The following is a 72,089-nucleotide window of genomic DNA, read 5'->3' as shown; positions in this document are numbered from 1 at the left end:
GTGTGTGGGGAGTGCACTGGCACGGTTGTCCTGTAGCTGACGTTGCATCGTCCAAGTGGCTGCTGCTCACAAAAATATTGCATCGCATTATATATTTATTATTGAACTTTTATCTAAAGCTAAAGAACTCACAAATACTCAAGGACTCAGAATAATGCATGTAATGGATGAACCTCAGCTTCAACTGTTACTTAAACCCCAAGAGACTTGAAGTGCTTCTCATTTTTTTTGGTTTTTACTTTCTTGGCCCTCATCTTGAATATTTCAGCATCGTGTGCTGTGCACTGGGTGTCTGAGTCCATCCACGCCTGCAAAGGCCCAGTGAAGTTTTCTGATCGTAAGACCGCTGGAGATGCATTCAGAAAGCTCTTACACTCTCCCTTTTTTTTTTTTTTTGCTTCTTCCTTGTAAGCCAAGGCTAGTCAGGGGAATTTTACCCTACGATTAATATTAATGTGGCTGAAAACACTTCAAAAAGTGCAGCCAGAGATCTCTCACGACCTCTTGCAGACTGAAACTGCAGCTCTGTGTATTTCACGCTGAGCCGGTCTGCAGCAGGGAGTCACGTGTGCCATACGGATTCTTTCAAGGAGCAAACTGTCCCGGGACATGGAGATTGACTTGTCTTATTATTGGATATGAGAGGATTTTTTGAGGGAAGAATCCTTGTGAGACTTTAATTAATTAGTGAATTCCTTGTGTCTGTGCAGCTCGACCTACGTCATGTGCTCAGAATGAGTATGTTTGTGTTGGAGGAGGCTGTGTGTCGGCCGGCCAACGCTGCGACGGACAGAACGACTGTTCAGATGGATCCGACGAGGTCAGTTGGGGAAAAAAGCATTGGTTTATTACAATAAAGTGTTTACTGGAGAACTGATATACTTTCAAGTACTTTTTAAAGGGATAGTTCACGCATAAATGAAAAATGTTGTCGTTTACTCGCCGTCAGGAAAATCCAAACTTCTTTCTTTTTTTTCTTTTTTTTTACAACAAATAATAATAATAATAATAATAATAATAATAATAATAATAATAATTTGAAGAATATTTCAACTGTTTTATCAGTATAGTGGAGGTCAATGGAGTCCAAAACATTCAAATCACTCCTGTTTTATATTGTGATTAAAACTGTGTGGTTATTATTATTATTATTATTATTATTATTATTATTAGGAGCAGCAGCAACAATATTAGTATTACTTTTTTGAGTGTATATGTTTATAGCTAACCTGCTGTTACTTGTTTAATTAATATATTTAAATAAAAGTCAATAAATAAGTAAATATTTATAATATTTTTTCGAATTAATTTTGAGTACACAGTTATAACTATCTTTTCAGTTAGATAATACATAAATATATAAAATAAATATAATTGAATTTATATTAAATATTAAATTTTGTCTAAATTATAAATAACCCTTCAGTTAGTTAATCAATAATTATATTTTAATAATAATATATATTTATATATATATATATATATATATATATATATATATATATATATATATATATATATATATATATATATATATATATATATATATATATATATATATATATATATATATATATATATATATATATCTTTTTGGAGTGTACACAGTTACAACTAACCTGTCTGTTTATTAATGTAGTTATAATATAATACAGGAAACTATTTCATTAATAATAATAATACATTTAACAATACATTTTATAAAGAAATGTAATGAAAAATGTTATTACATTTTCATAAAAAATAATAATGTTTATTCACCCTCGTTACTCACCCAAACTCAAATGACTTTGTTCAATAAAATGTGATATTTTGAAGTGTTCCTCCTGTTTTCATCAACACAACAGAAGTGAATGGGGCGCAACATGTTCAAGCTCTAAAAAGGACCTAAAAGTAGTGTGAAATTATTCAGGGCGATGACAGGATGCGCTTTTTTGTGTGAACTTTCCCTTTTTAACTCTGCTGCAGCGTTCTCTTGATAACAGCAGGCGGGTTCCTCAAGACTGCGCTCTGTTTTCTCCAGGGACTTTGCTTTAATTACACCCTCACTCATAATGCAGTGTCAACAGTTCAAACCAGTTTGCCTGTCCTAATAAGGCCCATTAAATCAGACCTCTTTTTCAAGGGCCCCTGGAGAGCCAAGGCCACATTTCTTCCATGCGTTATATATAAAAAGCAATTTTAGCTCTAGGAAAAGGTCAAAGGTCATTGCTAAAGAGGACATGCCTCTTCATTTATTGTGTTATTGAAATCAAATCATACCGTGTGTGTGTGTGTGTGTGTGAGCAGGTGGACTGTATCCGGGAGTGTAAGGAGGACGAGTTCCTGTGTCGTAATCGGGCACACTGTGTTCCCTCTCGCTGGAGGTGCGACCGAGTCTTTGACTGCTTGGATCAAAGTGACGAGGACAACTGTGACCAGGGTAAGGCTCCGAAATCTGGGCGATTAATTTTTACTTCCTGGCATGCTTTGCATGGGATCAAGAAAGTAAATGTTGAAATTAAGTTCTATTTTATGCATTTTTGAGTGAAGGGAAAGATTTGTTAGGGTCTAACGTTCAGTAAGTTATATTTAGCATACTATTAGCTAGTACTTAACTGGGATGTGTTCACTTGAGCTACATTGTTTGTTTCAAACGTTAATTGTGTGGAAGAAGGTGGTTATGATGATGATAATTAATTGTTGTTGTTATTATTTATTATTAATAATCATTTATTTTAGTGTACACAGTTACCTTTCAGCTGATGTTTCAATAAATATAATCAAACAATATAAATATCATACAATGTAAAATCAATAATATTATCTAAAATACAATGAATAATAAAATTATTTATAACGGCAATATTTTTTCAAACTGTTCACTCATAATTTATTGTGTGCAGTTGTAACTTAACTGTCAGTTAATTAATTATTTAACACGTATTTTATTATTATAATACAATTAATGGAATCATCATAATTTTTCAAATTATTTTTGAGCGTGCATAAGTATAACTAAACTTTCAGTTACTTAAACATAAGTAAAAAAATGCGTGTGCATATAAATTGTATATATATGTATGCATGTGTATTAGGGCTGGGATAAACAATTATTTTTTAAATGATTAATCTAGCGATTATTTTTTCGATGCATCGATTAATCTAACGATTAATTTTTTCAGACCGATTCGATTTCGATTATCTCCCCATTAATTGACTACTAACAATTTATACATATTGATTTTCATATCTGAATGAAAAAAAAAACATGAATTCCTTAACAATATGCAATATATGTTTTTTGCTCTAAAAATTACAAAATAAAAGACTGACTAAGAATGCATTACTTTGCACTTGTATAGAGATAGCATTCAATAAAACCTTGAAGCCTTGAAAACACATAGCTTACTGAAACAAGCTTACTGAACACATAGGGCCTAGCTTACTGAAAAAAAGTTCTTCTTTCAGATGAAAATAACAAGAACTTGATGGCTAGCATTCAATAAAAAGGTCACCCAAAATACTTGTTTAGGGCAATTGAAAGAATACAGTAACCAATGTAAACTTGAGGGCTTTAAGCTAATACAGAGAGTGCTTTTCCCCAAAAAAAAAAAATAAAAAAATAACAGTGGGAGCCAGCAGCCTGTCATGGAGAAGAAGAAAAAAAACATAGAATGCTCATTGGAAACTTTGGCGTTCCGCCCTTGTGTCTAATGATTTTGGTTAATATGCATGAGGGAGAGGGAGAGAGAGAGAGAGAGAGAGAGAGAGAGAGAGAGAGAGACAGAGAGAGAGAGAGCGAGCAAGACAGCGCTCGTGTAGTTTGAAGACTGTGAGTGCGCGATCGCGCGTGAAACTTTGGTGTTTCCCCTTTTTCTATCGTGTATAATGATTTTGATTAATATGCACAAAGGAGAGAGAGAGCAAGAAGCGCTCGTGTTGTTTGAAGACTGTGAGTGCGCGTGCAGCCGGGGCTCTCTCTTGTACGCGCCCTGTCAGGCGCAACAGTCATTCTATTCTACATCACTCACCGATCAAATAAGGCTTTGACAGCTGCCAAAAAAAAAAAAAGATCAATGCAGAAAACCCCCTGGATTGGTTATATAACGTTGGACAGAATGTTTATCCGGCCATCGCGTATATTCAGCGCACATAAGGTTGACGTTTTGCAAACGTTTTTTAGAGAAATAAAAACAGGTCGACGAATCGATGTGCATATTTTGCGTCGACGTATTTTTTGCGTGTATGTCATCGATGACCTCGACGCGTTGTCCCAGCTCTAATGTGTATATATATATATACGTGTGTGTGTGAGTATGAATATATATATATATATATATATATATACATACATACTCACACACATATTATTATTACTCACACATATGATATTGTTTTTCATACTTTGAGTATACTTTAATAACTAACCTTTCAATTAATTATTTATTTAATAGCATAAAACAATTAAATACAAATAATAAAAAAAAAAATATTAATGCTAGAAGTGGTGGTGTATTTGTTGATTATTATTGTTTTGTTGTTGTTGTGAATGTGTATATATTTAACTAACTTTTACTATACCAAAATACAAAAGTAATTTACTCATAGTGCAAATAGGGCTCTGAGTCATCAACATTTACTAAACTAAGAAAATTAAATAGTTATTTTGTGTTATATTTATTTCTGAAATGTTTCCTGCATGTTATCTTTACTAGAGACCTGTATGTGGTTGTTTAAGAATTCTTTGTTTGCTAGTGTCAGATATAAGGTAAATAGTATGTTAACTAAATGTACCTTTTACATCGGCCGTATAACCCTTATTCTGTGGCATTCGACCCAGAGTGACAAACATGTGCGACAGGATGACATACTTACGCCAGTGGCTTTAAATTTCAGTTTCAACTGTGACAGACTTGAGGGATTTTCACAGACATGATCATCACTAGAATACATTACGGCAGATCAGCCAAATCGTGTGTGGCACAGAGCGGGAAAAATCCCCAGCCTCACGAGGGAAGTCGTTTCCCCAATATTTGTGAAAATTGTCGAGGATGAAAGGTTCTGTGTTGCCGCTTGATATATGACAAGCGAGTACATGAAAGGCCTAATTTCAGTGTTTTGAAAAATTGCGGTTGTTGATATTGTTGTGAAGACAAATCGACAAATCCAGCCGCCCTGCACCTGCGGCTCTTTAGAAGTGCTTGCATCAAAGATAAAGTCCTGTTTCTAAACACATTTATTTATTTATTTATTTAAGATGTCTCTTCAGAGTTCATGTTCCTTTCAGGCGGCCCTGAGTCAGTGAATGAGTATTGATTGGAATAATTTTCTGTACTTCCTGGTGTTTTTTTCCAGAATTGGACACCTTTGGTCTTCGTCGAGTTACTCTAGTCTCGACGGTGATGCCGTTTTGGTTTTACCGATTGAGTAGATCTGGAAAGTTCTGAAAAGTTGCATAAATAATGGATTTATGTAAATATATGAATCTTAATAACATTTTACACATTTTGGTCAAAACAAGGTTCGTTAACCAGATTTGAATAATTTTGAAAGATAATGCGAGTGGTAAAATTCGGAATATTGATGCAGTGGTGTTTGTCCTGGTTGCCAGGGTGATTCTGTGCTAGGGCATTGTTACATAGTTGCTTATAAAACAATTAATCTTCAAAGTCCACTAAAAACCTGTTCTAAAAATAGCATGTGGATTAGTTTTTATATGAGTTTGGTCTTGTTATTAAATAAAATATCAATCAGTCAATGTTTATTATTATCCACATACATCTTTGTTGTTGTTTGCTTTTTTTTTTTGATGTGTAGATAAAATAAATGTAAATATTTATTATCATTTAAATTATATTAGTCCATTCATTTGATTTAATTAATATATTTAAATGTTATTTACATACATGTTATTTCTTTAGTGATTGATTTCCCCCCAAATGTAAATATTTTCATAGTGTAAGGCATAAAAAGCCTAAATGAGAGACCATTTCATTTATGACATTGCTTTTTTGTTTTTGTTTTTATTAACAGATATTTTTTAAACAAGTTTTAAGCGCAGTTTATCTTTGATCTTAAGGGCGGTCATTTGTGGGTCTTGCATTTGCACCCTTCTGCCGTGCTTTGGTCCAGCATCGGGGATCAGTCTTCTTTTATTCAGGAAAACTTTGGGATATTAATATCCATTTCTGTCAAACACCTCCTAAAAATTCTCCCGCTCAAACCTGATGACAAAGATAGAGGGATCAGGGTGATAAAAGCAGGATGCATTTTCAAAAAAAAAAAAAAAATAGCAATGCTTTTAGTCTACCAGCCTCTATAAGCTGGTATAAAACATGCTTTCTGAACTCCGATCCAAACTTAGTCCTATAAAAGCCACCACAAAAACTCATCTCAGGTCATTTTATAGGTTCAAATCATTCTTATTTTCCCCGGCTGATGCTTTTGCTTTGACAATCTCTGTAATGCTTGTGCATTACTGTACCTGAGGAACTAAATAGGCTCCATAAATTTCATCATCAGGGTTTATAGAATGTTTTGACGCTTGTTGTTAAAGGAAGTAAAAGTGTCTTTTCAGCTGATGGTGATTAAAAGCATCTCAGTGCCAGCTGGGGTTTATTTATTTATTTATTTAAAATGTCTTTGAAATAAATCTTTATAAATAACATGAATGGTTAGATGTCTTATAGAAATCTGTATGAATGCACTGCTCCAGATACAAGCCATTTTAAAAATTACAGGTTATATTCATGTGAAAATAACATGGGAACTCATTCAGATATTTAATTTAAAAATAATTCATATTTATAAAAAAAAAAAATAATACTAAAAATACCGTAAAAAAAAAAAGTGCAAGGTTCCAGATAGGATATAGTTTATTAAATTCAAATCCTTTCACAAGTAATTTAATTATATGTTAAAAAAAAAAACTTTCCCTGAAATAAGGTGCAAATTAGTGTCCTGTTATTTTTTATTGAGACAGCGAGAGCCCAGATCTCATGTTCTTTGAAGTGAGAATTATTGCATATATTAAACTCTTACATAAAATTAGCAGATTTAAAAATCAAATGTCCATAAAACTGCAAACTGCAAATTATAAAAAAAATAATTTGAATACTGTTTGTAACATGGTGATTTGTTAAACTTGTTCATTTGTACATGTGTTGTAGTATTAAAATAAAGTCAAATCTTTTGTTTGCAGGGTCGTTGGCGTGCCGTGCAGATGAGTTTGTTTGCAACAACACGCTGTGTAAGCTGCTGGTCTGGCTGTGTGATGGTGAGGATGACTGCGGAGACAACTCTGATGAAGATTCAGACATGTGCGGTACGTTTATGCCTAGTTAGCTTGGTTTGATTCTTTTCCATTGAAGTCACACCGTTTAAAAAACAATTAATTTTGTTTATTTTTTATATTTTCCTTTGATGTCGTTGTTTTTGTGTGTGTGTGTTTGCACTTTGTTTTAGTTTTGATTTATTTGCATATTTATTTTTGTTTGCTTCAGTTGTTTTATTTATTGTAATTACTTTTTTAATATTTATTACTTATTGAACTTAAAACGTCTGTTTATTTTTTTTTTTCACAATTGTTTTCCCACTCATGTGAGAACCAGTCAAATCAATACAGTACAACAATACAATACTTTGACCATCCTGAGCACCTTATTTAACGTGGCACTGTACACATGATCTGCACTAAACAGTGATTTTTCAATTCACTTTACGAACATTCGAACCGATATAAACCACAAAAAGGCAGAAGATAACTTCTATAAAGGAAGAACAAGGTTATGATTCCTATACGTGTGTGTGTTTTGGCCTGTAGGAAAGTTGCCATGTCCTCCAAACAGACCGTTCCGCTGCAGGAACGACAGAGTATGTTTGCGGACCGAACAAATCTGCAACGCAGTGAATGACTGTGGCGACAATTCAGACGAAGTTGACTGTGGTGAGTTGAGAATCTCAATTCCTTTGGTGTGTTTTTTTGTCTTTTTCTTTCCCTCTTAACCATACCTCTTTCTTTTCTCTAGTGGATGTGGTCAAAAGGCCGAGGCCATGTGGGAAGTCTGAATTCTCCTGTGCCGATCACCGCTGCATCCCGGCCGAGCTGCAGTGCGACTTCTTTGATGATTGCGAAGACGGTGGATCGGATGAGCGTGACTGCAAGGCATGTAAGTGTACAGTACATCCTTCCGTGACCCTCAATCCCTCGCATGATCCGTTTATGTATTTTATGTATTTTTTACCCTGTGGGTCATAGATACGACAGACGGTGCATGTCGAGAACGGGCCGACTTGTGTGGAGACGACGCTTTTTGCAACCATACAAAAACATTCTCAGTCTGCCAATGCAAAGTCGGATTTCAAAGGAACCAGAAGAACAAGCAATGTGAAGGTACAGAATTTGTGACAATTTCTTGCTTTCAGGAAAAGAAACTTGTCAAAAAATCTGATAATTTACAACAATGCTAAGGTTATATATCAAATATTTAGTATTAATGGTGTAAAATTTGAATATTAGTTAATGTAGGTACATTTTAGTCCTGGTACTGTGCTGTATTTTCTTGTCTTGGGAGATTTGAGATTTACTGTTGTAGATTAAATGGAACAAGGTACATCAATATGAATAGCTGTCTTTTACTGTTGAATTCTGTGTAGCTCTGTGGCTCGAGAGATTTTCTGCCGTGTATCGAAGCATGCAGAGCGTTTTGAAGTTTGAAGTTATTTCTAACGGGTCAATTTTTCTTTTTATCATCAAGGTTCTCAGACATGATTCAAAGATTTATCAAGTGTAAGACGTTTCCACTTCAGTTTTAAACAAGAGCTGATTTGTGATATAATAAATCATTCTGTAAAAGCCGTACATATGTATTGTTACCTATTATTTATTACCGAATACTTTTGGTGAAATATTTAGCTTGAAACATGAATGGGTGCTATTTTTCATTCAAATAAATGACATTTGGTTTGGTATTTTGTGATATAGTGTAAAGACACAATGCAAATACTTGCCCCCCCAGCACATCCCCAGTGGTTGCTTTGCTTTTGTACAATGCCCACAATGCAAAAGTCTCTTTGTATTCAGTTCCAGCACTGTTATTAAACTAGTGGAGGTATGTCAGCGGTCGCTTCAGGGTCATCTCACTGAAAATAACAAGAAGTCCAGAAAGCAGCAGATGCTGAACGCAGATAGCAGAGATTCAGCTGAAATTCCAAACAGAGTGTCATCCCTGCAGCACTTGTTAAAAATGACACTGGAGAGTGTGTGGGAGAGGCTGATGGATGGACGTGTTCCTCTCTTTCCTCAGAGGTAAACGAGTGTCTGCGGTTTGGAAGCTGCTCGCAGTACTGCACCAACACCAAGGGCTCATACAAGTGCACTTGTGACCGCAACTTCAAGGAGATCAATGGGGAATGCATCACAAAGGGTAAAAGATATTGTTTAATATAAATATACATCAAAAGGATTTGGTTTTCTGGCATTCTGTTAAATTTTTATAAAAGTAAAAAGTTTTAGGCTGATTTTAGTTGCTCCCCCTGATGCAAAACACTTCAGGTTTCAAGCTAACGTTTGATTTGGTTGTTTTCAAGTTTTTTTTTATTGCTTTACTTTTACTTTTTGTTTGATTTATATGTATTGTTTTCTTTTGGGGGCTGTTTTATTTTTTTTAATTTAGTTTGCTTTTGGCTTAGTTCGTGTTTTTTATGTTTTGTTTTTGTTTTGTCACTTTTTTGCACTGTATTTGGTTTTGATCTTTGCTTTTTTTTTGTGGTGATTTGGCTTTGTTTTCACTGTTTTGTTTTTCTTCTCTCTCTCTCTCTCTCTCTCTTTGTTTGTTTTATTTTTTTCTGTTTTTATTTTGCTTTGCTTTTATTATTTTGTTTTGCATATTGTCATGGGTTTTTCTTTGTTTTCTCATATTTTATTTTGTTTCACTTTTTGTTTTATCTGGGGTTTTTTTTCATTATTTGCTTTATTTGTCTGCTTACTATTTTTTTATTATTTGTTTATTTTATTATTTTCTTTTCTTTTTTTTTTTTGCTTTGATTTTATTTTAATTATTTGTTTTGTTTTGTTTATTTAATTTGTTTCACACATGTACACCTGTGGTCAGGACCAGAAGATCAGATCCTCTACGTGGCCAACGACACAGAAATCCGCAGTTTTGTGTATCCTTACAACCAGTCTCATGGACATACTCAGCTGGCCCGAATCTCAGATAGCGCTCGCATCATTGGCATGGACGCGCTATTTCACCATCACAAGTTTTTGTGGGCCACTCAGTTTAACCCCGGAGGAATATTTTATAAAGACCTGCAGGACAGGAGTCCAGTCACGTCAAACAGTGGAGTCATAGTAAGTTAAAAACTATTAATACAGATTTGGGCAGTTCTCACATTTTTTAACATGTCTTTCAAATTCTCTTTTTCCCTCATGAACCCTCAGAAATTAGCATGGTAACATACCTAAGGTGGTTTTTACATTTCTCTACGCTCTATATTTGCAGTGTCCAGACTTCCGGAGGCCCAGGGACATCTCGGCTGACTGGGTAACGGGGAACCTGTACTGGACGGATCACTCCCGGATGCACTGGTTCAGCTACTACACGGCACACTGGCGCCGACTTCGCTATTCCATTAACGTGGGACAGCTGGGGGGTCCCAACTGCACCCGGCTCATCACAGACATTGACGGGGAACCTTTCGCTATTACCGTTAACCCTGTACGGGGGTAGGTGTCCAGATTTGAGGGCTGACTGTTAAATCAGGCAGCATGTGTTTAATGTTCTCCATCGTTCTTTAGGATGATGTACTGGACCGTGATTGGTGACCACTCCCACATTGAAGAGGCCGCCATGGATGGGTCCTTGCGTCGCATTTTATTGGAGAGGAACTTGCGTAGACCGACGGGTGAGATGCCAGTCAGATCCCATTTATTCAGAACATTTATTTGAATTAATTATTGATAGTTTGTTCAAGAGAAATATGACAGTTGTGTGTGTGAATTACCTGCGTCTTTGCATCTCTCTTTACAAACAATGAAGTTGTGAGTTCAGTTACTTAAACATTGATTTTATCTCCACGTTGCTGAGGAATATAATTCAGTGATCCAGTATCTAAGCCATTTTATTGATAAAAGTCGCTCCTGTGTTTGTGTAGATTTATAAATGATTTTCCTTACAAATCTGATGAAATGGTGCACGTTATGTTCCCAGATGAAAGTTATAATAAACCTAAACTCACAGCAATATGCAGAGATTGAGAGCCACTCTGAGATGCACTTATAAATAATTAAAGCACATATATTAAACCGGCATTGCCTATATTTATTGAATTGAATTATAGCGTGTGAATTCACTATAGCAAAATGCTTTATTATAATTTTTAAATGAGTTTAATATATCATGCAACCTTGGAAGGTGGTCTAATAAGGATTTTCATCTGTGAAATGTGCCACTTCCGGTATTTTGCTGATTACTTAACATGGGCAAAATGCAATTGACTAGTCGAATTGAATCTTGACTGCCCTTATATGTGTGTGTGTGTGTGTGTGTGTATATATATATATATATATATATATATATATATATATATATATATATATATATATATATATATATATATATATATACAATAATTGTTTTAATGTTTTATATTCATATTATATATTTAAAATATTAATATGATTGGATTGGATTGTAATAAAGTTTATAATATAATTGTCTATAACTTTTTAGGAATTGCAATTGATTATTACAACCAGCGGCTGTACTGGTCAGACTCCGAGCTGTCTCAGATCGGGAGCGTGCGGTTCGATGGCTCCGATTCTCTGGTGGCTGCTGGCAGTCATGATGGTGAGTTTGCATGTGTTGGAAATTGTACAATATTCAGAATCAACCTCCAGTTTTTTATCATGGAGAAAAAAAAGAAGAAAGAAAAAAAACACACCCAAACATCTTCAGCTAAGGCCAGCTATTGATTCCAACATTTGAAGAGCTGCAAAAGCGAAGCATAATGTAGTTTATATAAACTCACCAGATTTCCATTTCGATTGCCTCTCAGACTGTGATTGGAAAAATGCTGTTTTTGGGAAAGCATCAAAGTTGAAGATGAATTTGAATCCAAAACTCTTGCAAAACCTAGTTAACTGTCTGCTGCCGACATAGCTGCTTTCTAAGCCAGATTAGTAGGAAGTGTCTGATTTTGCAACAACTGCATCCATGAGACAATCAACACACTACTGGACTATAGGGATAATCATTTTTTGTCAAAATAATCAAATGTTTGGGCACATTTATATATATAAAAAAAGAATATTTGGTTATTTAAATGATGTTTAACGGGGATGACGTATTTTTTTTAATCAAGTTTTGTTGTAAGTCTACAACAACATAACCGAATATAGTAAGGTTTATATATATATATATATATATATATATATATATATATATATATATATATATATATATATTGAACAGAGCAGTGGACAGCCATTTTTGCTGCATCGCCTGGGGAGCATTTGGGGGTTCTCTTCTCAGTCATGGTTTTGAGGGTGGAAAAGAGCACTCTATGGAGTCAATATAACATATACGGAAAAAAATTATAAAATAAAAAGAAACGATCCACTCGAAAGTCTCTGCTCATCTTGACAGGACCTGGATCAGTGAGCTGCGTCTCGGGACGATGATGTCACTTCCAGGGAGGCATGTTGTACACGCCCCCGTCCCTTGACTCCACCCCCACGTCAAAACAGTGCCAAAAAGAGAGACGCGCTGAAAAGCGGAGCGCAAAGAGAAAATGTTAGGCGTTATATTGACTCCATAGCACTCTTTTCATTCTCTCCCATAAACTACAATCTGCTGGTATCGAGACCTTCGTTTTACAAATCCAACTCTCTAACCATTAGGCCACAAACGCACCGTATACACAACTGTGTGTGAATGTGTGTGTGAAAAAAAAAAAAATCTGCATTATTATTACAGAGCAGAACATACATAAACTCGAGTCAGCCTATTGTTTATTATGTTTATATTGTTTCACATGCTAATTTTGAGAGAAAAAAAAAAGTCCACATGCTTGGATGAAAGTTGGCTCCTCAGTCTGAATATGAACGTCTGCCGACACAGATGCTCCAGAGACACAAAGACAGCGCTGTGCTAAGTTTCTTTCAGCACTTTGTGTTTTCTGTCCCTCGAGGGAACTTGAAGGAAGCACATGTCATTATAATATCATTAGATAAGCTCTCTTCTCCTCTCATTCGGGGTACAGCTCCACTGTAACAAACAATCAGGTGTCGTTTTGTGCCGCGTTATGTTTAACAGTAACAGACCAGCGTGTAAAACTCTTGGACGTATTTTAATGAGTCTTTGCAGCGATCTTTACATAATTCATATACTTTTGAAAACTCCGAACAAACGCATCTTTGTTTCCAGGCTGAACGTTAGAGAACGCGACACACGTCTCCAGGAAATCCTGTATAATTCAACCAATCCAGTGACGACCTTGAAACTCCTGAAGTGTTTCCAATTTGGTGTGTTTTATGCATCAGACGTTCAGCCGACAATCCGTGGGAGTGACGTCTGAGACTATATTCACAGACACTAGAGCTTTGTTATTTTTATTTTTAACCTAGAAATGCTCGCCATCTGTGTAATTCATAAACAGACCTTTATTACTTCTGAAAACATAAAAAAATTACGACATGGCTGCAATCTCTATGAATACAGACAGAGACAATGGTTACTTACGTGCTCTGTGTGCAGGCTACTCACTAGGTTTTGGAACAGAGTTGTTTTTGTTTTTATTTCAATTCTGGGCCTCAGATATTTGAACATTGTTTATTCTGAGTTGGAGAGGGATTGTGTTTTTCTACTCCGTGACATTTTCAAATAACGTTCCTCTTGTTTTTGCATTATTGAATCTGTCGTACGTGAAATACATTCAGTGCGAATGAAGGACGCCTCGTTTGGTTTTGTTACAGGAATTTCTCACCCCTTCCGAATTGATCTGTTCGAGGACTACATCTACGGGGTCGGCATGAAACACGACGTCTTCAGGGTTCATAAATATGGGAAGCTGCCTGCCGAAAAGCTCAGTCTGGGCGTGGAGAGAGCGTCCAGCATCCTGGTCTTCCATCGGTACAAACAACAGGAGGGTGAGTCTTAAAACGGGTCTCAATCGACAAGGTTGATTTAAAGGGTTAGTTTACTCACAAATGAGAATCCGGTCACAGTCTACTCACCCTCATGTCATTCCAAAACCTTTTGACTTAGTTTTTCCTTGAAAAACACAAACTAAGGTTCTGTTTTCCATGAAGATGAAAAGGTTTAATGTAATGTAAAAAATAAAAAATATGTTTAGAGGGACATCAGAGTGATTATATGATGACAGAAGTTAATTTTTTTTGATCAAATGTTCCTTTAAAACCATTATGGTTGTGCAATCTTCCCGATGACCGTTCCAGCATAAGATTTCTTGGCAGTAGTCAGAGTTTAATTTCATGTTTGAATTGTTGAAATCTGATTGGACTTTTTGTCCACGGCCAGCTAGAGCTTATTACAATCACATATTACTGTCAGATGTGTTTATAATGCAATTACCATCTCTAATAAGATGGATGAAATGTTGCATTTTGTTAGATTTTCAGAAAAGCAGTTGGAAACGTGAAGTCTCCAATGTTTTGAAGCCATGAAATCAAAATTGGGCTCTGCTTCTATTCTGAATGAATGATTCTAGTGTTATTTTGCAGTTTGTAAGCACACAATAAAAATAAAATAAAACAAAAACCTTTGTAATCCTTTAAATGTTTCATATTTGAATATTTTAGTGCATTTATATATATAAATAATATTAAATATTTATATTTAGCCGTAGATTTATTGTTATATAAATATGAAATAGTCAAAAGTGCTTTTTGTTATTTTCTATGTTTTTATAAAGAAACTGATTTGTTGGCAAAAAAAAAAAAAAAAAAAAAAAAAAAAAATATATATATATATATATATATATATATATATATATATATATATATATATATATATATATATATATATATATATAGGAAAAGATATATACATATATATATATATATATATATATATATATATATATATATATATATATATATATATATATATATATATATATATATATGTATATTCGAAATGTATCTTTTTTTTATCAGTTTTCTCTGCTCTGACAGCAGGTGAGGATTTATATTATGGAGTCGTTTTAGATTATTTCCATCTTTTGCGACCGGTGTGTCCCTGCTCCCATTTATCCTTTAGTCTCTTTATGTGTGTTTTTCTTCCTCTTCCTTCCATTAGGTTTCTTTCACTGTACTCTCTTCTGTTATCTTCTGCTGATCTCTCTGTCCGTTATAAAGAAGGAGGGATGGAGGGATCTTAGCCTGTGTTGTTTGTCTTTGTGCAACTGTAATGGGAAGTGTCATTGCTCCCTGATGTGCTTTTACACTGGAAAGCTTTATTAAAGATGCTCTTCAAAACAACCTGAAAAAGCCAAAATGAAAAGACAAACAAATAATATATCTCACATACACACATTACACCACCAACTAAAAGCTTTTAGATAGATAGTTTGTTATATGCTAGGATAAATGTATCTTTCTAGTGAACATTATTCTGGTGGTATGAAAGACACAATGTTCTGCACTTTTGTAGTATAACATTTCTCGGATCTCCAAATTTTTTATTTTTTTTATTTTATGGTATTGTTTTTTTTTAAAACCATTTTTACACTTCAAACAAAGTTCGTTATTGTTCTTTGTTTGGGGGGAAAAAAAGAAGTACGAAAAGGCTGAGCAAAGTTATAATGTTTCCAAACATTCCAAGATTGACGTAAACGTGTTGCGACGATCACGCGTATGCCCTAAATGCAACAACTAAAAAAAGGAGAACTGCAGGCAAACTAGGTGTGAGACGGGCATCAATGGTCAGAATATTGTAGTCAAAAAAATAATGATTAGCAGCTGTTCAGAGTCAAGTATCATGTTTGCAAAACAAAAGAACCATAACATTTCCATAATCAATCTTTTATGGGAAGTGTGAATGGCTCATAGTCTGAAAACTTTAGCATGATGTCGAAAAAAAAATATTGCAGTCAGTGTTCATTTATTTTATTAAACTGGACAAATTGTTACACCTTTTTATGTTTTATGTGGTGTCTTGCTTTACTTTCGATAAAAACAAAGGTTTGTTATTGTATGTTCATTTGGCATTTCATTTTTGTATACCCTTTAAATTTGCTTATTGAAGAACAACAGTAGCAGCATCAGAGGACTTGGAATCTTATTTCTTTACTCTTTCCTTTCATGGCTTTGGAAAACTTGTCTCGGATTTTTCTCTGTGTTGCTTTTTGCACACCTCCTGGTCATCGACCTGGTCAACTCCTGGCCATACAATTTATTACTAGGAATTAAACACTTAATCTTAGTCTCTCTGCAAGCAATTGTACAGGTGTGGATATATTTGTGCCATCTCAGCTATTGGAATCAAAAAAGGTCTAGGTTTAGAACACACCCACCGACTGTGTATCTGCCACGGACCAATTGAAGCTCAAAAGTGTTTAGGAGCCATAACAAACTCCCCTAGAAAGTTTACTTTGGTCGGCTGTTTTGAACTACCGAAAGGAACTCACTTTCTTATAATAAAATAAAACAAAGCAAAGTGTCTTATAATTGATTATACTACACAGCTTTATACAACAGTAGTTGTCCGCGACAAAAAATATTGATCACTCTAAAAAAACTCTACACATCCCTTTATATGTTCACTCTCTCTTCTCTTCCTCTCTCTTTCTCAGTGTCCAATCCATGTGCAAAGATGAATTGTGCTTTCCTTTGCCTCCTGAACCCCAGCGGGGCCAGATGTGTGTGTCCTGAGGGGAAAATTCTGCTGAACAGGACCTGCACGGACACCAACATCTCAGGTACATCTGTCAAAACGCGCTCGGCAGGATGCTCTTACATCACTAACAGAGTGCCAGCGCGACCCCGGGAGGCCCTGGCATGTCAAACTCCAATGTTTCACCTGAGTGATTTTGACTGAAGTGTTTACTATTCTCGGCCCTTTGCCCACACGCGCAATCCTGAAGCCCACGTGCTACAAAAGACAGCGATCGTGTTGATAGCATTGATTCAGTCCGAGGGGACGGGAAACTTATGTATCCAACATCCATCTTAGCAACCACCCAGTGCACCCTAGCAACGAAAATTGGATGTACACTTGAAGCATACAATATTTAATGGACGGTATATTTTTCTTTCTTTCTTTCTGAAATGTATCAATATACAACAAATTTAATAACAAGTTCCACAGAAATTTTACGTTCAGTCAATTTCTGGCGTCGAAGTGTAGTGAACTAGTTTTATAGTCCAGTCAAATGTTTTAATTGCTCAAACGTTAAGAAGAATACAGCAATTTATGTCAATGTAACGTTTAACCTTCACAATCATCATGAAGATGGAGGCGGGAACCGGCAGACAACCAAATGAAACTTTAATTACAAAATAAAGACAAAACAGCGCATCAGCCCCTCACGGACGACTGATGCGCACAAATAAAAACCATATACAAAATAAAGTCCAGGCCTGGTCCTCTCTCGTCCGTCACTGTCGTCGCTCCGGTTTTATATCCCTCCATCTCCTCCATGGGACTCGAGCAGGTGTCGCTCATTCACACCACCGGCCTCGCTCCTGTTCCCACGTCTCTCGGCACCGCCCCACTCGTCACAGTCAATTAAAATGTAACCGTGCACTCTGTGCTGTATATATTACCTCAACTAAGATTTATTATTTGGGCATCCTAAGAAATTGCTGGGGAACTGCATAGACTTATATTTTTACAGTTAATATATATAATGATTACCTGGTGTTTATCGAGCGCTAAAAACACACTTTACAACACATAATAGCCTTTATTTAATAACAAGCTAAAAATGTTCTTACAAACTAGACATAGGAAATTAAGAAAAAATGTCACCTGCGTCACCTGAGTAAATTAACAGCAACTTTTCATTTGTGGGCAAACTATCCCTTTAAAGCTCCAGTTGACAAACATTACATCTGTAAAACAACTGCAAAATTCAGTTGCGCAATGATCTAGGTAAAAAACTAAACAAGCTAAGCAAAATGTTAGCAAATAAACTTTTACAAATATTATTACAGATCACATTTAAATCTTTAAAATGAGGCAGAAGTAAAAAAAAGGTGTTACAGTATACAGTTTAAAATCAAATTGTCACCTTTATTTACATAGCGCTTTATATAATACTGGTTGTGGCAAAGCAGCTTTACAGAGTCAAAAAGGAAAATTAACAAGTCATTTTTCCAACTAAAGTCAGTTCATCTGTGATTCAGTGTTGGCATCATCCAGTTTAGCTCTCTTCCAGCAATGTCTGTGCAATCATTTACACACATTACCTGGAATGAAAACAATAAACTAGTCTTAAAAGTACACACAGAATGTAGTTGCAGTGGAGCAGTCTGGTCATGTGCCAGTGTTTGGTGCCATGAAATAACTGACTGAGTTGCATCTAAAATCTTGCAATGAAAACATAGAACCAATGAAACCTTTAGCCACACCCTGATGGAGACAGAAAAGCTCATTTTAAGTTTTAAAAATGAAATGAGGCCTTTTAAATTATTTACAATGTATTGATATCAGTTAATAAAAAATTATATGAAACAGAAGTTGCAACCTTTTTTTGGGCACAAATCCATCCCTCAATCCATTTCACAACAGGGAGCATTGATGTTGACTGGATTTGTAATAGAACATGTACATTGCATGTTATAGGACTTAGTTACCTAAAATAGCATAAAAAATAATATCAAAATATAACAGTCCTGCCTGTTGTTGATAAATGGTGATGTTTTACAAATTGACTGATCAGTTGTCCCAGTTGTTTTTTTGTTTTGTTTTTTCCCAGTGCAGGGACTCGTGTGCACGATCTACTGATTCACTACCTATGGAACTGACTGAGATGCTTTGAACGGCCTTGTGAAACGATTCAGTTGTTCATTTTCATTCGGAACGTCAAACTTCTCTTCCGAAGTGCCATTCACGAGAACAGAAACATTGTGTAATCCGCAACTTTTGAAAAGAGCAACATTTCACAGTGGCTTGTTGTTAGTCACGTTTAATGTCATCTTTTTACTTCACGGGACAATTGCAAAAGTTTCACCCAAAATCTAGTTATTGGGTGAACTAAATCTTTATTGTTGGCTGGATTAATTTTTTTTAGTTCAGTTAAACATTGGCATTCTGAATGTTGACTGGATTTAAAATTAAGCATTAATTGAATGTTTTAAAACAAATTTGTGCAGACTTAATAAAATGTCTTCTCAACTTAGCCCAAGCAATAGAATTAGTTCAAATTAAATATAATTGCCCTTCCAACATTTTGTAAATTTGATTTTTTTACAGTAAAGAAACAAGCAGAATGTGTATATATATATATATATATATATATATATATTTATATTTATATTTATATGTATGTGTATATATATATATATATATGTATATGTATATGTGTATATATATATATATATATATATATATATATATATATATATATATATATATATACATTCTGCTTGTTTCTTTACTGTAAAAAGTCCAATTAAGATCGATATATATAAACACATGATTAATAAATGAAATTAAATGATATGACTGGTCAAAGAAATCCCATATAAAATCATGCAACATGCAGACACATATTTTCAATCATCGAATAATTTACTAATTGACTGATCTAAATAAACTTAAAAAAATAAGTAAACAAACAAATGAAAAAAAATTAAGTTTTTCTAAAAATTTCCAGCAAACTTTCTGCATTGCTATATTGTGTATCAATTAATGTAATCTGGACTATACATTCCTCAAAGTCTTTATTTATTTTTAATTTGTGGCAAATAAATTATTTTAAATCCAATTATTTTAAATAAAACCATTTTAATAATAATAATATAAAAAACTAGTTTGTCAGTTTTTTTAGTCCTTTTCAGTCCCTATATACAGATTTTAATAAGCAACTAAATACATGTAAACATGTCCTTACTAATTATAATAAGCTAAAGTGAGGAATTTACGTTTTAGGAGATCTTTGTCGCCCGACCTGTGAGAACGGAGGTCGTTGTATCACCAATGAACGAGGGGAGTCGCGCTGCTTCTGTTGGCCGAACTATTCTGGGGAGCGATGTGAAATTAGCCACTGTAAGGACTTCTGCCTCAACGGAGGCACTTGCACAGGATCTCCACTAGGTAGGCGCTGTTTCCCATCTGTAAACTAAACATTGTTTGTATTGTCAATATTTTTCTGCTTCCATTCTACTACTATTTCATCTCAAGTATGTTTTTCATTCTGTGGTAAACAAGTACAATAGCTATTTAGAAAAAAAAAAAAATGTGTTAGTTGCAAAATTGTTATGTAATAGTTGAGTAATTGACAAACACTGACAAGTACTAAAAAAGTACTAATTTGTATTAAAAAATAAATATAAATTATTGTACACATTAACTTTGAATTGTTTCTAGACGGGGTTGTGTCATTTTGTTTAAAAAATGTAGTAATTTCAATTTCATGATCAAAGTCTTGTTCTGTGCAGAAATGTTGAGAAAACAATCAGGTACGAACAGGGTTTTCTTGACACCCCTCGTCTGCTCTCAGAATTCAATGTTGGCCACAGGCAGACATCTGATTCAGGAGGGATTTCTCAGTTTTTTTGCTAACTGTCTGTTCAGTGAAGAAATACAACAGAAATATGTAGCACCTGTGTTGCTTTGACTTGTTTCAGGTCAACCTGAGTTCTCTGAATAGAGTGAAATGATAAACAAGCAATGAGATTTATTATTACAAGCATCGAATTACCAGGATTTGCTGAGGGTGGGCATCTTTCTTATAGATGTTAGACTCAGGAATAACAGTTTCTTGGGCAATAAACCACAAAAAAGACTATTCTTTCATCATTTTCTCACCCTCTTGTTCAAAACCTTGTGCGGATCATGAAAGGAAACTTTTAGCGGAAAATTCACGTTTCTCTTTACCATACATGAAAGTAAATTGTGACCCAGATTTGCAGACAAAATTCTATATAGAAACGATTCTTATTTGTTTTATTGTAAATAACTCTTGTGTTCCAGTTAAAAAAGAAATGGGTCTCGAACATCATGATTGTGAGTAAGTGATAACAGGATTTCCGACTGACTGAATGACTGCATGCCCATGGAATTCAGTGTTGTGGACCGAAAATTAGATAGTTGGTAATTGTTCCAATTAACGAGCGGTATTGAAATTCCCCCGACGCATGAACGCCAACTGCCGACAGCCTGTTTCCCAAAAGTGCGCCGTCATGTTCACTCACTATCTGTTTGTTATTGGCTCTTCAAGCACATGAGAAGACACCAGACGCTCCTTTGCCTGTTTGTTTTCGTAACCTCTATGAAAAATATATCACTGCGAAAGCTTCAGGAAGGTGTTGTGTGAGTCACCACTCCCTGTTTAGCCTTCTTATTCTGAAAGGGTATTTTGGCAGGAGCCAAAGGCTGGATGGAAATCAATTGGAGTGGTTTAGCATCTGAGAAACAGTCAGGAATGGTTTCTGCTGGCGTCTTTGCGTTAGAACTGTCATTCGCACCAGCTGGCAGATGGACCACCAACAGAAGAACTGAAAATCCCTTGGCTTTGAGTGTGTTGAACGTGCAAAATCAATGCCCAACAGATGTACTGTCACGTAAATCCCCGCTAGAACGCTGTGACTGTCACAGTAACTCAAATAATCATGTTCTGTTGGCTAAGAAAGCAAAGACTAGCATAGATCGCTGTGATTTATGCGATTAGTAGGCACATTAAGTACTGTACTGTTGAGGATATTATTACTTTATTATTATTATGATTTTCTTTTCTTTTTTTTTCTTCTTTTTTTTTTTGTATCAGTAAGTGCCTGTGTATTTTATTCCCTCACAGGCAGTTATTTTAGTATTAAACATTACCATTTAAAAGTTTCAGTAGGTTCAGTAAGTTTTTTTTTTCTTTTAAATACATTTTTATTGTAATATTATTTATATCCTATGTATTTTAATGTATTTTAAATTGTTTATTTTATATTTTTGGCTTCATTTTCATTTTAGTTAAACTTATTAATTGCGTTTTGTTTTTTTTGTTTTGTTTTTATAACTTTTAAAAAAAATTATATTTGCTTTAATTGATTTTTCATTTTAATTGTAACTGTTTTGTGCTTTTGTAATTTTTATTATTATTTGTTTTATTTTTAGTTGAAGTAATTTTAGTATAATATATATATATATATATATATATATATATATATATATATATATATATATATATATATATATATATATATATATATATAAACACTTAAGTTTTAAGATTTTCACCTAATATTTGTATTTTGTTTCAGCTTTATTTCAATTAACTACAATTATTTTTTAAATTATTTACTTCACAGGTCACAAGAGGCTTTCAGTTCCATTTTAGGACTCAGTTATGACCCGCTAAGTTCATCATGTACTCTGTAAAAAAGAAAAAAAAAATGTATACACACACACACTGTCAAACCCAAATTTATTTAGACACCTTCAACATTTTACACATTATCACAGTTTATTCTTGATAGTTTAGAGAATGGTATAAAAATATGACAAGAACTAAGAGTTAAACTGTGTCAGAACAAATTAATCTTGATATATATATATATATATATATATATATATATATATATATATATATATATATATATATATATATATATGTATATGTTAGGGGTGTAACGGTTCACAAAATTCACGGTTCGGTTCGATACGATACACTGATGTCACGGTTCGGTTCGGTTCGGTTCGATACGTTTTAGATACAGCAAAATGTAAAAACATCTCAACTTTTCAGAATGCCGCAAGCGCACCGCGGGTCATGTGACAAGAACCAACCAATCAGCTTCATCCTTTCCCGTAACAACGTTGAGAGCTCAGCCAAGATGAAGGAACAGCTGATCATAGTTGTATATGGATTGCAATTTTGAAATAAATTCAGTAGCAGAGCTACTGCAAGCGATTTTTAGAGCTGCAAATCCATTTATCCTTCGCTGAAATTTACGCGTCTCATGGAGAGAGCACGTCATTGTTGCTTAGCAAAGACAGACGCCTCAGGAGAAAGACGCGCTTAGCGTTTTCCATGCGTTTTTAGGCGCGATATGTGAACGGCCCCTAAGGCGCTCGCTCACTCAGCACGCGCTGAAGGCTCGTTGCAAAATGTCTAATGCATTTAACAGACCAGAAATATAAGATCCTAAAATAACCAACAGGTCTGGTGTTTGGGTTGGATTCCCTGTAAGCTATAGTGTCTAAATGCTGCAGGGATAGTTTGCTGCGTGCATGTTTCTCCTTTTTTTCGTCTTTTCCCAGATAGTACTGACGCATATATCCCAGATATTCCCGCTGTTTTTTTTTTTTTTGTTGTTTTTTTTTCCGCTGGTGTACCCTGTCATGTTGCAGATGCGACATACCGTTGTTTTTTTATCCACCACTCTCTTGCCATCACCATTATAGCTTAAAGGGAATCCAAAGTGCACCCAAACACCAGACCTGTTGGTTATTGGAGGATCTTCTCATTTCTAGTCTGTTAAACGCATTGGCTATTTTGCAACGAGCCTTCAGCGCGTACTGAGTGAGCGAGCGCCTGCTGAGTAGCCTAACATAAACATATAAGATGGTGTTTTTTTCTTCTTCGGGAGTGTCAGGGGCGTTGCCTGTTACGTTGTTTGGGTTATTGGGCTACCTTGTTGAACGCATATCATTATATTTCTTTCTCTCTCTTTTTTTTTTTTTTCAAATATAATTAATTACTCCAACGAACCGTTCGGTATACATAATGCGTACCGCGTACCGAACCGAAAGCGTCGTACCGAACGGTTCAATACGAATACGCGTATCGTTACACCCCTAGTATATGTATATATGTATGTGCGTGCGTGTGTGTTTTTGGAGTTATGCAAATCAGGTAAAATGATCCAGCTAGACTTAAAGTCTCTAAACTAATGTATTTCCTGCAGGTAAGCCCACGTGTCGCTGTGCTCTGGGTTTCACCGGTCCTCTGTGTGAGAAGCGTGTTTGTGACGGTTACTGTCTGAACGGAGGCACGTGTGACGTGACCCTGGGAAACCAACCTGTATGCCACTGTCCGGCAGAATACACCGGAGAACGCTGTCTACACCGTTAGTACCAGTCGGTTTCATTCTGCTGTTGTGTCAGTCAGTGGTTAGAAACGTGTGGCGGTCAAAAACCAAGACAAGGGAAGTCACGTACGGGACAAATCAATTAGGCCCAAAAAACGGGACCAGGACAGTGGGCAACCCTACTGCTATCACACAATTTTTTGATACTTAAAGCACTTGAAATCAGTCAGTTATGAGGAAGTTAGATATGAATATAGCATACAGTAGCCTACATGGCTTCAGATCAGTCATTGTAATTATCTCGCTTTCTATCTGATGACAGATATTTGTCACCATTATTGCGTGAACTCCAAAGGCTGCACACTGTCTGGCTCGGGACACGTGGAGTGCGTGTGTCCCACCCGCTACGAGGGGCCAAAATGCGAGACGGACCGATGTCATCGCTGCCGAGGGGCGCCGTGTATCGTAGATGAAGAAACTGGAGACGTCGCCTGCAAGTGTGTATTCATTACAGTCAGTGGGTGAATTGTAATGTATGATCCTGTATGATCCCTTTGATTTATGACTCAGTATCAAGATTAAAGAACTAAATATAGATCAAATTACATCATTGTTGCTGTTCACGTGTGTGTTCACAGCTGCACAAACGGCAGAATCGCAGCCAGCTGTCAGCTGTGTGACGGATACTGTTATAACGGCGGAACCTGCCACCTCGACTCCGAGACGGGCCTGCCGTTCTGTCAGTGAGTAATTTCTTAATAGCTTTCTACAGCAACAAATTGCCTGTCGTTATTTAGATTCATTTATTTTAAATTGCTCCCTCCGGCAACCACTTTAATAGGATTTTTTTTTATGCTCGCTGACTTGGTAGGATGAATGTTTTGTAAAGGTGAACAGGAGAGGGGGAGTATTATAGCAGAAGAGTGAATTATCATAGCAGGGGTCCATAATCTGCCACTTATATCGACCTCTATATTTGTGTGTTAGAGAGAGGCAGAGAAACCAGTGAGAGTCAACAGAGGAAAAGAGCACAGGATATAAACACCAAAAAAAAGTCGTTCTACATTCCTATTAATTCCTGCTGTTAAAGGGACAGTTCTAGAGAGAAAAAGACTGTAAATGTAGAGAAAATAAAAATGCTTCTGTTTTATATTTGATTATATAACTGAAGAAAAACTTCCCTTAAAGGGGCAGTACACCCCCAAAATTAATTTTTCAAACACACACACAAAAAAAGAATTTAACAAGAAATTAGTTATTTTCCAGGAAATTGCAACGGACAGGAAGTGAGGTTTTGTCGCTTCAGTTAAGAATGCAGACACATGATACAACTGTTGTAAACATTTAATGATAGTCATTTATCACTGTGGGTAACTCAGATTTGTAAATGAATCATTCAGACTTCAGGGTTTGTGAACTGAATCAACTGATTCATTGACAAAATCAGACTCTCTAATCGACGATATCTTAAAAAATTATGTATTCATGAATCAGACTTTGCTACTTTTCTCAAGAACACACCAAGGAGAGCTCATGAATGGCTAGCCAATCACAACAGAGCACATTTACGTATAGTCTTAAAGGTACAGTAGCAAAAAAAAAAAAAAAAAAAAAAAAAAAAAACCTTGGAGAAAGGTTGGAAAATGGTTACAAAGAACTGAAGTACAATGGTTTTGGTGCAAGAAACCTTGAAACTGAATCGAATGTTAAGTGGTTTCTAGTGTCGCTGAATGGAATTGCGCATTTAATAATAGCTTTAAAAGCAAGTGAGAGAAACCGACCACAATGAAATGGACAAGAGAGTGAAACTCTTATTGCGCTAATAGCGGCAGCATATTTGAATAATTTTTACATAAAATGACAAAAGAGAGAAAAATCCATAAGTGAAGAATGAAATTGAAAGATGGGCGGCAGAAAGCGACAGGGTTTTTGAGCCATTGTACAGCAACTGAATGCGGCAGTGGACGTACTCCGTCTTTCAGCTGAAATGATTTGAGATTTGTCTGGCTGCCGTGAATCCCTCAGTGATGGAGCTTTTACTTTCCTCTTCAACACATAATAAACCCTACCAGACTAATGTTTTTTTTTTTTTTTTATCTGCCTACATTTTTCTTGTTTGCCGAAGGCATTTTATCTGGAGGAACAGAATAAGGTGCTCTCTCAAAAACATTTTGAGGTGAAAAATAAAGAGTATAAATCACTTTTTTTTTTTTCTGAAGTAAATCAGCCCGAATGGCTTAGACCAGTGAAAATGAATGGGATGGCAAACATCAGTCCCTTAAAGAAGAATAAGTATTCATAAAAGTATGAATCACCCTCTTAATGTCAGGCCAAGCAAAGTCAGAAGTCTCTCAAAGTCTCATCCCTTGAAGAAAATCTCGCTGAAGATGGACACAAATCCTTTATTGGCTTTAACCAGGACACCCAGTCTTCGTTTCCACTTCTTTTTCCCATTTCTCGTCACCATTGATGGTCTGATAAAGCCATTGTGCCCTTCAGGGGTGAATCAATTTGCATTCAAATGATTCAATCTTGTGTTTTTCTTTGGCTGCTGAAGGTGAAGGGCTGATAATGACGGTGGCCAGACATTACCTGGAAAAATGAGTGTGTCCTGCTTATATAGACCTGCTTGATTTCAAATCACCCCATCAAAGACTTTTTTTTTTTTGTCTTTTGTTTGTCCGTCCTCCCTCTATTTCATTATCTTTTTCGAACAGTGTTTCATTAGAGCTTGCATAGTAGATGAATGAGGCTGAAGATACTGATATAGTTTTGTATAAAATTTGAATAAAGGACTTGTGTGTCCAGCAAGTTTGTGGTTTGCATTAATCGAAAATTAGCCTTGGATCATATCATTCCTAGAAGATGTGCTTTAGACTTAAAGTTCAGATCTGCAGACTTGCGTTGTTTTGTGTGCAGACGGCCCAGAGTGGCCGATTTGTTTTATATAGCAGTATGATAACGATTTTTTGCAATGCGACTTTCATTCATTAATTCACTCATTGTAATGAAAATGAGATTTATTTAATTTATTTTTAATTTATTTAATGAAAATATTGTCACAAAGCAAACTATTCGAATAGCTCTGAAATCAGGATGAATCCGTTTTATGCAGGGTAGAGTTTCATACAGGTCTGTGAAATGTTACCCAGGCAGGCTTTTAACAGGTTTCATGAAATTCACCCTAATGTTTGTGAAAAGGCTGAACAAGATTCATAATTCATTTTATGTCCACATCACCCAGTCTTATACAGAAGGGCATGTTAGCCTACAGCTGTTTGCAGTGTGGGTGTGTGAATTTAAGGCCTTCTTTCTGTGGTGTTGTCCTCACGTCTCTCCTTTGGTCTGGTTGCGTTCTCAGTTGCCTGTCCGAGTTTAAAAGCCCGAGGTGTGACGAGAGAGCAAACCCGTGCGATCACTACTGTCAGAACCAGGGCGTTTGTTCCCTCACCGCCTATAACAAACCTCGCTGCAAGTAGGTCTTCCTGGTTCATCAAATTTACAAAACATTCCAAAACATTCCCACAATCCCATCCGCCGTGGTCAGCATGCGTCTGGCCTGTTTTCGTGGAATGAACGCGCACAAACATCACAAACCAACCAAGCGCACAGCTTCCAAGAACACGTTTCACATTGCACTCCGCTTTTCTGGACACGCGCCGCCATTTCTTCGCACCATGCTGTAGATGTGCGTTCGTTTCATTTGAATGCATGCCATGACTGGAATTCTTAAATGTGTGTTAGTGGTTATAGTTCTGCATATGCTGACGACAGTGTGACTTTGTAGTATCCATTATTTATCATCTTTGTATTTAGTTTATCGAGCTGAATTTTATCTAGTTGGATATATTTCCACCTCCGTGGGTTTCTTCTGGTTGTTCTATCACCATCTTCAGACAGCAGTGCATCCATGTGCATCCCACCTGCAGGAAACAGAATCCCTGTCCACAGGAAGTTTGATTAAATATTGTTTTCGACCAGTTTCATTCACGCCACCATCTCTCATACGTGCATAATCTCTCACATCAGTGAATTTCTTGCTGTGGACGCATGCCGTTTGGATCCAGGAAGCCCCTTGTCACACAAACGCAAACTTTGTATGCATCTAAAGTAAGAGTAATGCATCCCTTGGGCTGGGTTTTATATTGTACCTCCTCCTGTGATTTATCCTGCGTTTATTATTAACATTTGTTTTCATGCTTGTCAAGACAAAAACATATAAAACAAATGATACCATAATAATGAATAAAGGAAAGCCAGAGTGATGAACCTAATTAGTGAGGTAAATATGGTAAATTAAATCAGTTATTATTTTATATAAATCTAATCATATGTTTGTATGAAGAAGTCAGTGCATTGTAAATGTCGCCAGCTGTGATATTTGTTTCTGCTTCTCTGTTCACAGGTGTTCTGCAAACTGGTCAGGAACACAGTGCGAAAGACCTTCAACCAAGACCAACCGTTCAGAAAATGGCAGCGGGAGTGAGTGTCACAAACACACACATACGCACTTTTTCCAAAAACTTGACAATCACAATTGATTTTAATGGAGTTTGGTTGCTAATTGCATAATAAGTACCAAAAAAACAAAACAAAAAAAAAATGTAATGTACATAAATTAATGGCCATAAAGTTCTGTTTTGATTAGATCGTTATCATTATTGAATTATTTTATTTTAACAGTTCCCTAGTTCTCCATTTTGTATGGTCATTGTAATGCATTCTGGGATTTCCAGCAGGATAATTGTAATACCATGTTAGAATTAAGCCAAACTGAGGTTTCTCAAAAGTGGTATAATTCTGTAATTTTATGTCAGTCAGGAGAGAAAATACTCTACTTTTCCCTTCTGTCTGAATTGGTAGAGACACACTTTCCCCTAGTGTTCAGTCAAGCGGTTCCAGGCAGTCCATTTGTTTCATTTTTGCAGAGAAACATTGACATTTTAGCCGTGTTAGCTAAAAGTTAGCAGTTAGCATCAAGGGTGTGAAAACTTTTTTGAATTTAAAGATCCTGGTAAATTTTACTTATTTTGTCTTCTGGAAAAATGTCAGTATCTTCTGTAGCTTCTGAAGGGCATTGCTCAATTTAAAAATGTGTAATCTTCATTATGTTCAAAAGTTTTCACCCCCTTACATAAAGCATTCATATCACTTTATGTAAATGCAGTGTAACTGAAACTCTGTAAAGTGCACATAACTTTTTTTTTTCTGTTCTTCTTTTTATTTTATTTTTTATTTTTTCAGGAAGTATTGCCATAATAGTGCCTCTAGTTCTTCTTGTATGCATCATCACCGCTGTTGCAGTGGGACTCCTGATTTGCAAAAGATGTCGAAGGTAAATATATAAACAAATTAAGTAATTAGCTGTATTAGATGTATAATTGAAACATTACACATCTGATGTATTAATATTGCTTTAGGAGATCTTGTAAACCCACTGTGCTTCAGCATTTAGTGTGTGTGCTAAATGTTCCTGTGAAAACTAAACGAAGATATTGTATGTTACCCCTTCACAGAGGTAAACAGGTTCAGCGGCAGCCTATGGCCAATGGTGGCTTGAACGTGGAGATTGGGAATCCGTCCTATAACATGTACGAAGTTGATCACGACAATCACGTAGACGTGGGAAGCTTTCTTCACCCCAGCTTCACCCTTGACCCTCATAAGGTACTAAATGAGTAGGAATTGTAAGCTCTGAACATCACTTTCTGGACTTAACACCATTTCTATATTGTTGGAATTTTTTATTTTTTTTTCATAAACTTTCATAAATTCATTCTGCTGGTGTTTCATGAACAAGGTCTTTTAAAAAAACAAATAACCTGCTGGCAACTAGTCCAATGTGAATAAGCAACAGAAAAAGTTGAGAAAAATGGCTAACGTTTTCAGTTTTAGTTATTTTCCTACTTCAGTTGTATCTGAAAATGTAAAATGTTTTCTTAAACAATAATTAAATAATTTTTTCCACATTTAAGCACTTCAAATAAGAGCATAACAAATCTGTATAGACTGTATAGCCCCTTTCACACGGCGAATAAATGGGTAAAGTGTTCCGGCAATTGCGATTTTGCACTTTCACACTGCCAGTGATTTCCCGGGATATGTGTGTGCTTTCACACACAACCCGTAAAGATCCCGTACCGACACGTGACATCAGGGCGTGGCATGTAATGTACGAGTTGAAAACGTTAGGCACTTCATACTTTCACTGAAGCAAGCAAACGATCTCGGCGTTAGCGCGGAAAGTGAGGAACTAACTGATCTCTGCTTCATTACAGTTCGCAAATATTTTTTTGTCGCGAACGTTGATCATCCTTCAAAACAACGGTAAAAGAGTCGCGCGATAACGTGCGTCATCACTACTACACACCATTAGACCTGGCTTTTGTTCATACAGTGCTCGTCCCGGGATTGAACCCGGCAATGTTACTAGGTCCCCGACCAGGGTTCAATGCCGGAATCAATCCCGGGACGTGTTTGCTTTCACACAAAAGGTGACCCGGCAATGTTCTGGCAATTTGCCAGGTCCGACGTGCAGTGTGAAAGGGGCTCATGATATATCAGATTCAGTATCCAAAATTGTGCTGAGAAGTTCCATAAGATGTGAAAAGGTCTTTGTGCCTAAATTCTAAATTGGTTTGTTTTGCTTAGTTTTGTAAAACAAAATATTTCCTTTTATTTAGCTAAAGGCCCACAAGGACATTTAGTCTTTATGGGACCAATTTCTTTGCCTCAAATCAATTGAGTTCGCAGAAGTAGAAGAGTACTCCAAACAGAGTAGCAATTTTAGTTTTAAATTCTTGCTTTATATGTAACTTGGGTTCCAACCAGAATTCCCCAAATTAAATAGTCTAATTTATTATTTTAATCTGCAATTTTGTTTATATATGCAATGTTTTCAATGGTTTTGCTGCATTCCAGTGAAATGCGTTTGTTTTTCAGGGCTGGTGTGTGAAGTCAAGCGACCCGCGCAATTTGCCCCCCGCGCGCCCACTGACTGCACACACTTTACCCATCCAGAACATTCCAAAGGAACTCATTCCAGGACAGGTGCATTCCAGAACTCATTAAAATGAAGCATTTTACGTTCATAAAGTATAAACCAAACTATAACATCATTGTATGTTTCCAGGCAATGAACTATTCAAACCCCATCTACTCACAGATGACGTACCATGATGGACAGCACTGTCGAAAGCCAGTCATCAACCTCGACATGAGACGCGATTTACTCCCAAAGAGACTGGAAACGACAATTCGAGAAACGGCGGCATAATCTAGCTTTCCACAACCTGCTTCATTTTGTTTTTTATAAAGAGCTGTAAAAAATATATGACAAAAAACAGACTTTTTTTATGTCCAGTCAGGTTAAATCATCTCACTTTGCGTCCAACATAAATGTGCCAGTTTTCGTTTTAACATTTGCTTTCTGTTGCAACCAAAATGTCTTTTTATAAATGACGAATGCAGTGTTTTTCTTTGCTTTCTGACTTTATAAATGCACTACACGAATATGAAAAAAAGTGAAACGGACAAAGCTGCTCAATCTCAAAAGGCTTTACATACATTTAAAGTGAATTTTATATAGGTTTATTTACCTACACACTATGTATATGTTTTCCTGTTGGTGAAACAATCGCCAATGCCTAGATATTTCCAAGTTGCCTCTTACATTATACTAGCAGTATTAGAAAAAAGAGACACTTATTTAAAAAATGCATCATATGCTCATCACAGATTTTATTTTTGATATCTCATCGATGTTTCTTGCATATGTTTATCTTTAAGTTGACCGGTGTTTCCAGGCATTTCAAATATGCAGTCAAACCCGAAAGTGAAACCAACCCAAGATGGTTTTTGCAATCGTACAACTTGAAACCATGTTATTTCATTTTCATTTCGCAAAATGTCTTTCAGCAAGGACTGCAAACAAATTTTCTGTCACATAGACTCACTTTCACTCACTTGTTGTGAAATGACACGTGCGAGACTCTTGAAATGCCATGTTTGATGAAAAAAACACATTCTCTGTGCAAATGTACAATACTAGAGGACAAGGAGATAAAGTTTTATAATTTTATAGTTGATTTGTACGTCCGGTTTGCTTGTATTTTCTGGAAATGTATTAAATGTAAAACTTTTATACAAAATGATGTACACAGTTTACTGGTCCGTCTTCACTTTGGGTTGAAGTGTTTTTAACTACAAAATAAACTAGCTTGATATTGCACCATGTTCAACCACCTGTTGAATAAGGAGAAATGTAGGACGTTTATTATTTAAATACATACATATACACATAATGTGATTTTGGACCAAAAACTATCAAATAAACTAGGTTTTCTTGCCATGTTCAGGTGTTATTGAGATGTACACATATTTGCATACCTAATTTAAGAACAATGGCTTAGTCATGTTGCGTGTAGTATTTTATGACATTTTCTTCCCTGTTTAACAGGTTTGATCCACTATGATTTCCATTTCAGGAAAAACCTGGCATTGCCTTACAACAGTCGCCGTTAATTTTCCAAGTAAGACATGTTCCTGGATCAACATTATTGTCCAAAAATATAGACCTTACACAATCTCTACCCCTAAACCTGACACTACCCATAATGTATTCCTAAAATCAGTGGGAAATGAGAGCAGATTAACGAGGGTTTAGAAGCACCTAACCCTGGTTGCAAGCCTATAACAGATATTTCCTGAAAAGTTATATCTCGATTCTGATTGGTTGATTTGAATGTTGTTCCAGGATCAACAAGGATGTTGATCCAGGAACATGTTGTACATGGTGAAATCGCGCCATACAACAGTACAAGCCTCATCAAAGTTGACTAACTTACATTGGTGAAGATGTCGTTACCAGAGCAATTTGCGAACAACCTGGAAAAACAGCTCGGAAAAACGTCAAGATTTGGCACGTTGCCCTTTACCGTTGTATTAATCGGACTGCAATATTTAATGGATCGGGAATTTTCGTGCCCATGTACCCCAGGCCTTAACGAAGTACTGATCAGCTTCATCCTTCTTGGACCTGCTCTTCTGGCTTTGACTGTGATGATGTTCATGAGAAGGCCTTGTAGACGTAAATCGAAGAATATGACAGAGATCTTTTTATTTACTCTGATTCCGCCTTCATTGTGGATGTTTCTGTTGCTGTTTGATGGTGCTTATATTGCGTGCGGCATGGCACACTGGGAAGGAGATTACGTCTTGGATGAAAAGCTCCAGATTAAATGGTGCAAACCCACCGGAATGAATGACACTGAAGTGAAAGGAACAGAACTGCTACACCTGACCGAAAAAATCACTTTCTATTCGAGAGTGAGTATACTGTGTTTACACAGTTTATGAAATAGGACCTTCTTTAAAAATGATTTTATGACACTAATGAGATGACACATTAACTGAATTACATTTATGACATATTGTTGCTAAATATTAGCATACTCAATGTTGCTGACTACTTCGTTATTTTTTTTTTTTTTTTTATCAATTAGCATTAACAAACCCACTTAAAATCACTTTAAAGCAATCATATTTACTGTTGTGTTACTGTACTGTTATGTTTCATTTAACCCTACACTATTGACAGTGGACTATTCCATTGCAGAATTTCGCCTAAATTGCCCTAATTTTACTGCACTAATATGCTGTGGTTTTAAACCGAAAAAATAAAATAAAAAATAAAATAGAAGTTATGTAATTTTAGAAAAAATTGCAATTTCTGAAGGAAGTACCAGCAATTGCAAGACATTAAAAGAATGTTGATATACATTTTGTAGTTTAATGTAATTTGTGCAGTGTAGTCTAATGGCACAAGACCTAAATATTAGAAAACAACACAATCGAGTATGCAAATGACACAAAAAAAACAGGACCAATAACAGTTCAGTATGCAATAACCACAATGACAAGCATTCTGACAATGTAATGCAAGTCTTCGACTGTTACATTTCTTTAAAACGGACAATTTTGAATTCAGAAGTATGTGGAGAGAAGGCATGTTTGAAGAATATTAATACTGTTATTCTGTCTTATCACCATAATAATCTTTTATAATTTGTTATTAGCTTTCAGCTTTAGCTCTACTGTCAGTCCTCTGCATTTCCATCCTGACTGCCGTCATTTACAGAGACTGTAAGAACAGAACTTTGAAGCAACTGGATAAACGGGATGAACCAACACAGCAAACATCTCTCAGCAGCTCAGAAGTACAGCGTCCCTCTGTCTGAATACAATGCCACAGTTATAAACTGTCATTAATGGAGACTTTCACAAGTTAGACTTTTCTGCTGTGATGCATGTTGTCTCGTTTCTTCATAATAACAAAATGTGTGGTTTAGTGCTGTTAGGTCCAGAAAAAAAAGCTTTTCTCATGTGCCCAGTGCTGCACACTTACTGTCAAGTGCAAATGACAGTGCATGTCAACTTTGAAATGTAAAACATTATGGATTATGGTTATTAAGTTTGTACATGTTCATGTTCAATTGCTCACTTTTAGTCATGATTTCCTTGCATGAAAACTTAGTCCCTTCAAACAAGGGATGTCTAAAGCTTTTGTCTGTATGTACGTATTTGCATAGTGGCATTTAGCCACAGTACATGTCAGATGTGCTTGCGCATGAAGCTACACTCTCCAGTGGCAACTCCTAGAGTTGGGAGAAAAACACCCTATAATTGTTAAGCCACAGGGCAAGCAAATCTCACGCAATTGACATTGTTCTCACACTCTCATGCCACATGTCCATTTTCTCACGGAGTAAAAACGCACCCTCAGTTGAAAATGTAATAGCAGGATATTGCTAAACAGATTTGGCAACCTTTCCCGTGCTTATTTCTGGTTGCAAAAAAAAATTCTGTCTGTAGCGTTTATGGGGCAGATCTACGAAATTATAGTTAGGGTGGTAAGGGGGTCCCATGAAGACTGTGAGGGGTGGCAACACCACAGCAAACAAGCATTCAATAATCTAGCCTTAATGTAGAGTATATTATCTAACATCTAATTAAAAACTAAATATAGACACAATTAACAATCATCATAACAACATTTTTGTTTAGAGATTTCTACAATAATGTGTGTAGCCTAATTTGTGCCTGTTTAAGTGTTTTATTATTCATATATCTTGAAAATACAATTTTTTTCTCTAGATGGCAATACATTTAAACTAATCTGGCAACTTGAAAATATGCTTTACAGGTGTCTATAAGAACTCAGCATTTGATGAAAAGCTTTTCAATATACACTAATTACATAAACTATCTTGTTCGTATTCCATACTTACACAGATTAACTAATCTATGTATTTATTTCCTTTTCCAGAAGGATTGGAAACTGACAGAAATTGATTAAACTTCAAATATTCCTTATCCTATGCCCTTCTAGTGTGATTATGAAGGCTGTTTTATGTACAATGTGTGTCTTACTCTACTTTTAAACAGGACATCTCGCCTTTTAATTATTTGATAGTATTTATATCCAAACTTGTTATAAAAGGGTTGATATGCAACAATTGCTAAAGCAGCAGCGATTAGCTAAAGACAAATATTTTTACGTTTGATAACTTTCACTTTCATTTTGATTTAGTGACACGTTTGGGCAGATTTGTTGCAACATCATGGTTCTTGCTAAAGCACTTTGAGATGATCATTTCCTGTCACTTGCATAACTTACCTGCAGAAGCAAGATAAAATGAATTCACAGGTAATTTTTTCAATGGAGACAAAAAGAGCAACAACCAGAGTAAGTAAAAACAATATGGTTTCCAATGCATAATTTGGCATTCAGTAAATAATTGCCAATTTTATTTTTATTTTTTCAGGGATTCACTCCAGACTGGAAAAAATCGAAAGGCTTGTTATCATAAGTTATCGTGTTGTGTGATTTAAGATGGATCCTCCATACTTTATGAATGTGTTAAAGTTGCTGTCCAAATCTAACATTAAGTTAGCTGGTCCACTGCTAGCTTTGTTAGTGGGTTTCCAGATATTAATGGATGTAAAGTTCTCATGCCCATGCCTTGTTGGGTGGAATACAGCGATATCAGTTTTAATCTTTTTTGTACCTGTTCCCGTTGCTATTGTTATTATCCTTCTATTTTTCAAGCTTAGAGCACAGGGCACCAGTGGAACATCTCAAGTACAGGACAAGTGTGGATCTGAGTGGAACTGTAGTACATTTGTGATTTGTCTGGTTCCATTTGTGGTGTGGTTATGTTTATGTTTAATTGATGGCGATTATATTGCGTGTGCAGCAACAGACTGGAATGGAAAGTATGCCTGTGATAATGAACTACATCCAAATTGTCTGAATTGGTGCAAACCTACTGAAGTAAACCAAGGAAGAAATGAGACTGAACTATATAACTACACACAAATATGGATTACTATATCAAAGGTAGATATCACAGGATTCTCAGCCCATGCACTTTCTTATACTGTATATGTAAAACGTTTAAGACTGCATTGCTATTTTTATCGCTTTACATATATTTCAGAATTTCCTGAACATAACTATAAATAAAAAAAAATATGATTAATTTTTCAGTAAAGCATATCAGATCCAGAGTATTTGCATGATTCCAGCACAAACACAATGCAGAGAGATTTTTGATTAGCCCAGTTTTCACATTAAATTAATAGAAGGCATATGTCTCCAACTTAATTTGAGGTGAAAGAAGAAACATTCTGTTCTTCTGAATAAACCGTTACTCCCAATGCACCCTTATGGCAATTCTTACATGTTGGTGATCTGATGGCAAATTTGTCTGAATGACCTTTGGAGTACAAAATCAGCAGCAGTTACATTTTCATGTGAGATCTGGTTGGTTACACCAACCCCTGTGCTCAAGGTATATTATTACTGAACTAATTGTTATACAAATCTAAAGCAAATTAAACCCACAACACAGCAAATGAACCAACTTATAGCTGTGTGAGTCTAATTATTACACCTATTATATTGTGTACAAATATACCCAACCATTTACCTGTTGTATTGTATTTTTAAAATGTTATGTACTTAAATGTACTTAATTCATTCGTTGTTTTATTGAGTGTTTACATTTTTATTGCCAGGTTACAGGTTATTCTCTGGCTTCTGTTGTCTGCATAGTAGCAATTATTTTTGTGACTATTGACTACTGTAGAAGTAGAAATTCTACAATAAGTGGGGAGCAGCAAGTCCCAGAAGATCCTACAATTGGGGAACAACAAGATCTGAAAGATTCTGCATGTGGGGTAAATCTAGACCCAACCGATACTACAACAAGCGAGGGATACCAAGACCTGGAAGATCCTTCAAGATGTCTGGGAAAGCATAACCCAACAAATCCTACGAAGAGTGGGGCACAGCAAGACTCAAAAGATGCTACAACAAGTCAAGGACAGCAAGACCCAATAAATCATGGTACAGTGAGTGAGGAGCATCTACCAAGGTCACAACAGGAGCCAAACAATGAGAGCTGTCACATGACAGATGCTGAAACCCCAACAGAGAAAGACGCTTTTATAAAGCAGTAGTGGCATTTGCTATGTTTCACTTTTTTTAAAATGGGAGAAATCACAACATATTTTGAATTCAATTAAAACAAAATTGTCTGTAGAGGGAAGTAAATTAAACATTTAAATTTGAAACTTTACAAACTGGTCTATTGGTGTGACTGGAGGGTGCTAAAGTAGAGACAACACAAGTAGAAACAGTCACTGCTAACTGGAACAATCTTCTGTAATTTAGTGTACTGAGTAATGGCTGTTTTTCTTGCATAACTCACCCCTTTTATTTATTTTTATTTTTATTTTTTTGAGTCTCCTGGTTTGATTTCATTTCTTTAATAGGTGATTTGGTGAATAGGTGGATTGTTCTCGCATGCAAACTTGTCATGGCTCTCTTGAAGATAATTTTTGCATGTTTTGCGGTTTTGCAGTTTCTTGGAGCTACTTTAAGTACAGTTGAGACTTTACGAAAACTATTACATGACAGATAATTAAATGATAGATAATGAAAGTTTGTTTTGAAATGCTTTTATTTTGTACAAGATAGACCAAAGTCACACTTGTAAAATAGTAATAATAACGAGCAAAATAGCGACAAAAGCAAAGAAGCTTGTATTTAAAAGCAAACAATTACTAAATTCTGCCGATGATTACATTACTGTTTTAACATAACTGTAAATTTCTTTTTCAACAAACTTTTCTGCTTGGTGATCATCTCTTTCACTTCCAATTGATTTATGCATATAGTGCATATTTAAGGTAACAATGCAATAAATAATTTAATATTATGTCATTAATCCCTCATGTCATTCCGAACCAGTAAGACCTCCATTCATCTTCTGAACACAGTTTAAGGTATTTTAGATTTAGTCCGAGAGCTCTCAGTCCCTCCATTGAAACTGTGTGCACGGTATACTGTTCATGTCCAGAAAGGTAAGAAAAACATCAAAGTAGTCCATGTGACATCAGAGGGTCAGTTACAATTTGTTGAAGCATCGAAAATACATTTTGGTTAAAAAAAAACAAAAATGACGACTTTATTCAGCGTTGTCTTTTCTTCTGGGTCTGCTGTGAGCGCGACTGCTGTGACTGTTGACGTATGACGCTGCTGACGTGTTTTCTGGTGCGCCATGAAGCGCTCACAACAGACCTGGAAGAGAAGACAATGCTGATTAAAGTTGTTATTTTTCGACCAAAATGTATTTTCAATGTTTCATTGCCCTAAACTTCACTCCTCTCCAAACAGACCATCCTTAGAAATAGGGGCATCCATGAGAAAAGATTTGTCCTTTTCTTTAATATCAGTGAGATTAAGCCAAAGGTAGCGCTCAGCCGTAATCAACGAGCAGTATGTTTGGTAGTGCACAGCAACAAATCTGTTGCCTGTTGCCGCTCTTTCACAGCTTCAGGTTTCATGCCCTCTCCTTCGTCGAGTTCCTTTAAAAGCTCCGCTTGGTAGGCCTGAAGAACCGCCATAGAGTGGAGCGATGCACCCACCTGACCTGCAGCCATGTAGGATTTCCCTACGAAGCTGGAAGTGACTTGACACGCCTTTGAAGGAAGAAGGGGACGAGAATTCCATGCTATGGCTGAATTAGGCACGAGATGCTCGGTGAGAGTCTCTTCCACCAGCGGCATCACTGAATAGCCACGGTCCGCTATGTCAGAAATGGTGGTGAAATCTGCAACCGCATCGTTAGTAATGCACGCAGAGTAAGGCTGTTTGCAGGACCTCGAAACCTCTTGGTGGAGGTCCGGGAAAAAAGGCAAAGGCCTGCGGGTCTGTGTGGGTGTACGGCTTGTTAGGAAATGGTTGTCCAGCTTCGATGAAGGTTGGGCCTCGGCCTTCTCAACCTCCCAATCCAGCCCCAGTTTGTCCACAGCATGGGAAACCACGTCCAATAGCTCGCTGTAGGAGGGGGAAGCACGCTTCTCCTGTCCACTAGGAGGGAGAGAGCTGAATGCATCGGCCACGATGTCCTAAGATTCTGAGGCTGCGGTGGATAAGACGCTGTCATCATGCAGCTCACAACCGAAAGAGATAGGATCGTAGGTCTCCGGGGTGGGCTGTAAATCCTCATTTGCAAAAATGACAGGTTCTACAAAGTTTTTGCCCAGTTCCTGCTCTCGAGTCTAGGAGATAGAGCGACGTTGAGAAAAGTAAGTTGCTCGAAGAAAAAACCTGCTGAGAATGAAAGATGGTTTCATTAGGGCACAGCTGTTTCGCTTTCCTCAAGGAAATTAAATCTGAGCAAAATAGCACGCGGCACTCAGGTATACTATGTGTAAGCATGCGTGGGTCGGTGCCAAGTGCTATTTGGCCAATAAAATTGGCGGGATGGTAGAGGGTTTCAGACATTCATCACACCGAAAGGTGTTCCCATATGGTGACGTCATCGCAGTATCAAAGTGACCGATGAAAGGGAACATCAAATATTCTTTTTTGGGTGAACTAACCCTTTAAAAAGATGCAGATTGTCTTAGCTTAGGCTTGTTTCTTGCATATTACTCAAACATGGTGTAAGAAGTGGCACTAGATCCTGAACATGGCCTCGAACAGCATTCCTACCCCCGAGGTCATGCAGATTTCCAGGGATACAAAAAAAGGCGATTAATGGGGAACAAATGTCTATATATCTACAATTACATTATTGTGCTGAATGAGAAACAAATAAAACATCTGAAAGCTATACTTGATGCCTTGGGAGTCTACTTATTGCACACAAAACAATGTGATCTGCAATCGTTATATGTTCAGGAAGTGGACGAGCCTACATACCACTTTCTCAGATGAAAGAATGAGCATCAACCTGTGAATACAGGGAAATTAAAGATTAAATGATTTGTAATTAATTTGTTTGTGGTTTTTCCTGGATATTGGGAAACATTTAGATTGATGTGTGATTTATAAAAACATGCCTCTGGGTGTAATATTAGTATTCTTGGGAATCATTCATACAGTAATGTTGACTCCAACATGTTAACAAAGGTTTGGCTGAAATACATGATTTCAGTTTCATGTAAATCTGGTTGATTCACTTCATGATATTTTAAATAGTTGGGCTATAAAAGATAGAAGCAGACAAAAGCACAGTCAAAAAACGTCTCAGGTTACGAATGTAACCATGGTTCCCTGGGAGGGAACGAGACACTGCGTCCTCTGAAGGGACACTATGGGGAACACCTCATCGTGACCCGTGTCTGAAGCATACTTTGAAAAATGCCAACGTGTTGGCCAGCGACAGCCTCTGACGTCGCTACCGGCGCGACTATAAATACGCGCCCGTAGGACCCGTCACTTACCTTCTTCGTGAAGCTTGCGTCCGAAGCATGGCAGGGAGCTAGAGGACGCAGTGTCTCGTTCCCTCTCAGGGAACCATGGTTACATTCGTAACCTGAGACGTTCCCTTTCAAGGGAACTTCGAACTGCGTCCTCTGAAGGGACACTATGGGGAACAGTATACCCACGCCGCCATGCTGAGGGGAGTGCAGGCCAGAATCATGGCAAACACTAAGTACCAACTCTACCATTTCACCGGGAGTCGCCCCTGGGACGGTTCAACGGCTGTCCTTGACATTATCCCTTATGGCCAAAGGCCTAAGCTACATACCCAACTTACCTGAAGGGCCTCGGCCCGGGGTAGAGCTGAAGGCTTGGAATCACGAAAGATACCTTTAAAGGGATACGGCTAAGAACTTAGCACTGTTTATTACCAAGTCTTGCCTGTCACAAAGGAGGGGGCTCTCGTGGCACTCTGATAGAGCAGCTCGTAGATGGAATGGCCCGGGAGCAGAGCAATTGGAGGACGGAACATACAGATGAAGCCTCGGCCACGCCTGTACCATGGCGTCCAGCCCCAATGGAGCTGGATGAGTCAGAGGAAGCCAGAGGGGATAGTGCGACGCTCTCTTCAATCAATCACCTTTATTTATATAGTGCTTTAAACAAAATACATTGCGCCAAAGCACTGAACAACATTCATTTGGAAAACAGTGTCTCAATAATGCAAAATGATAGTTAAAGGCAGTTCATCATTGAATTCAGTTATGTAATCTCTGTTCGGTTGAAATAATGTCTGTTTTAATTTGCAATCAAGTCAATGATGAGCTCTCTTGAGCCGCAAAACCAATCCACACAGGTCTGGCCAACCTCTCTAACTCTGCTTCAACACCTTGGTGCGAAGGCGCCATTCCCCGAGCATCAGCAGGATGTCTGCTCTCACAGTGCGTCTCAAAACAGTATGTAGTACTGGAGCGCTCTGATGAAAAAACGAGAATTCAGTCTCCCATGAGAGAAGGACTCCGAGCTCCGAGCAACATGCTCATAGGTGACCCTTTTTGAAAAGGGGAGCGCTGCTAAACTACCGCGAGAACTGCCCACACAGCCCCCCATGTTGAGGGGCGGTGCTTGAGGTGTATAACAAATACACACTGGTTGGATGAAGCCCAAGGAACCCCGGGGCTAATCATCTTTAAGAAAGGGAACGAAGCGGAGCGCGTAACCCTTACCGTACAGGATTTTAGAAAGTGTGCAGAGCCTTGCATGCACACTTACCACATACGTGGATTTGAGACAGTGCGCAAAGTGTTCACGTGCACACTGACCACCATGTGGTTTTGAGAAAGTACACAGGCTTAGCGTGTGTACAGAAAGGTTCCTAAGCATCGCAGAGGCGCTGGATCGCACGGGAGAGGCGAGCTCCAACCCTCAAGCGAGGGGAGTATCACCTGAGGCAGTCCATACAGAAGGACTCCGTAACTACCACCTCCCCAGATGCGCCAAGCGGGTGACCTGGCCAGATATCCATGAAATTCCCTGCAGTCATGTGCCAGTTCTGACGATCAGCCAGGCTCCTCGGGAGGGGTGTGGGATGAGCAACAGAGCGCTTGCTTCCCGCATGTGGAACTCGCTCCGCGGTGGGTGTCGCGCCCTGGGGGGGCGAACCCACGTGGCACGGCCGCCTGCCGAAAGCCTGTGATTGTGGCCAGAGCATGAGGCTGGAACTGAGCACTGTAAAGGAAACTCACAGAGTCTGTTAGTAGACATAACCACCAGCAACATAACACCCATAAGCAGAAAGGGTTACATACTCACCTGTACTGGAGTCCCGCTTTACGGGGCGTCCCCTTTTGGTCCGGACCATCAGTAAGGTGGTCACTATGAAAATAGGACCAACCAAAAACATAACAGGTCCAGGATAGGAGACTGTTATGTGAGAAACTTTCCACCTAACCCCGATCAGGTGGAGCGCTGGTGGCTACAGGGGAATTAGGCAGGGGAGAAATAAAACAGAAGTTATAAACATCCAAAAGGAAGTGACGAACTCCTAGGTATCGCTCCGATCCGGACGAGAACGCTGCCCCGTCCGAATCACATCCCTAAGACCCTGCTTACCTCTTTGTGACCCGCGATTCCTCTTGCCCCTGCCCTCAGGCGGGGGAGGAGCGCGAGCCGCGACACTAGCCTTCTGCGCCCGTCTTCGATCCTCAGATCCAGATGGGCCAGGACCCCTTTGTTGTTCGGGCTCTGCTGCTGCGTATGATTTACCATTTAAGCGGGATGTATCCTGAAAGGGCTTAGATGGCAAAGAGGGAGATTTTAGAGAGGATGTTCCCCCACTGAGAGATAGCTAGCCAGCATCTCTTCTACAGGGGGCATCCTCTCATAGCCGTTCTCGTGCATGCCATCGATTTCAGCATAACTCGTATGCTGAAACCGATGGATGCGAGAGAAAAACGGCCTCTTCCATTCCTTTTCGACTTCTGCATGTAAGTAAGGCAAGAATGGGAGGCTCACCTGGGCTGGCGGGCTATGGTCAGAAAAGTAATGCTCATCGAGGCTACCTCGCGACGTTACCTTTCTGGCACGCTTCCATGGCAAGTTTATTTATTTATTTATTTTTTTTTTTTTTTTCGCGTCGCGATCCATAACCTCTAACAGCTCCCCATACGCAGAGCAGGAGAAATGAGCGGCTCAGCCTCAGCTTCTTCGCCACTCTCAAATATCTCCTGCTCTTTCTGGGTAGAACCCAGCAGAGCACTAACTTCAGTGTCAGAAAGGGTTAATGAGAATGCATCTTCCTCCCGAAGTTCGCTCTTGTTTGACACCGGAGAGTGTGAGAGGAAAAGTCTCTCTCTACACTCCTCAGCGAGATCCACCTGTGATCCCCACTAGCTCATTCTCCTCCATGCCTCGGCAACGGCGGGTCCTGAGCCGCGAGATCCAGATGACAAACGACAGCGGAGCTTTTTCACAGAAAAACGCTCGCAGTGCGCGCAGATTGCCCCATCAAGGACATCGCGCGCATGCTCTTCGCCCCCAAACAAGAGACGCAAAGACTGTGTGTGTCATCAGGTGTCAAATAACGCTGACATGGATGCACACACTGTTTAAACGCCTTGCTAGTGGATGCCATGAGAACGATAATAGATCGCTCTTACCGTTCTGGTCATTTCTCAGATGCACGCTTCAAACAAAACAGTAAATGAAGACGAAGAAGATAAGTGACGGGTCCTACGGGCGCGTATTTATAGTCGTGCCGGTAGCGACGTCAGAGGCTGTCGCTGGCCAACACGTTGGCGTTTTTCAAAGTATGCTTCAGACACGGGTCACGATGAGGTGTTCCCCATAGTGTCCCTTCAGAGGACGCAGTTCGAAGTTCCCTTGACAGGGAACCTACTGAATCTACAGTATATGTACTTCAGATGATGCTTGATGATGCTCTTTGCTCTTAGCCTGCTTGCTGTTTGTTCCACTCGAAAGACGTATTTATCATCCATTTTAACTTTAATGCAAACATTAATTTTAGATTTTTTTAGATATAATGAGAACGATCACATTTCATTGGTTGTTTGAACCAATGAGCATTAATCTGTGTCTTCAGCGAGTCATTTCCTATCATGTTTTTGGTCAGCGCAGCTTGGGGAGTGCAACTGTGACTGTTCAGTTTCTTGCAATTTGGTTTTGTTTATTTATGTTTTTTGACTCTCAAAGCTGGGATTCCCATCCACATCCATTATGTGACTTACAGACTGCAACGGTTTGAGTTAAATATCTTGGTTTTCTTCTACTGAAGAAACTCACCTACATCTTGTATGCCCTGGAGCTATGCAAATAAACAACAAATTTTCATTTTTGGTTAACTATATCCCTTTAATTAAAATGCAGATTGACTTAGCTTAGTTTTGTTTATTGTATATTACTCAAACATGGTGTAAGAAGCGGCACTAGTCCCTGAACATGGCCTCGAACAGCATTCCTTCCCCTGAGGGCATGCGGATGTTCAGGGATACATGCAAAAATTTCCCAAAGAGGTGAGAGTGGCAGGTCTGTGGCGATTAATGGGCAACAAATATTGACATATCTACAGTTACATTATTGTGCTGAGAACTAAAAGCTATACTTGATGCCTTGGGAGACTACTTCTAGCCCACAAAACAATGTGATCTGCAAAAGTTGAATGTTCAGGTGTTACAGCCAAGCAGGAAGTGGATGAGAATACAAACCGCTTTCTGAAGAAGCTGAAGGAATGAGCATCAACCATTGAATACAGAGGAATCAAAGATTAAATTATTTGTGATGAAATCAGTTTTTTCCTGGGTATTGGGAAAGATGTAGGGTGTGCTGATGTATGAGGTATAAAAAAGAGCTGTTTCCAAGTAAAACTGAAAGCATTTACAAAAATGCCTCTGGATGTATTGTTCATATTCTTGGCAATCATTCATACAGGAATGTTTACAGTTTTTTTCAATCGCTAACAAGCGCTTAACCATACTTCAGATACTTTTTCTAAACTCTTAACACAGACTAACACCTACAAAACACAATTGGCCAAATGGATAATTTTCTTCTCAAAAACACATTTTGTTAAGTATATACTAAATCTTCATTTCAAAATAGAACACATCTTTCTCTGCACACACCAACTTTACCAAAACACTGGAAATCTGACTCAAAATTAAATTATTCTGTCAAAGAATAACACTTGTTTTCACCTCACAAGTTACATGCAGTCAATCAAAGTACACCAGGTTTCAAAATACTGGCTATTGTTGACATTACAAAAACTGCATAGACTTTTCAGTCTCAGTTTTACAGGTATTTGCATGCAAAACATGCAATTCACTGTTTTACACTAAATTTCTTGGTTAGGAACTGTATGTCCAAATGTACAGTAATGTTCACATTCAAAAGCATTCCAGTAAAAAGCTATTTTTTTCCTTTACTGTTTACTGCAGGAGGTACAGTAGAAACACGGTATGATAGAACAGAAAAGGTTTGACAGTATTGCCTACAGTGAACAAAATATCCATGAAACACATAAGAGCATTCTGAACAAAAAAACAACAACAGCAAAAAGCCCAGATAAAAAAAGAGGGGGGGGGGGGGTAAAATAAAAACAATCTCTCACTGCTCCTCTCACTGCTCCTCTCACTGCTCCTGCTCCTCTCACTGCTCCTCTCACTGCTCCTGCTCCTCTCACTGCTCCTCCTCCTCTTCCTGCTCCTCTCACTGCTCCTGCTCCTCTCACTGCTCCTCCTCCTCTTCCTGCTCCTCTCACTGCTCCTCTCACTGCTCCTCTCACTGCTCCTGCTCCTCTCACTGCTCCTCTCACTGATCCTCTCACTGCTCCTGCTCCTCTCACTGCTCCTCTCACTGCTCCTCTCACTGCTCCTGCTCCTCTCACTGCTTCTGCACCTCTCACTGCATCTCTCACTGCTCCTGCTCCTCTCACTGCTCCTGCTCCTCTCACTGCTCCTGCTCCTCTCACTGCATCTTTCACTGCTCCTGCACCTCTCACTGCTCCTGCTCCTCTCACTGCTCCTGCTCCTCTCACTGCTCCTCTCACTGCTCCTCTCACTGCTCCTCTCACTGATCCTCTCACTGCTCCTGCTCCTCTCACTGCTCCTCTCACTGCTCCTCTCACTGCTCCTGCTCCTCTCACTGCTCCTGCTCCTCTCACTGCTCCTGCTCCTCTCACTGCATCTTTCACTGCTCCTGCACCTCTCACTGCTCCTGCTCCTCTCACTGCATCTTTCACTGCTCCTGCACCTCTCACTGCTCCTGCTCCTCTCACTGCTCCTGCTCCTCTCACTGCATCTTTCACTGCTCCTGCACCTCTCACTGCTCCTGCTCCTCTCACTGCTCCTCTCACTGCATCTTTCACTGCTCCTCTCACTGCTCCTGCTCCTCTCACTGCTCCTCTCACTGCATCTCTCACTGCTCCTCTCACTGCTCCTGCACCTCTCACTGCTCCTGCTCCTCTCACTGCATCTTTCACTGCTCCTGCACCTCTCACTGCTCCTGCTCCTCTCACTGCTCCTCTCACTGCATCTCTCACTGCTCCTCTCACTGCTCCTGCTCCTCTCACTGCTCCTCTCACTGCATCTCTCACTGCTCCTCTCACTGCTCCTGCACCTCTCACTGCTCCTGCTCCTCTCACTGCTCCTCTCACTGCATCTCTCACTGCTCCTCTCACTGCTCCTGCTCCTCTCACTGCTCCTCTCACTGCATCTCTCACTGCTCCTCTCACTGCTCCTGCACCTCTCACTGCTCCTGCTCCTCTCACTGCTCCTCTCACTGCATCTCTCACTGCTCCTCTCACTGCTCCTGCTCCTCTCACTGCTCCTCTCACTGCATCTCTCACTGCTCCTCTCACTGCTCCTGCTCCTCTCACTGCATCTCTCACTGCTCCTGCTCCTCTCACTGCATCTTTCACTGCTCCTGCACCTCTCACTGCTCCTGCTCCTCTCACTGCTCCTCTCACTGCATCTCTCACTGCTCCTCTCACTGCTCCTCTCACTGCTCCTCTCACTGCTCCTGCTCCTCTCACTGCTCCTGCTCCTCTCACTGCATCTTTCACTGCTCCTGCTCCTCTCACTGGGCCTGCTCTTCTCCCTGGGCCCCTTGCTCTTACTCTTCCTCGTCCATACATTGCAGTGTTTGTCTTTTTCTGTTCCCAAAAACATCACTCTTCAAAGTCCCCCTTTTATTGTATAAGTGTCAATGTAATAGAAAAAAATAACCCCTGCCATTGAGTCTAAGCCAGATAGGAATCAGCTGTGGTTGGCCCAATTTACACAACATAAATCAGCTAAGATATATTGTTTTTGAACTGATATCAATGCAGAAGCAGAGGTTTTTATACTGCATCTAAGGTTTGGAACATTGTTTTTGCTATTGTGGGATGTCGTGTGTTAACATTTGTAAATACTACAAAAACGATCCATAATTTTGTTGGGAGGTATAGCTTGTCTGTTCAGAAAATGTAAGCATTGTGGAAATGTGTTCAATGACTCTATATTGTGTGAAAACGACATGAAATGTGTGAATGGTATGGCCACAATAGACCGATGCTGTGTCAATTGTGTTTAGAGTTTTGAAAATGTGACAACTGCTTGGACAAATGCTTGTTAGCGACTGAAAAAAACTGTAAATAAGACTCCGACATGTTAACAAAGATGAAAGTGAATGAAAAAGATGAGATACATTATTTAAGTTTAACATAAATCTGGTTGACTTCAGTCCAGGAGATTTTAAATAGTCCATGGGCTATAAGAGCTAGAAAAAGCCAAAAGCATAGTCAAAAAAAAAAAAGAACACTACCAAATCTATATGTACTTCAGATGCTTGATCATGCTCTTGACTCTTAGTCTACTTGGTATTTGTTCCATTCGAAAGATGTATTTATCATCCATTTTTTACTTTAATGCAAACATTATTTATTAATTTTTTTAGATAAGAACGATCACATTTATCACACAGAGATTACACATGTCATGTTGTTTGGGAAAATTCTTGCATAATTTAATAAACATAATTGCATGATATCAGATAAAAAATAATAATAAAATAATTTAGAAGAGAATGCAACATCACGGTTGTTTGAACCAATAAGCATTAATCTGTGTCATCAGCGAGTCGTTTCCAATCGTGCTTTTGGTCAGCCCAGCTTGGGGAGAACTACTGCGACTGCATGGAAAACTCGCTGTTGCACTTAAATAGCTTAAAGGTGCCATCTGTAATGTTTGGCAAAAAAAATCAAGTCATACTCCACATTCCATAACAGATGGGGGCAGTATGTCTCAAAAAAGTGAATTGGTCTACTCTAGAGTAACAAACGAGAAACGGCATAGTCTCTATGCTCCGCCCCTACCTTCACAACAACACTACAGCCATAGCCGAAGCCTAACTGTGCGTTCACACCACCGCCGTCTAGAGCGTCAGAAATCGCTCTTGCCGCTCTGCTCACGACGCTGCAGAAAGATTTGTGAGCGCTCAGGCGCTCTAACGTAGATCGAATGCTTATTTTGTATTTAAAGCGGCCGCAAAGCAAACAAGCTTGTTGGTCTCGTGCAGACTAACCACAAGGAGTTATAACCTCATTAAATATTGTTGTGGACGAAATATTAGGATCCTTTACTTAAAATGAACAATCTCAGACACCTTGGTCCACGTATCACTTTTAAAAAAAATTTGTATGTCCTTGTACGCAAACAGGGACACATAATAGATTAATACAAACGCTAAACAGCAATAATCAACCTGCCCTTTATTCTGCTTGGGAAATAATGTGCCAGCTCTCAAGCATTCACAGTGAGACACACGCAATTGACTCTTTTCACATGCTTTCACGCCACACATCAATTTTTTCACGCACAGAAAAAACACGAAGCAAAGAGGACACAGAGACCAACAGACTAGACAGAGCAGGTTAGTTATGATATATAGGGCTGTGCAAAAAATCGAATGCGATTTTCATGCTCCTCTCATCAGTAAAGACGCTCCTGTAATTATAAGTATAAATACTGTAACAATATAAATACTGTTCAGTTTATTGCACAGACCGATCATTTTATGTCTTTACACATCAATGTATCATCACAAGCTGCAGGGTGTAATTTGGTTTTGTTTGTGTATGTTTTTTGACTCTCAAAGCTGGGATTCCCATCCACTTCCATTATGTGACTTACAGACTGCAACGGTTAGAGTTAAATATCTTTGTTTGTCTTCTGCTGAAGAAACTCACCTACATCTTGGATGCCCTGGAGCTAAGCAAATAAACAAAAAAATATATTTTTGGGTGAACTATATCCCTTTAATAAAAATGCAGATTGACTTAGCTTAGGCTTGTTTATTGTATATTACTCAAACATGGTGTAAGAAGCGGCACTAGTCCCTGAACATGGCCTCGAACAGCATTCCTTCCCCTGAGGGCATGCGGATGTTCAGGTGATACATGCAAAAATTGCCCAAAGAGGTGAGAGTGGCAGGTCTGTGGCAATTAATGGGCAATGAATATCGACATATCTACAGTTACATTATTGTGCTGAGAACTAAAAGCTATACTTGATGCCTTGGGAGACTACTTCTAGCCCACAAAACAATGTGATCTGCAAAAGTTATATGTTTAGGTGTTACAGCCAAGCAGGAAGCAGACGGGCCTACAAACCGCTTTCTCGTGAAGCTGAAGGAACAAGCATCGACCTGTTAATACAGGGAACTCAGAGATGAAATGATTTGTTATGTAATGATTTATAATTTATCCTGGGTATTGGGAAAGATTTAGATTGATGTTGTGTGATGTATAAAAGCATGCCTCTGGGTCTAATATTTGTATTCTTGGGAATAATTCATACAGGAATGTGGACTCCAACATGTTAACCAAGGTTTGGCTGAAATACATGATTTCAGTTTCATGTGAATCTGGTTGACTTCACTCCAGAATATTTTAAAAATGTCCATAGGCTATAACAGATAGAAGGCAAAAGCATAAACAAAAGTCATCCACTGACCATTGCTTTCTGTTGGTTGGTGCACCAGATTCCTATAAATTACTAAATTTCACTCATGAAATGTTAAAGAGCACCAGTAAATGTGACCACACTTTAAGGCCCTTACTAATAAAAAAAGAAAGAAAAAAGAAAATAAATCTTCACATCTGTATTTTAAAATTGTATTTATTTGCATTTTGTATTCATGTGAAGTTGAGGTAGAATAATGACATTTTGGTGTCTCCTAAATTGTATTTCAAAGGCACATTTTCATGGTATGTCTGCACTTTACTCACATGCACCATGAGATTACTGATTGTATTTTATGCAAACAGCCCCTCAGGTAGTTCAAGGAGAAGCGGAAATGTAGTGCATCAAATTTCAGTGAGATCACACAACCATTCTGAAGTATCTGCCCCTAGGGTCAATCTGCTATATTTAAGCAGGGACCTGTGGGATCAAATCAGACAACAGAAGAGCAGTTAATCTAAACAACTGTTCACTGCATCACCTGATAACAAATCTAGAAGACATTTCTTTCTTCTTTTCTGAGAATCTAGACAGACATCGCATTTAAAGGTAATGTGCTTTTTACTATTAACTTGATATATTGTAACATCATTTTTTGGGTGTTATTGTCGAGTTTAATTTATTATAACATATTAAGTGATATTAAAAAAATCTGATGCAGATAGAATTCATATATATATATATATATATATATATATATATATATATATGGGAAGGGTTAGAAATGCATAAGATCACCATCATCCTTAAAAATATCTTCTTTATTCATATTTATAGGTCTATGAAGACCTTTTAACATTTATCATAACCTTTCCATTGCACAAATAAATAAATGAATGCATAAACTCATTTAAAACAATCTTTATATTGATACTAAAAGCTTGTTTTTGAATATGTGAATAATAATTGTTTCTTTTTTTAATGAAGGAATCGCAATGGGAGACAACATGAATAACCCAATGGCAGACGTTCTAAAGATGAAACACAAGAATTATTTAAGGAGTGTCCATCAAATTCTGAAAGGAACTCCTGTTTTTTCGACTTTTCCATTGAGTATTTTGTTTGTTGGATTGGAGAAGCTGATTGAAATAGAAATGTTTTCATGCCCATGCTAAATACAACGAGCTAAATATGTTGCTAACAGTGTCCATCTTCATTGGGCCTGCTCTTTTTACATATGTTTTAATGTTCCTCCTTTTAAGACCTTTTAAACTTACTGCAAAGACATATGAGAAGACTCGTTATAACGGTCCTAAAAAATTTTTAGCGTGTCTAATTCCACCAGTAATTGGGATCGTCATCTTGTTACTTGATGGTGATTATTTTGCTTGTGCAATGACAAACTGGAAGGGAGAATATGTGCCTGATATGACGTTCAACAGGTCTTGGTGTAAACCTACTGAAGGGACACAAAATGTGACAGAGCTGAAAGATCTAACTTGGAAATATATTCATCAATCTCAGGTAAATATATGCTGTATGAACTATTCTGATATACTCTATTGTAATATAAGTTGACTCTTTTGCTTAATGGTTTATTTCACAAAATGGAAGAATTCATATATTCATTCAGTCAATCATTCATTTAATCATTCATTCTTTCATTCCAGTGTGCCGGATACATCTTGATCTCTGTCTTCAGTGTCTTGATGATTGTCTTTTTGGGTATTAATGACTGCTGCATTACTGGGAAATGTGATTGCTGCCCAAGTCGACTGTTATGCTGCCAACAAAGAGGAGAGAGTAATGATGAGGAAAAAAACGAGAGTGCAGAAAGTTCAGAAAGTTCCGAACCTTTAAAAGGGTTTAGTACAGCCTATGTAGTTCTTCAAAAGAAAATGTAAAATTAAGAAAACATAAAAGGAATGAACTTGTGAGGGTTATCTAATATGAACGTGCCTAGTCATATCCACATAAAGTTGTTCTGAAACCTTTGAATATTTTAAATAAATTTAAAGTATGAATTTTAAAGTAGTATTCTTACAAATATATATATATATATATATATATATATATATATATATATATATATATATATATATATATATATATATATATATATATATATATATATATATATATATAATGTTTCATTAAATGCATTATAAATGCATTATATATATAATGTTTCATTAAATGTCTTTCTGTCATTTAGTTGGGTCTCACGGCATATACTTTTAATTTTATGGATTTGTTTTAGAAATATGTTATTCTCATACTTGGTGATGGTAATAAATGTATATACTATTTCAGAGTATCAATAATTTTGGTGTTTATGTCCCTGTCAGCTTATCATTTCTTAAGAGCAGGGATGTCCCGTCCTGTTCCTGGAGGGCTGGTGTCCTGCAGAGTTCAGCTCAAACCCCAGTATAATATAACCTTAACTAATGAAGGTCTTACTAGGTCTATACTAGAAAGTTCCAGGCAGGTGTGCAGAGGCAAGCTGGAGCTAAACTTTTCAGGACACTGGCTCTCCAGGACCGAGTTTGGACACCCCTGCTTAAGAGTGTAAGATTGTAATTACCTGAATTATATGTAAAGGATTATGTTGCATGACATGTATTTTTTATATTTGTATATGTGACCATGGATCACAGAATTTAACAGTCTTTAGTCTCTGTAGCAATAGCCAAAAAATACATTGTTATTATTTAGCTTTCAGATGATGCATAAAATCTCAGTTTATGAAATCTGACACTTATGACTTGTTTGGTGGACCAGGGTCACAAATGTCCAGTGTGTTTTCATGTATGGTCACTTTAGCTTGCACTTTAAAATTAACTTTTTAATGCCATTTAAAATTGAGTCATAATCTGTTAGATTGCACATTTTTATTTTACAAATAAAATCACATTTTCGAAACATTGAAGCCTCCATTCATTTATTCTATATTATATGTATTTATACTGATGACTGGAAATGGAACTTAAAAGGCAATTTATTTTTAATGGTTAAAATGAGAGTGATTGTGGTTTTGACATTGTATTGTTGCTGTATTACAATTAAACGTATTGTGCACACATCAATGATTGTGCATAAGCTAATTTCCTTTTGTAAAATTTCCATGTCCATGCAAAGAGACACAACCGTTCCAACTTCAGGCCTGTGATGAAACTGAATAGCTTCATCTTTCTTGAACCTGCTCTTCTAGCTCTTACTGTAATAATGTTCATTCAAAAGCCTTGCAGATCTTCATCTTCCCCTTCAGTCTGATTCCATCTTCATTTTGCATGTTTCTGTTGTTGTCTGAGGGAGAATATGTTGGGAAGGAGATTATATATTGGATGAAGAGCATTTTGTCTGGTTTGTGTGGTGTGACGTTTTGCATGATGAAAAAGTAAGGGAAAGGTTTGAGCTGTTTGTTGACATTGCAACAAAACATATATTTTGTAGTTATTTCTGCAGTTTTCTGGATGGTTTGACAGTAGAACTTGCCTGTAGCTATAGTTTTTGCAGTTATGGGAATGCTTCATTCAGGGAGGTGTAGGAATGTTACTGATGTAAAGGATCACATTTCAGCTTCATATACCTATACTTTTGATGCCAAGTATGTGAAGGCATTCACTTATACATCAGTGTATGGTATTTGACATGATCGACTTGACAAGAAACCTTTTGAAGTCACAACAGACAGCAAGATCCGATAACAGTGAATGTAAACTACAGCACATTTTAACCCCTGATAAAAACTTTTACAATTATTATTTTTTCTTGCGCTCTTTAATGTAGTTCACTTCCAAGTTTGCATGAGTGTGGTTAAAGTATGTAATTTACATATTGTATGTCGAATTATTATTATTATTATTACTATTTTAAAGGTGCCGTAGAGACTGATGTCATATAGTGACTATTGTTTTTTGCAAATATCTAAGTACTATCTACTATATACAGATATACAACCATTCAGCCTTTTAAAAGACACACATTCAGATTAACCAGTCTGCATAATGATCCTTGTGTGTTTAAAAAAATAAATAATCAAAATTCAAAAGCAATATACTGTTTTCTGGATGGCTTGACAAAACTTGGTTTGACAGGAGAATTTTGCCTGTAGCTATTGTTTTTGTAATTATGGGAATGCTTCATTAGAAATGTGTTATTAAAGGGTTAGTTCATAGTATATGACTTCTTTCACAAAATTGCATCAGTTTGCTCCAAGAGGCCTTTGATTACCCCTCGGGGCTTCTGAGACACTTATTTTTATGGATGGGCACATTTTATTTAACTTCTTTTGGACTGATGCACTGCAACACCTGCTGAGTGGCATTAACAGCTTGAAAGATCAATACAACTCCGGCTGAGTTAGTCTGAAAGAAGAAAGTCGTATTCACCTTGGATGACTTAAAGGGGAGTAATTCGTGGACTAATTTTCATTTCTGGGTGACCTAATCCTTTAAGACCCTAACATGTTGATTCAATTAATAAAAATGTTCAAGTTTGTTCAAGTTCAAGCAGTGAGTTTTGTCAGTTCTTGTATAGTAGCTCATAATGATCCTAATTTCAAGGATAAACTATTCTGCTAAATTACTAAATGTAAATCGATAACGCATGTATTCCATTTAATGATCTCTTTTGTACTTCTTGTAACGTGTTAATCTTTTGAAGAATTTTAGTTTAATGCTCTGTTTTATGACATTGTGTTACCAAGTTGTGTTATAATGCTATTTGTTGTTATTTTATTTGACCATGAAGATTAAAATTATATCTGATGAATGTCATTGAATTTAGTTTGATAGAACACATCTGCGTTACTCCTCACAAAGTGTTCGCGAAATAAAAGTTTACCCTCATTATGTAATTTGCATGAGTAGGCCATTGTTTTCATTGTCCCCTTTTCCAAGTTCCACGACTTTTTTGCAACTGTTGTAGGAGAAACTTTATAGAAGATATACAATATTTCTACTGTACTGTATGTTTTATATCATCCAGAAATATTTTGTTTTATTTATTTATTTACTTTTTTGCAGCAGAATGGCGGAGGATTGTGCAATTAGTAGGCTAGTACACTTAAATATTATATAAGCTAATTTAACACACAGGTCCCATATTCATTTTATACAGATCTGAAAACAATGATTAATTTACTAAAATCACTAAAACTGTTTTCTTTACTGAAGAAGATCTTCCACCATGTAATGATCTTATGGAAGAGTCTACAGATGTTTCCATAAAGAGAGAGATGCAGCCAAAGGACTCATCTAGTCTCTGCCTCAGCAAGATATTTTAAAGCAAATTCAGGATTTTTATTTTTTATATTTTGTAAAAAAAAAAAAATAATAATAATAAAAAAAACTGCTGTTTTTCAGCATTAAGTTACATTAAGGCTTTTGAAAATGTAACTGAAGCAGTAGTTTGAAATTTACTTTACATGCCCACGCTTGTGCAGTCAAACTAAATAAAAATCAAACACAGCTCATCTTCATTGAACCTGCTGTTTTTCCTTTTGTTTTTCCTTTTAACCCTCTGAAGTCGATTAACGCGGATACGCGTTTTGAGTCATTTTCTCCTGATAACCCCGAAAATAACTTAAATTACACTTTCAGTTTTAATTGTACAGATAAGATCAATACATCAATCAAATCTGTAAAGGGTCTACTTTTTTGGATACAGACATAATAACAACAAACCTTTGTGCATTTATAAAATAAAGATAACAAACAAGGTGGTGCTTTCTGCAGCCTTTGTCTGCGCTGATCTTCATTTACAAACACGTCATTAAAATGAACTGTAACTCTGTGAATACTCAACGAAGAGACATGATAGAGATATCTATAGAAAGCCTGACATTTCTACTTTTAAACTAAACAAAAACAGATATTCTGTGATAAAGTAATCCATATGAAAACAACGCAATGTCTATTTTTCATGTCTCCCTCCATTATATCTAATGTGACCACGCCCCCGCGTTGAAGTCGCTCTCTAAGTCGCTTTGGATAAAAGCGTCTGTTAAATGTATTCATTTAATTTAATTTAATTTAAAATCTTGAAAGATCCTTGAGCCTCTTTTATGAATTTTGATCTTCAGTTCTCTCCATAGATTTTCGATGGGATTTAGGTCAGGTGATTGACTGGGCCATTCAAGCAACTTGATTTTTTCCCCCTTTGAAACCACTGCATTGTTTCCTTGGCCTTGTGTTTGGGATCATTGTCTTGCTGAAATGTCCACTCTCTTTTCATTTTCAGCCTTCTGGGAGATTTTTATCCAGAATCTCCCGGTACAATTCTCCATTCATCCTGCCCTCAATAATTAGAAATCTGCCAGTACCCCTGGCTGAAAAGCAGCCCCAAACTTAACTGTTGGTATGGTGTTCTTGGGGTGGTGGGCAGTGTTTCTCACCATGTTTCTTCTCCAAACATGGTGTGTAGGATGACTGCCAAAAAGTTAAATTTAGCTTTCATCTGACCACACTATAGTCTCCCAGTAATCCACAGGCTTCTCCTTTCTTTCTTTCTTTCTTTCTTTCTTTCTTTCGCAAACTTTAACTGAGCCTCAACATGCTTTTTGTTCAGCAATGGTGTCTTGCGTTGTGAGCGTGCATGGATGCCATGGCGGCTCAGTGCATTGCTTACAGTTTTATTTGAAACAACAGTAACTGCTGATGCAAGGTCTTCCTGAAGTTCTGTGCGAGTGGTTCTCTCTCAATACTGACAAGATTTCAGTTGATCTCCTGTCTTTCTATGCCATTTTGCACCGTGTTATCTTCATGTGTTCAATACTTATTCCCTGTGTCATTTCACTTTGGCTCAACTTGTATACTTAAATGTTCTGATTTTTTTGCATGAATTCAGTATTTGGCTTGATGGCTACATCTGGTGGAAATTTTGTGTCAATAGCCCACTTATAAATCCCCTTACTGATAAAAATGCTGATGTGTCAAATACTTATTTCACCCGCTGTATGCCATGAAAAATAAAGGCAGTTCTGAAGGCAAAAGTGGGTCCAACACAGTACTACAGGGTGTATCTTATGAAGTGGCCGGTGAGTGTATATTTTGCACTAGATTTGAGTGGGTTTGAGTTCTCCTAATATGTCCTGCTAATGTGTTACACTGTTATTGAGCTGTACCAATCAACTTTCAACTGACTTGAACTGAAAAATTACACTATTCATAGTTTTCAGTTAAGTGACTGGCTAGAAGACCTGGTGGGCAAAACATCTAAACATTTAAAGTGCCTTTGAAACAGGGATATTAACAGAACAAATTCAGCACACACCTTATTTATGATGCAGGAACACCCCCCCCCCCCATAGCAGTGGTGTGTGTGTGTGTATGTTCACTTCTCATTGCTATGTGCGTGTACTTGGATGGGATACATGCATTTCTGTAATGTTTGCCATATTTATAGCTACTGTATGAACAAACTTTTGGAGAAACGAGATGAACACGGCTAAATCTTTCAGTGCTACAGAATTACCGCTGCAAATTGTTTAATCATTTTAAACACAAACAGTTTAGGGTTAAATACTTGTTCACAACATACATTTCCTTTTGTGCGAAGAAGGGTAGTCGCTGTACAACAACAGGATATGTGGGTACCTCACCTGTTGATAATCAATTCCTGTCACCCTCTTCCTGTAGCTACAAATGCAAAACAAAAACAAAAAAATATCCTGACAATACTTCAGAAGAGTCAAAACGAGCAACAAGGGTAAGTAAAACAGAATAATTCTGTACAGTTCTGCTGTAAATGTAATCGCAGTGCATCATTTATTTAAACACATTATTAACTTAATTATAAATTTTTCCTTTTGTTTTACAAAAGTGTAGCAAATGTTTAAATTGTTGATGTTAAAAATGAAATACCATTATTATGTTTGCTATTATGGGGATGTGTTCAGTTTTCCTTCCCTACAGTATGGGAGAAATATGATAATGCATAATAAAATTTGTAATTATACAATTAACCATATATCATAAAACATCATACATTTGCATTGCCACAAAACTAAACTGAACCTGTCTCCTCCAGGGTGAGTTTGTGGATATGATTAAAGATTTATTAAAGGGATGTTATCAACATTGTATTAACTCTTTCTTTCTCTCTTTCTTTTTTCTTTCTTTCTTTCTTTCTTTCTTTCTTTCTTTCTTTCTTTCTTTCTTTCTTTTTTTTTGTTACCAGAACAAAGTCATTTCTCACCAGAAAAACAACTCATTTCACCTGACCAACATACTGTGCTGTGTACAGACCTTCAAAGATGCCTTTTCCACAGTTTCTAAGACTATATGGGGGCAATATGACCAAAATGAGTATGGTGACTTCAGTTCCACTCAGCATTTTGTTAGTGGGTTTGCAGGCAATGATTGATGTAAAATTTGCATGTCCGTGCATTCCTAAGTGGAACAAAACTATATCCGCTTTAATCTTTGTTGCTCCTGCTTGTCTTGCTTTTGTTTTAATGCTATTGTTTTTAAGGCCTTGGAAATATGAATGTAAATGGACTATATGGAAATGTTGCTGTTGTGGAGAAAAAAAAAATTGTGGAAGTTGCTGTTGTGGGGGGAGAAAAATTTGTGGAAGTTGTTGTTGTGGGGTGAGCAAAATTTGTGGAAGTTGCTGTTGTGGAGAAAAAAAATGTTGTGGAAGTTGCTGTTGTGGAGAAAAAAAATGTTGTGGAAGTTGCTGTTGTGGAGAAAAAAAATGTTGTGGAAGTTGCTGTTGTGGAGAACAAAACAAAAGAGGAGCATCTAAAAGAGAAGACAAGAAAGAAGCATCTCAGTCTGAAAAAGATGAGCTTGATGTAAATTTTAGTCGTGAAAAAGCTGTTTTAGCTTGTTTAACTCCGAGTCTTGTGTGGATCTGTTTATGCTTCATTGATGGTGATTATCTCACATGTGGATTAACATACTGGGATGGACACTATGCCTGTGATAAAGAACTGCATCCAAATTGCCTGAATTGGTGCAAACCCAATGATCTGGGACAAGGAAAAAAAGAGACTGAACATGAATATGAACAAACACGAAACTGGATTGCCATATCAAAGGTAAATATAATAGGCTTTTTAACCCAAATTTATTTTTAATAATCTACTTTTTTTTTTTCTGAATGTCTTAAAGGAATCTAAATCGTAATGTTATTTATGCTTATAAATTGTGACAGATACTATTTGCTTATCAGTATTGTTGTACATTAGCAGGATGCACTAATAACAGAGTGTAAATTATTTTATTAATTAAAATTATTAAATAGACGCTGCCTTAATGGTACAACAAAACCCTTTCATAACCTACCTACACCTAAACCTACCCAAATAATACATCATTATTAAATACACATTAGGCCCTTGATTTCCACTTGACATCCACAAGCATAACTCTCTGTGACATATACCCCCACAGATGCTGATTAACACTGTCCGACAACATAAGATGAACAAGACGCCAGTGTGTTTATTCTCAGCATTATAACTTTATTCTCATCATTGAATGAGTTTTTACTCAATATTTTATTTAAACATTTTTTTCCTGAAATTTAATTCGTTTTTTTCTCGAAATTTTATGATTTGACCCCCAGATATAACATCCATGCAATCACTCCGTTGCTGATCTATACAGGTGGAGCTGGGAAAGGTGGGGGGGCACTGCAACTGCTACTACAAGCACTAGCAACGTTTTTGAATTCTGTTGGCCTGCTCAATCTAGAGTTTCATGACAGAACTTTCTATTAATATTTTACAGTGGTAAAATTGCAATCAATAAATAAACATTCTGAGACAGGAAAGGAAATTAATAATTGAGAATTGTATTAACATTAAGTCCCAAATTATTTCAGGAGACTGTGCCTCCCTTTCGAGCTGCTACACAAATGTCTGAATTCAATAGTTAAATCTACAAGTGAAAATATACTCAACATATGTATATGAAACAACCGTATTGTTTTTTTTTTTTTTTAACACACACACACATATATATATATTAACTGTATATCTATTTTTTTTTTTTTAAGACTACAGGTTATGCTCTGGCGATTATCTTCTGCTTCATAGCAATTATTATTGTGTTGTGTGAATGCTGCAAAAGTGGAAAAAAAAAAACAGAGACAACAGAGGAGCATCTCAAAGAGGAGACAGCGGAAGAACACCTGAGACTTTGAGACTCATTAACAAGACAAGTAACACAGATATAACACCGTTTTGAAGTGACAGTATCAGCGATATCAAATTCCATCAGCTTTTTTGTACATTGTGACCTAACAAAGTTTGGTTGTATCTTCTTGAGTGAGCCTTTTGCATGCAGCACAAGAGTCAGGGGTATTTTTGTACTGATTTTATTTTCCTTTTGTATTTTTATAATTTGTATAAAGAAATGAATTACACCGTTCATAGAGGTTTGTATGTTACATTTACACTTGATCCCAAAGATTTATTTCCTATTTGTGATTTTATTTTATTTTTAATTGAGATAAAACTTTACAAGTTGTTTACAATTACCTAAACAAATGTACTATTTTATTTAGATTTGACAGCTGTTCTTCTTGTGTCTGGGTTTGAATGATTTAATCAGGTTCACTTTAATGGTCAATCTACATCAGCAACAGCAATACATTTTATACAGAATCCTCCAGACAAACTATTGATTATGCCATTATTTGTTGTATTAGTTTATGATCAATGTTAACAGATCCTTTTAAATATTTTTTTTTTAAATAAAGATCTAATGTTCCAAATTAGAGATCTCATCTTTACACATTGATTGGTGAAAAAATAAAATAAAATACTGATGATCTACTTTTTACTTGGTGGCTGCTTCTAAAAAACCTCCTACTCAGTGTAGGCTACTTAATTTCTATAAGTACTTACTTAACGAGTGCTAAAAGATTCGGTACTCTACAGACAAATCTTGTTAAGTATAAATGAGGTCCAGGCATCATCCGCCATGTTGACGTTATCTTGTGACTTAAGACGTAATAACAAGCTCAACAACTTAATATTTATGAGCAACATGTTTAACAGATTTCTGTCTGACAGCAGCCAGTGCTGCAGACAGAGATCTGATCTCACCATCATCCAGTCTGTCTGGAATGACATGAAGAAACAGAACAAACTGAGACAGACTCAATCCAGAAGAACAACGTCTCCAAGATGCTTTAAGAAACCTACGGGACGATCCCCATGACCGAACCAAGTGGCAAATGTTGTGGCAATCAGCCGACCCTGCACTGCAGGACTAACTCCAGGAAAAAGAAGAAGAAAAAGAAGTGTAGGGAAAACATTTAAATTTCATTTTGTCAAATTTAGATGAAAAATACCAATACATGCCACAGAGCTTAGACCTTCTTTTACCACAAAGAACCTTTTATGAAACAGAAAGGTTCAGATTTTAAAGGTTCTTTATGGAACCATTTAGTTTCTTCTATGGCATCGTAATCAGAGCACACCTCGCTTTTCAGAATGATGAGCTTTGTAAAAATCGATGCGTTTCAGAATGCGGGCATAGAGGAGAAACTATAATGTACATTTTGTGGAAAATTAGGTGGGTTTTTTTTTTTACCATAAACCACATGAACACATTGCATTAACATTTATATTTCCTTGAAGAAAGTTTGGTCATTACCTCACAAATACCTGATAACCAAAAAAATGAGAAAAGTTACATACCCTTTCATGCATGGTGTCTACTACAGTGGACAGATATTTGAAGAGATTGCTTAATTTATTTAAAAAGGAAAAGGGAAGAGGAGATGCACCCAGAACATGAGAAAACGTTTTTCCAAAATCCAAATAAGTCATGTAAGATGTGTTAACATAGTTAACATAGTAGAATGATTCTAAGTTACATTTTTTTAACAAATCCAGTTCAATGAGCAATTCATTTTGAAATTCACTTGATTTGTCTCTGAATTAATCCATTTGAAAGGTGTCAGCTGAATGATTGGAAAAGAAAACACTGTTGTTTGGAGATGCAGCGGTTTTTTTTTTTTTTTTTATCATTTTGTTGACATTTTCTCCCACTAGGCATATGTGTAATGGCAGTAAGATGAGATAGAGCACTTAAGACTCATCAGATGATCACATAATTTAGTGAAACATTAATATAGCAATATAGAATCATCCACTGAAAAAAATGAGGTGTGAACATTTGAGAATTTATCATCATCTTTCTAAATGTGCGCTCTTTGCCATAATCGTAATGGGTACAAACGCAAATGTGTGTGTCCTTCTTCTATATGAAATAATCATGGATAGCAGTTTATGCTGTTTGATTTTGGTATTGAAAGTCATATTTGTAAGCATACGCAGTTGAAGTGAGGCTAATAAATTCTAAATTCTGCCTGGCATTTAACGAACATTTCAAACATTATATGGTTCTTAATATTGTTTTGGGAGTCTCCTACAATAGGATTACAATAGGATGTCATGGAAAAGTTCATTTATTTCAGTAATTGAACTCAAATTGTGAAACTCATGTATTAAATAAATTCAATGCACACAGACTGAAGTCTTTGGCACTTTTAATTGTGATGAATTTGTCTCACATTTAACAAAAACCCACCAGTTCACATCAACAAATTAGAATACTTCATAAAACCAATACAAAAAAATTTTCTGTGGCCACAGATTCACCGGTCTTGTCTTTTTCTTGCAGGACCCTGTACGTAACAGTACTAAATTAGTTTTAATCATTTAATCACCACCACAGCGTCTTGTATCCATTGGCAACATGCACGATTAGTGTTGATTGCAAGTGACGTCACAGGTAGCAGAGAGTGCAAGTAGCGATTGCAAGTGACATTGTAATTTAGTTTCTTTTTTCTTGTCTTCACCACCTGACTACTGTTGTTGACTACTGTTATTGTTAAATGTCACAGACAGAGATATTAGGAAAAAATAAGAAAAGGAAAAGGTAAGTGAAGGTGCAGTTCAAGAGGGAAGCTTTAATTATTTTGCACGGCCCCAGCTTAGACCTGTTTATGTAATGGCTATACAAATAACAGGGTTGTCTGTGGTTTCAGAATTGTCTGTGGTTGTATAGGATGGCCTGGATGAGTGTGAGATTTCAGGCCTAAAATTGTGTCTCAGTCCACCCTTGATTTGCCCTATGCCGTGTTTTAAGATATAAAATTATTATTAACAAAATAAATATATCATACATGCAGATAGATTTCATGCCAAATTTATTCATCATTTAAACGCGAGGTGCATATTTTCATCACCCAGAACTCATGCAGGCTGTGTTTTAGCTTCACTAAACAAATGTATGGAAATGTATATGTAGCCTATCTATCTGATTATTAGACAAGAGAGCTGGTTTGTTTCTGAGAGACAGCGATGTGGCTGTTCGATTGGTGTTCGCGCTGTGCTTATTCTACTCATTCATCATCATATCGCACAAAGTTTAAATCATTGACATTTAAATATAAACAAATAGTAGAACATGTATGAAGTAGTGTTTTAGTTGATGTTACTCTTGCCAAGCTCTGATTTCTGAAAGACGCACAGAGAAGCAACAGCAATGCAGTTGTTTTATTTGCGCTCGATTACACGATTCACTTCACACACTCATTATTGCGTAGTGACTTTAGAGGTTTATGTAACACAAGGTCTGACTGTGCCAGCCAAAGCCCAATATTATTCAGCAGGATTATTCATTATTAATTTTGAAGTCATTATGCGTGCCTTTCCGAATAAGGTATTCACCTTCAGGCATACCAGCCTCCCTCTCCTGCCACTCAGTTCCTCAGCCCTGCCTCCACTGGGTTCCGGCCAGCCCCTCAGCTCACCCTCAGTCAGCACCATCCAGGTGTTTTGACTCACCCACTCCCCATGAATCATCGCCTCGGCGTGGGGATCCCCTGTCTCCACCTCCAACCACAGAGCCCTGGAATCCAACTCGGTCCTCCATCCCATCGTCTCTGTCTTGGCTCAATGCCCCCCTTAGATCCACCAAGGTCAATCATCCCACCAGCTCTGCTCTTCATTCCTTTGGCTCCACTGTACTCCGCCTTCCCTCCAGCTCCATTGTTGTCCTTGGTCACACTGGCTCCGCAGCAGGCTTCTGCGTCCACATCTCTGCCTCTGTCCCTTGAGCCAATAACTCTGCTTTTGCCCTATGGACCTTTTGTGTCACCTTGACTCCATGTCTCGTTAGCTCTGTCTGAATCTCCATCATGACTGGCTTCATCACACGAGTTTGTACCCCTGGTTACATCTTCTAAGTTTCCACCATTGCTCATCCCTCCTGCGACTCCACCCTGGAACTGCATGCTGACTGTGGTCTGGGTATACATCTGGCTTCTCCTGTATCTGGCTTCCCCATGGCTTCTCCCACCCTCCACTCCCCCATGGACTTTTACTTTGGACTTGGTTTTGTTTGGTTCATTTACTCAAACAGTACACTGACTAAACTGCTGTGAAGAGAGAACTGAAGATGAACACCATGCCGAGCCAGATAACGAACGAAAGATTGACTCGTTCTCGAGTCAAGTAACCCGAGAACGAGTTACTGGTTCTTTTTTAAATGGGAATCATTCAGGAGCCACCCAGCGGAGGGGAAAGATTTGACTCTATCGCTTTATTCCAAGCAACGGGGCCATTCCGGTGCACGAAATTCGCAGGATAGGAGGGGGTAGTGATGCTTGGTGTAACTAAAAAGGTGCCATTGTCCGGTGAGTCTAATACCGCATAATCTTATTAACTGTTTTTCTCCTGAACTACAACTTTTTTTACCACACTATTCAGTGCCAATCCCGTCATTCAGCCAATATCACTGGTAAAGGTAAGGTATGGGATAGGTCTATGGGTTAGCATTTTTAGTGCAACTGTTTAGGAAACACTTTAACTGACACAACCAATAAAAACTTCAGAATCAGCTGTGGGGCGGAGTTTGCACGGTAGTGGATTGGTGGAAAAATTGTGCATGTGTGTCATGCGCCTGTCTGTCAATGGGAGGAAGCCACGCCCTATTTTGGAGTTCCACCCATATTTGGAGATCTCCTATTTGGAGACTACTTACTTTATATCAGCATTAAACCTATACACATTCTGTTTACATTAATACAGATTTTATAATCTATATTTGAAAATGAACTAAAATTTAAGTAAAATATTAAAACCAAATTCACTAAGAGTCTGATAAAACCAACAGCAGTGATAATGCATTAGGAGTTAAATTTTACAAATGTTTCTGTGGTTGAAGGGATAGTTCACCCAAAAATAACAAAATAAAAATCTGTCATCCTTTTCTCGCCCTCATGTTGTTCCAACCCTGTATGACTTTCTTATTTCTGTGGAACATAAAGGAAGATCATATGGGAAATGTCTAAGTGATTTTGTTTTTGTTGTTGTTGTTTTCACAATATAAGTCAAGGGTTAACAAAATGGTTTGGTTACCAACATTCTTCAAAATATTTTCTTCTATGTTCTTCAGAAGAAAGAAAATCATAGGTTTGGAACAACATGAGGGTGAATAAATGTAAGCAGTTTACAATGTGAATTTGTATGTGATGAAAAAAAATATTACATTTATTTAGTTAACTGCATTTGCAGTGTATTCAGAAGTAGTTTATTTGAATTAATTAATAATCATTATAGCTGGAAACTGTAGCAGCCTTTTTGTTTTTGGAGCAGAAGTCTAGGTGGTGTCAGTTTTTTTTTTTTTTTTTTTTTTCACTGAGTTGTTTCTTTCTGAGTTCTTGCTGAAAAACCACTTCTTCTTTTTTTTGGTCACAATGTATGGAACAGCTGTCTTTAAATAGTAAAGCAGAAGCAGAAATTAACCACAAACAACACACATGACGAACACAAGAGTAAGTCTTAAAGGAATCACTTTCATTTAGATTTGTTTTAATTTTTCCTGCAAAGTGTTCACTGCAGTTTGTGTATTCAGAAGTTTTAATTTAATGATTCAATTAGTGAAATTTACAAAATTATTTTCTTCATGAAGGTGATCTGTGCACCATATATCCACAGTCCATGAGACAAAGATGCCACTAACTAATTGTTTGTCTTCGGTGTTAAAGAAAACACATGCATTTCTGAAACATTTCTGTACGTCATCATCGTGTTACACGATGGAGATCATTTTTCTTGTGCCATATTGGAAGGGAATTTGTGTGTTTGACAACAGCTCAACAGATCGAAAAATTCTGAAATTAGACCACACTACAAAATATGACATATATCCATCAATCTCAAGTAAATATGACTGTATGAGTGTTTCCTCTTATTGTAATATCATAAAAGAAAAATTAAATTTGTTTAAAATTACTATTATTATTATTATTATTTTACCTCACAATGTTTCAGACGAGAAAATGAAAGTGCCTCTTAAGAATGACTTCTTTTTATACATATATATTTTCCCTGTGCTTGTGAACCATATAACCATTCATCAAACCTCAATAAAAAGAATTTGTATTTTTTTCCAGCAGATATATGGTTATGGCGTGAGCTGTGACTTCATCGTCTTGGCAATTATCTACAGTATCTTGTCTCATATACTTGTCTCATAATACATTATATGCATTCAAATCTTATCTTATATATTAATGGAACATTATATGTTAAAGAGGGCCTTGCCTCCCTTCCTCTTCCTCAATCCCCCCTACTGAACGTGATCAATTTTGAAAGTGAAAGTAAAAAAAAAAAAAAAAATCCTACCCGCATTAAAATTAAGCCATAGCCTTAAATGCATGTAAAATGTTGTCATTATATACTGAGTTATCAAAAGCACAGCATAGAAAGTGAAAGAACAACTGATGCGGTTGATGATCATCCACAATTTGTAATTTTGTACTTTCCACTATACAGTAGGGGTGTAACATTACTCAAAAATCGCGGTTCGGTACGTAGGCTACTTCGTGTTACAAACACGCCAGGTTCCACCTCACCTGAGTTCTGAGCACTTCCACCTGACCCTCATCATCACCCAATCACATCTGCACCATAAATACCACAAACACGCACTCAGTCAGCTCTCTATCGCGACAAGGTCTTACCTGTATGCTAACTCTAAGGACTAATTCTTCCTCTACTTACCTCTCTCCAGCGATCCTCCGAAGATCAAAGTCTCCATAATGCATGTGTGTGTGGTTCACCTCCCTCCTGTGACGTCTTCACCCAGCTATCACGGATATATATAAAACTTTTCCAAAGTGTAAAATGCAGCATCAACAGTTTCAGTTTTTAGACCTGCTCAGATTTCGTTATTGCGTTGGACCGATCGGACCGATCGGAATTAAGAGCAAAGGTCTGTTTAAATGCCGACGGGATCTGAGTTTGAATTACAATCGTTTTTTTCCTAGTTGTAGTGATGTTCACACTCGCGTGATGCCTTTTGAAAACATTAGGCCGGTGACACACTGGCATTAAAAGGTGCAAACACATCAGACAGAATTATGTTTTCTACTTTACAGTGTATGTATTTGACAGTTTTTAAACACTTAATTTAATGAAGCTGTTATTACTCATTATTCATAATATATATTTTTTTCAATCAAAAAATGATTTCAAAGCCTGTACAGTGATTTTTCTATTGGCATCAAATAAATACTGTGGATATCATATCGAAAAGTAGTGTCATGTTTTTCCAATAAATGGGTGGGTTATTGCTGAGAAACCACTTCAGTTTTTCTTTTTTTGGTGGGGGGGAGGGGGGTTTGCCAAAATGTGTGGCACAGCTGCCTTTAAATGTTAAAGCAGAAACAGGAATTAACAATAACTAACAGCATATCACAATAGGCAGGAAAAGCAAACAAAAGAATAAGTCTAAAAAACAAATGCAAATAATGTGAAAAAAAGATTTTAGATTAGAGATAACACCATTTTGAATGTCTTAGAGGTTTAACGTTTTAAAAACAACGTTTTTAATAAAGTTTTAAGGTAAATATTTTTGCTTTCGTGTTGTGGTTAGTCTTTTTGGTCCCACTTTATAGTGTCCCTAATACCTGTGTACTTACAGTAGTAACTAGATGTGTATGTAGTATGTAACCACAGTGTAAGTACACATTGATACATAGAATCTACAGCTTTAATGTTTGTGTAACTACACATATGTAACAACCCACTGAATGATATGTGTATACAAATGTGTAACAGGACATTGGTAACAACACTTTTTGGTAATGACAGTACAAATGTGTAACAGGACTAACAGCACTTTTTGGTAAATAAAGTGTTGCACTTTATATTAGATTTATCATGTAATTACTCTGATGTTACAAAGCAGCTGCCATTAAGTTTGGCTTTTACATGTAAATTATGGTTGGTGTCCAGAATGTTACACTTTATATTAAGTAGACAGTTCCTGCAGTGTTACCATGTAAGTGCACTGGTATTTCTTCCTATCTCCACCCCCTGGATCCCATTTCCACCCTTCAACCTACCCATCTCCTCCCCCTAGATCAAATTGTTCCGATTACTTTTATACATGTTGTTACAAAATGCAGTTATATGATTCCTGTACCACAAGTAGAAGTGAAATATATATATATATATATATATATATATATATATATATATATATATACAGCTCAGACACTAAATATAATGTGGGACCATAGATGAATCTACAGTACCAGATAATTATCCCCACACAAAAGATACAATTTGGTAATCATAGTTTAAGACAGGGGCCTCCAACTCTGCTCCTAGAGAGCTAGCGTCCTGTAGATGTCACCCCAAAACCCCAATCAAACACACATTTAGTAGCGACTTATCCCACATTCCCTACGAGGCCCTCCCTTTGAGCCCTCCCAGTCAGCTGACGTATGTCCCATGTCGCTTAAGACTGCCCTTCTTCTAGCTTTAGTGTCAGTTAAGCGAGTGAGAGATTTATAAGCACTGTCAGTCAGTACTTATTGCATTGAGTTTAGACTAAACAACTACAGAGTTCTCCTCAAACTATGTACCTAAATTTCTCTCCACTTTGTTCAGAGCTAAAGTTATCACCCTTCTGGCTCTTCCTAACCCAGAGGAAAAGCAGGGTCCAAATATGCTTTATTTTTTCGTCTAGTTCATGCTCATAGAGTGTGTTTAAAATGCTCTAGCCACTTCCAGCATTCAGAGCAGATTTTTGTTTGCTTTGGAGGCTGCTCTAAATGACTGCTAGTTATGAAGCAAAGATCTCACAGGACAGTTGATGCTATAGGCCTGGCATATGCCTCAGTGGACTTGCAGTATCCTATTGGAGTGAGGAATTCTACCAGAGAATTCTACCAGAGGAATGGCCTCCTCTTGGGCTTGGTCCAGATGAGATTCTCTTTCTATGATATCTTTGTAGCTGCCGGCTGATCTTCAATGACTACCTTCACCAGGCTTTATAACTTGGATGTTCCTGGCCTTCAGGCACGGATTTTGTCCACTTAATTTACCTTATCACCAGTGTAAGTGGAGAAGGTCTTGTTATGTAGAGCTCAGCCTATTGGCTTGAGTCCCATAACTGCCACATACTTATAGGAGCCCTCATTGCAGGTGCACTGGGGCTTGGCTCGCAGAGTGGCTTCATCTTGCACCATTCGAAAGGGAATGCTCCATTTACTAACATAACCTTTGTTCCCTGAGATGAATGTTATAAGGATTGATTGTTTGATTTGATTGAAGGGTATTTGTGGTTGTAGTTTTTGAGGAACTTTTTAATCATTATCATCATTATAAGTCATTAACCAAGTTTAACATACACTGTAAACCCTGACAAGTTAACTTAACTCAAATCGTTTGAGTAAACAGATTGCCTTGATTTAAACCCTGTAAGTTTTAAAACTTTGCATTCAAGTAATTAAGTGATTAACTAAGTGCTGATTGAACATTAGTGATGAACAGCTGCTGCTAACAAACAGAATCACTGAAGAAAAGAGAAACACAAGAACTACTACAACTGACTTCAGACACAGACTTAGATGAAATCAACTGAAATAAAATACATGAAATCTCTCAAGATCTGATTAAACAACCCCACAAACAGCATCACCAGCTCCACTTATTAATAACCAGACTGACTTTATTTCTGTCAGACGTCTACAGAAGATCTTATTGAGAATGAACTAAGGTTTCGATGTTGATTTATTGTTTCATTTGAAGTAACCATGTTAGAGATCACTGTTTGCTTTAGTTGGGCTCTTGACCCTTGACTTCTGTCTTAGTGTTTTCTCTGGCTGTTATAACCTTGTGTTTCTAAAACACATTTGTTATAACTCAAAAGCCCAGAAGAAATGCCATCAGATCTTAACCTGTACCTAGGTGTAGGTTGTTATACTTTATATTGGTGATAATCATCAATTATTGATTCATAAGAAGTTTAATCTCTGACGAAGTAAGTGTTATGTAATTTGATTGATTACAGTAAAAGTGATCCTAAGGCCCAGTGGTTCTGTGATAATCCGTTAATACAAAGACTTTCCAAACAGTGTGGACTTCTATGGTGTCTATTAGTCACACTCAGACATCAATAATCAGCATATGAACCTCAACAATGGTGACCATAAAAAAAAAAAAAAAATGCTGCAGAGCATGCTGGGCGCCATGGATGAGTTTTGTACTACAATAGTACCCAGCATGCATTGCAGCATGTTTTTTTGTCACCATTGTAGAGGTTCATATTCTGATTATTGATGTCTGTGTTTGACCAGTTACTGGCATAGAAGACAAAAGTATGTGTACAAAATGTTTATGAAGTCATTTTAATATTAATTGAATATTACAGAATCACTGCCTCTTAGTGTCATTTCTACTAGGTCCACTTCTACTAATTACTCATCAGAGATTAGACTGCATGGATCAATAACAGTGAATAATAATGAATAATTACCATCACCTTTATAAAGTATAACAACCTACACCTAGGTACAGGTTAACACCTGATGGCATTTCTTCTGGGCTTTTGAGTTATAACAAATGTGTTTTAGAAACACAAGGTTATAACAGCCAGAGAAAAGACTAAGACAGAAATCAAGGGTCAAGAGCCCAACTAAAGCAAACACTGATCTCTAACATGGTTACTTCAAATGAAACAATAAATCAACATCTAAACCTTAGTTCATTCTCAATAAGATCTTCTGTAGACGTCTGACAGAAATAAAGTCTGTCTGGTTATTAATAAGTGGAGCTGGTGATGCTGTTTGTGGAGTTGTTTAATCAGATCTTGAGAGATTTCATGTATTTTATTTCAGTTGATTTCATCTAAGACTGTGTCTGAAGTCAGTTGTAGTAGTTCTTGTGTTTCTCTTTTCTTCAGTGACTCTGTTTGTTAGCAGCAGCTGTTCATCACTAATTCTCAATCAGCACTTAGTTAATCACTTAATTACTTAAATGCAATGTACATCTTTCAGTGAACTCAACTGAATTAAGTAAAGAGTACTCATAACTGTTAGTTTTTTCAACTTAAACGGTTTAAGGCAATCGGTTTCCTCAAACGGTTTGAGTTAACATAACTTGTCAGGTTTGAGTGAGGCTGTGTCTGAAGTCAGCTATAGTTCCTTTCTCTCTTTTCTTCAGTAATTCTGTTTGTTAACAGCAGGTGTTCATCACTAAAGCTCAATTATCACTCAATTAATCACTTAATCACTTAATTGCAATGTATATCTTCTTTCAGTGAACTCAACTGAATTAAGTTCAGAGTACTCATAACTGTTAGTTTTTTCAACTTAAATGGTTTAAGGC

The 72,089-nt window shown here is 37.2% G+C and overlaps 2 protein-coding genes and 1 long non-coding RNA gene across 3 annotated transcripts in view; 2 read left to right on the top strand and 1 right to left on the bottom strand.

The window, feature by feature from the left end:
• LOC127943256 (low-density lipoprotein receptor-related protein 1B) overlaps positions 1–32,543 on the top strand; it is a 208,603-nt gene extending 176,060 nt beyond the window's left edge. The window contains exons 70-92 of the mRNA XM_052539581.1: positions 711–820; positions 2,290–2,422; positions 7,184–7,306; positions 7,805–7,927; positions 8,010–8,150; positions 8,240–8,374; positions 9,288–9,407; positions 10,095–10,336; positions 10,488–10,711; positions 10,784–10,890; positions 11,718–11,834; positions 13,961–14,134; positions 16,801–16,926; positions 20,103–20,267; positions 24,071–24,232; positions 24,516–24,690; positions 24,832–24,936; positions 27,555–27,668; positions 28,599–28,675; positions 29,438–29,528; positions 29,710–29,860; positions 31,136–31,243; positions 31,326–32,543. Of these exons, the coding sequence (XP_052395541.1) occupies positions 711–820; positions 2,290–2,422; positions 7,184–7,306; positions 7,805–7,927; positions 8,010–8,150; positions 8,240–8,374; positions 9,288–9,407; positions 10,095–10,336; positions 10,488–10,711; positions 10,784–10,890; positions 11,718–11,834; positions 13,961–14,134; positions 16,801–16,926; positions 20,103–20,267; positions 24,071–24,232; positions 24,516–24,690; positions 24,832–24,936; positions 27,555–27,668; positions 28,599–28,675; positions 29,438–29,528; positions 29,710–29,860; positions 31,136–31,243; positions 31,326–31,469 (3,167 nt within the window). The 3' untranslated portion in view covers positions 31,470–32,543. The remainder of the gene's footprint in view (positions 1–710; positions 821–2,289; positions 2,423–7,183; positions 7,307–7,804; positions 7,928–8,009; positions 8,151–8,239; positions 8,375–9,287; positions 9,408–10,094; positions 10,337–10,487; positions 10,712–10,783; positions 10,891–11,717; positions 11,835–13,960; positions 14,135–16,800; positions 16,927–20,102; positions 20,268–24,070; positions 24,233–24,515; positions 24,691–24,831; positions 24,937–27,554; positions 27,669–28,598; positions 28,676–29,437; positions 29,529–29,709; positions 29,861–31,135; positions 31,244–31,325) is intronic.
• Positions 32,544–46,986: 14,443 nt separating this feature from the next.
• LOC127942786 (uncharacterized) lies at positions 46,987–47,538 on the bottom strand. The gene is made up of 4 exons (XR_008149426.1): positions 47,421–47,538; positions 47,235–47,300; positions 47,109–47,174; positions 46,987–47,048 (listed from the first exon to the last, which is right to left on the bottom strand). It is a non-coding gene; the product is annotated as an uncharacterized LOC127942786 (long non-coding RNA).
• Positions 47,539–57,756: 10,218 nt separating this feature from the next.
• LOC127942554 (uncharacterized) lies at positions 57,757–61,136 on the top strand. The gene is made up of 3 exons (XM_052538344.1): positions 57,757–58,144; positions 58,616–59,480; positions 60,443–61,136. Exons 2-3 carry the CDS (start codon positions 58,692–58,694, stop codon positions 60,587–60,589), a joined length of 936 nt encoding a protein of 311 aa, XP_052394304.1. The 5' UTR covers positions 57,757–58,144; positions 58,616–58,691; the 3' UTR covers positions 60,590–61,136.
• The last annotated feature ends 10,953 nt before the right edge of the window (positions 61,137–72,089 follow it).

This window comes from Carassius gibelio, chromosome A22, assembly GCF_023724105.1.
Source record: "Carassius gibelio isolate Cgi1373 ecotype wild population from Czech Republic chromosome A22, carGib1.2-hapl.c, whole genome shotgun sequence".
NCBI lineage: Eukaryota > Metazoa > Chordata > Actinopteri > Cypriniformes > Cyprinidae > Carassius > Carassius gibelio.
Note: the sequence above shows the minus strand (reverse complement) of the source record. Positions and strands in the feature narration are given on the sequence as shown.

Excerpts from the sequence above, each read along its gene's own strand:
- LOC127942554 (XM_052538344.1), top strand. The coding sequence starts at position 58,692 with ATGCCTTTTCCACAGTTTCTAAGACTATATGGGGGCAATATGACCAAA. Across the intron at positions 59,481-60,442 it reads ACTGGATTGCCATATCAAAG|ACTACAGGTTATGCTCTGGC; the intron begins GTAAATATAATA and ends TTTTTTTTTAAG.